Raw genomic sequence first — 72,089 nt, 5'->3', positions numbered from 1 at the left:
CATCCATGCGGCCAATCTCTCTTCTCCCATAACAGGGTGGATTCATCCACTCTGTCTTTTGGCTACAGCTGCAGGTTTGTGCTGCCCTCTAAATCATGCCTGTGCATTGTCCATGTGAGATGTATTTGCCATAAATCAAACTAAGCTTAGGAGTATATGAACAACTGAACTGTGTGAACAAATGTTAGTCAGTACTCAAGACTGTGCCTGGGTCTTATTTGATGTATTAACGTAGTCATAAATAGCTGCAGAATCTTAGCTGCAAGATTAGCCAGGTATTGTTACTAAGACTCATGGTCAGTGCATTCATGTAAAGGACCAAGTAATCACGTAGGAAAAAGTCCTCCTACTGAAATTACAAATTTAGGGTAGATGGTAAGGCATTCCAGACTAAAATATATTTTGATGTCAGTTGGGAGCTAAATTAGTCATGGATGAGCACTGATATGTAATGAAAAGAAAGATGTCAGGACTCAGGGCTTTGTAGGGCTCAGAGCTAAGAAGTGAAACCTTTTTCTTTTAAATATAATCACTTTCCAGAATCTACCCTTTTGTTGTGGTTTAACCCTGGGGTGGCAGCTCAGCCCCACACAGCTGTTTCCCCCTAGAGGTAACAGTGAGAAAAAAACTGTGGGTTGAGATAAAGACAGCGTAACAAGTAAAGCAAAAATCTTTATGCACTAGCAAAGCAAAATTAGGAATTCGTTCACTACTTTCCTCTGCTTCCAGGAACACAGGGCTTCATCACATGTAACAGTTACTTGAGAAGAGACGCTATAACTCTGAATGTCACACATTTCCACTCACTTCCTGCTTTGTCCCAAATTTTATTGCTGAATGTGACATCATGAGGCATGGAATATCCCTTTGGTCACTTGGGGTTGGCTTTCCCAGCTATAGTCCCTCCCAAATTATTGTGCAACCTTAGCCTACTCGAAAGTGGAGTTGGATAAGAAGCCAAAAAGGCCCTGACTCTGTCAAAGCACTTCTTAGGAATAACTAAAACATCCCTGTGTTATCAACAATGTTTCCAGCACAAATCCAAAACATGGCCCCATACAAGCTACTATGAAAAAAATTAACTCTATCCCAGCCAAAATCAGTACATGTTCCTTGTACTAGGGCTGTGGTTTTTTCTCTGTTTCCATTGATACTAAATACAGCTTTCAATAGCCCAATTTTACTTTTTGATTTGAATCTATTATTTAATGGTACTTTTGCTTTCCTCTAAATCAAATGTCTAATTCCTTCAATTTATGTGTAGTTGCCTGGATAACATCCCTTCTCCTACCTTTCATATAGGCGCAACACTTTCTATTCTCCAGTCTTATCCACAATCTCATTACTTTGAAATTCCTACTCTACCTGCTAGTTATCTCAAACTTTTGGAATGAGTGATTATCCAATTATCTAATCTTGACTGCATTAAAATGTCTGAATTCTAATTCAAGCTCCATTCTGATAATTTTTTAATATCTTAATTTCTGTTATTCAGTCTACTTCTTCCTTTTCATATTAAAATAATTGCTGTTATTGAAATCTGAGACAAATTATTCATTTAGTAGCCGTACCTAGACTACCTGTCATCTCAACCTTGGCCCTTCTTTTTATTTTTTTTTAATTTTTTCTGGTTTTATTTATATTACTAAAGAGTCCCTCTTTCCTATTTATTGTAATTAGACCTTTAAAGGTCTAATTCAGCTTGACTTTTGACTATTCTCACTTTATACCTATGCTTTTGATCTCTGAGAGGTGATTTCTTGGCTGATTGGTCTTTTTTTTCCCATTCCTTCCAGCTCTCTGCTGACTTGTAAGATACTTTTTGTTTATCCACCCATCTAGATCTGAAGCTCTTCTTTGTAATTCTTTTTTTTTCAAATGGAAGCATGTTCTAGGTGGTTTATGAATCTTTGACTAAAGTCTTGTGCTATATGCAAGCCTTGAGTTCAGTCTAGTCGTAACTAAAATTTCCCTTTTAAAATCAGATTTGTGGTATTTGAATAGAGGTAATTTGCTTTTTTTTTAAACTGAATCTGTCAATGAACACTCCTTGCAAGGTTATTTTCTTATTCCTCTGTTCTATCGTGTCTTAACACTAGGTCTGTAACATGATTCTTAGCTGTCTCAGTGATTATGTGTAAGCTGTCAGTTTTTTATTGTCTCATCATTAATTATAGTATTTGCTTTCCTCTTTTATCTTTCTTCTTATCTTTTCTGGATGACTTAGCTATTCTCCATGTATGACTGCGTTTCTGTTCATTCTTTTCCAATCCCATTCCATAATCCTGTTCCTTTAATTTTGTTTCCCAAATTGCTTGAATTTATATGTAAAAAGTTTATTTCTTTTCCTCCATACTACTGACGAGATCAAGTTTTCTACATAGGGAGCACACAGTAATTTCTTTATAAATAAGATCATTTTAACTACTATTAATGTTAACATTTTCTACGGATTGCCTATCCTAGAGCCAGTGAAATTCCTTTCTCCTTTGCCATATCTTTTAAAATCTATTTTGTTCTCTCTCTTTACTGAAGCTTAACAAGTTACATAAATTTCTCAGCACATCTTTTCTCATCTTAAAGATCTTACAGTTGCCTCAACGTCCATTCAAAAAAGGGCCTCTTTTTATGACCTTGGAAAATTCCTTTTCCTTCCTCCAGTTTTCATTTTTATTTCCTTTGTTCCCTTCAGCTATGCATCTTTTCTATCTACTGTCTCCCTACTTACTAATTTTCTGAACCCATATTTCTTACCCTGCAGTCCATTTCTCCAAGTCCTTCACTCTCTTTCTCAAACATATGAGAAAGATTGTGTTTTGCTCTAGACCAGTTCCAAGTTCAGCCATCTAAACCTCCCTAATTCTCTTTACTGTCTCTTTGAATAAAACTCTGCTTCTTTGGCATAGGTGTGGCAGCTTACATCCTTTGGCAGCATTTTTCTGACTTTTCTTGTGCCAATGTCCTTGTTGTAGGTCCTGGCATTAGTAGCACAGGTCTGGGCTTCAAACTTCCTCCAAAATGTTCAAGCAGGCAGCTGTAACATAAAATCTATAGGACAAATATAACCCATACAGCCACTTATCTGGCTTTCCAGAGCTAAAAGGCAGGATCCTAATGATTTTGTCCTTACAACGCCATGACTGAAAAGTCACAGAATGGTTTTGCTAGGAAAGGACCTTTAAAGATCAGCTAGTTCCACCCCTGCTACTATGGGCAAGGACAGCTTCCACTGGATCAGGTTGCTCAAAGCCGAGCCAGTCCATGTCTTTCTTATGCTGGAAGCCCCAGAACTGGATGCGGTAGTCCAAGTGGGGTGTCATAAGGTGTTTGTGACGTAGTCAAACCATTCAAACTTCTTGAGTAAACATGACCCATCAGAAGACATACAGTGGTGGGCCAGAAAGGTGAGCCAGATGAGGTACTGCGCTACTTCATAGTAATGTTTTATGGAAAAATAAAAGGAAAAATAATGATATAGGTAGAGTGTGCATAACTGGATAGATGATATTTATCTATGCTGTCCAGCTTTAATTAAACAAGGATTAAAAACTGCAGCACCTAGTGGCCTTGCTAGTAGCCTGTGCAGTACCAATAAATATTCTCAAGTCATGTTTTGTGACTTTGGGCTGAGTTTGCTGGTATCTTCCAAAAGAATCCATTTAACTACCCATCTCAAAAACTGGCGTGTAATATATGCCCTAAGTTAGAGGAACTGTCACAAATAATCCTTGTTTGTTTAAAGAGGATTCTTTCTTGAAAAATATTTCTTCCACGAAGGGGGGTGATGTGTATTTTTATAAACTTTAACTAAACGATGCTTTCTGAAAGTACATTTTCAATAAAAATAGTTTATTTTGGATTGATACAGCATTCATGTTTTTTAGCATATTAACAAAGTGATCTAGTATTTCTGAGTCCTTGAGCAACCATCTGCTGTTATTTTTTTCTGTTGCAGAGAACATACTCTCTTGTGAGACCTGGAATACTGTGTCCAGTTCTGGAATCCTCAACTTAAGAAGGATACGGAGCTGTTTGTATGGGTCCGGAGGAGGGCTACAAAGATGATTGGAGGGCTGGAGCACCTTCCCTATGAGGACAGGCTGAGAGAGTTGGGCTTGTTCATCTTGGAGAAGAGAAGTCTCAAAGGAGATCTTACAGGGACCTTCCAGTATCTGAAGGGGGCCTACAGGAAAGCTGGAGAAGGGCTATTCATAAAGGCTTGTAGGGATAGGACAAGGGGGAATGGGTATAAACTGAAGAGGGACAAATTTAGATTGGACATTAGGAAGAATTTTTTCACCATGAGAGTGGTGAGACACTGGAACAGGTTGTCAAAGTAGGTTGTGGATGCCCCATCCGTGGAGGTGTTCAAGGCCAAGTTGGATGAAGCCTTGGGCAGTTTGATCTAGTGGGATGTCCCTGCCCATGGCAGAGGGGCTGGAACTGGGTGATCTTTAAGGTCCCTTCCAGCCCTAACTATTCTATGATTCTATATTAAGGTGAGATCATTAAGAAAGACATTTAAATGACCTGAGGGTAAGAAAAATTCCTTATTGCCATTTGCAACTTCTGTTTCTTTCTCCTCTACATACCAGGAGACTTTGACTCTATGTGATGATCAATTCACTAACCGCCTGCTTCTTCTTCACTTACTTACAGGCCCTGGAGAGCAGGAAGAGTCTCTAGCATATACAGCAAGTATAAGCGAGGAAGCATGTTTGAAACCTTACACAGGACTAAAGACACTGCTGCTGCAGCACATGCCTAAGGCTTTGAAACGTGTGCCTTCTTTGTGACAAGTGCCTAGTGACAAGTACCATAGCGCGAGAACCTCTGGTCCGAAAGCACAGCTACAGTAGCTGCTCGGAACACAGTAACAGCAATCGCACTGTGGAGAAGTAAGAACGTGAGCGGAATAGCAAATAAATATATACAGAAAACAAGATGTATGCTTTTATATTGTAAGGGGATTTACTTTCTTCCAAAGCTTTTCCTGAAAACAAAATTAGGCTGTAGTACAGCCGGCATATTTCTGTGACCTATTTTTATCACTGTAGACACTGGAGAAACAGAAAAACTGTCTAACATTCCCTGCTCTATTGACTCAGCCCGAGCCTTTTGGAACCACTTTATAGACTCATGCAATGGGTGATACTTGATTTGATGCAATGTTTCTTTTGACCAAGAAATCATAGATCTAAATCCAATCCTGGCCACAGAAAACAACATGTGCTGTTACTGTTCATGTCTCAGTTGTTGAACAACAACAGGTCAGGTTATTTTCTACGTAACTGAGACATGAACAGTCTCACTGGAGAGCACTACATGTCTGGTGTGTAGTCATTAACTTACCTATATAGTTTAGTGAAAACAGATTTATTTGCTTAATTCTCAGGACAATAATTAAAGCATTTTGAAGTTCTCACATAAGAAGACTCACGCATATGTTAAATATTTTTTACAGAACAGCAATAATTAGTTACAGAATTGTATCAATAACATTTCAACACTTATTCCTACAGTTTATCAGTTACTTAACTGTGAATGTTACAGCAATAAACAGAAAACTGAAGCCAGTATTTTTTAACATGCATCCTAAGCAGAATTTTATACAGCTATTCGAATAAAATCTAAATATTGCTACTTAAAATAATTAAAAACAAAACAAACCCAAGACAGAAATACAGCCAATTTGTTTGATCACATAAAAACAATTGCAAAATATAAGAGCAGTTCATGAAACAGAGTGCTTAGTTAGCTGCACATCTTCCCTGGGCCTGGTAGTATTGAGAAATGGCATGTTCCCATCCTCAGATTCTCTTTGATATGCTTTGTTTTGAAACTGCATATTAACGAAATGGCAATGTGACCTGATAAGACAGGCTTTGCCTCATCAAACTAATAAGTTATATATGTGAATTTAAACAAATAAGAAAGCATCTCCCTTTCCCACTATTGTTGTATGCTTTCACAAGCACAATTTTTGGAGATGTAATAAAATAAATAGATTGTTTTTAAACAGATGTTCTTGTGCTGGTCTGCATGGGAACAGCTGATCTATGAGGGAATAGTCTAAGACCCAGTACAAAAATAATATTTAAGTTGGAACAAGTACTCTTGTGATTTACACCTAATGTTGCTCTTACTCTGACAGAGAGCCAAATGTTACAGAGAAAATATCCAATGTGTGTTCTCATTTTGAAGCAGCACAGAAGATTTGTAGAGAGAAAATCATGAAGGATAAAAGACACCTTATAGAGTTAGCTTCAATATGTATTGGGCTTGTTGACTACTGCTTGTACATATACTCTTAAATTTTTTAAAATCATATATATTTTTAGTAACTGGTCTGACTTTAAGGCTAGGAGTTTCAAGGGTGTCTAAGAGAGCTAAATATTAAATTCCTTTTGAGTTTGACTCCTGAGCTTCCATTCAAAGAACATGATCCAACATGGCCCCTAGGAACTAAGAGTGCAGAGCATATTGTTGGATTAAATTTTATGTCAACTTCTAAATCTCTCCCATACTGTGCTAACTGCTAAAGCTGTACTCCAAAGAGGAATCACCTTCTCTGCTAAAAGCACTCTTTGAGTGCTCAAAGAGAAGACCGACAATCTACCAGATGTAAAATCAGCATGGGGGGCATCCTGTGTAGTGGTGAATCAGTGATGGAGGATGCTGTGAGCACAGAGGATGGAAGTGTGAGCAAGCTCAGGATGCGTATGGGAATTTAGAGGGAAGGTAGGGTAGTTGATCCTGTGGGTCTTCTGTAATATTGAAGGAAGAAAATGTGTCTCAGCCAGGGCCATGCTAAATGGAGGAACAGGTCTGTCCTCCTCTGTCTCCAGTCTGTAATGCTGTGGGGTTGCCAGTCAGAATGCAGAGAACCTTATTCGAGGCAGCAAGCATGATGCTCAGATTTGGAATAGGCTATGGACTAAGTGTGACACAAGATTGGGCAGAATTATTCAGACTGGCCCACGGAACAAAGGAGTAGTAGAGAGGAGTTAAATTCCCCCAAACAGGGCTTCGGTAAAGGACTATCTACAAAATCCCATCTTACAGTTGGTCATTAGAGTAATAATATATAAATGAACATGTAACTATGCAACTATTTACAACTTTTATTTCATTTCTGAAGATGCAGTCATATTGTACACATGCTCTATTCATATATGAGCTCAAAGATTGGTGTGATGGATGTTAGCATAAGGGCCTAGAGTGAAAAAAGAAAGAAATAGCCTGCATTGAAGCAAAGGAGAGAATCTGTTAGATTTTATGAAGTCAGACATTTCTTAGAGCTCTGCAAGGTGTTTTTGCAGAGGTTGACTTAGAGATCAGGTCTGGTGGTAGGTCCTAGTTTAATTGTCTAACTGCTGCCAAATCCCTCAGGGGGTCACATCATACAGTGACAGTACCTTGGACCCTAAGGAAATATTTTAATAGTGTTTCTGGAGAGGCTAGTGCAGTGCATGACAAAAATGCCTGTGCCCCTGCCAGTATGGAGCCAAATCAAACATGCATAAGCCTGGGATACCCTAGACATGATCTTATTATCAAGCTTCCAAATAAAAGTAAAAATATTACAACTTCCTTTTTCCTTACTTTTTAAAAAAATTGAATAAAGTTTTTAGAAGAGAGTGGGGAAAATTATAAGTGGAGAGAAAATGTTTTGTGATTCTTTAGCTAGACGTCTGGAAATCAGTTAGCTCTTGAGACAATCTTGGACTAGACACCTGATTCCTTTATCTTCTTTGTCCACAAGTCTAGTTCATGTAAATACAGATCAAAACCCAAATTATACCTTTGAAGACACGGAAATATATTCCAAATATGTTCAGCTGCCTTTCTTGTTTGGCAGGAGATGATAACCTTGAATGAAATTATCTTTCCTGTCTGTACTACTTTGCAGTTTGCAACAGAACAGATCTTTTTTGTTGGTTTTTTTTTGTTTGTTTTGTTTTATTTTATTTTTCTTTTTAAAGCAGGGATATTTCAGGAATGTTGGTGATTTAAATGGCAAAATGCTTGGGACCATTTTGCTTCCTGTTTTCTCCTCCTTAGTCTATAATTCCATAAGATTGCCACCAGATGGCCAAAACATCCAAATGCTCTCTGGGCACTGTTCTCCAAAGTGCTCACAAGAATGTGAGAGAAGTTAGAATTTGCCATTTCAGCGCTGTGTCATAGGCTTTGTCATAACCTATGGTACAGTACAGGACATTTCTCATACTTCTAGCACTCAGGATTTAAATAACAATACCATTTATAAAGAGTAAGGGCAAAAATGTTAATAATGTATATCTTTCAAATGAACATAATATTTCCACAACATTATCCAATGCTATCAAGTTCTTATTCACAATTCCTTCACAGATCTAACTTGGTAATCCAAGTGTTGTTTTTCATCTCAGGTCAATTACTTTTATGCTATTTAACACGTTATGTGCCAAAAAGATATTATATAACAGCAATCCTTTAAAATCATGTAACATACTGAAATACTTATATCTACATTCTCATACAAAAAGTATAAAGTCCTTTAGGTAAAGTTACGAAATACCAATGAGACAGTGTTTGAAGCTAAATTTTATTTGTATAATGAAATACCTAATCTTTAGTATTGGCTAAGATAAGACCTCCAGTGAGAATCCAGCAAGAACTGTTCTTGAAAAAGTCTCTTTTGGATTGATTGATAATAACAAAAATACAAAGAAAACAAAGTAGCAGACTAAGAACAAATTTGCCAACACAAAGAGGCCTTCGTAGGATTCAGGTCTACTAGTATTCTCAGATCATCTTCATTTGGTGTTGTGACCAGAAAAAGTGTGAGTGTATGCCACAGTTCACACTGCGTTCTGAGATCCTGAATCCACCCCACTGAGAACTTGGGCAAGGGTGCTGCAAGTTTCTTCCAAGCCACTTGCCCAGTGGTCTTATAGGGTTAGGGAAGGTTGGTGGGCTTCTGAGTCTCACACTTACGTGGGATTAGCAGCAGAAGATAACATGATGGCTGATGAAAGCCTCATCATCTGCAGCTTAAAAAAATCCATCTTTTTCTACCAAATATACAAGGAGACTCAGGAGACTGAGGAGATGGGGGAATTTGACAAAGGTTCCCTCTCAAATCACTGGTGATAAACCAGATTCCTCTGCTCTTCTCTATCCACTAACTAGCAAGGGAAAGTAGGGCAAAGCACCTCACCAGACTATGATATCTTATGCGAATCTCCTTCTAAGATCCTAGTACAGATATATAAAGTACAAACTAAAATTGGGTGATGTAACCTCATGTTGATATGCTGATATTGTATAAGATATCCTTTCTCATTCATCATTCCCTCATGGTAAAATAATATTTAGAGCCTTATGTTCTTAAGATCAAAGAGAAGTGTCTTGTCCTGTTAGAATTTACTGAGGTATGTAAGAGTGATGATAAGGCTAGTTCTCAGGGGGGTTTCACTCCCAAGTGTTTGGACCAGTCCTCAGGAAAATATTGCATCCGGTGCGGATGAAAAATAGCAATAAAGTAATAAAGTTTCAATTAGAATACTATCTTTCTCTGAGTTTAAAAATGGTGTCTTAGTCATAGGTCTGATTCCTGTGTTTACATTTTGAATCATTTCTACTTGGTTTATTGACAAAAATAACAGTTTGCTACACTTTATTTTCTCCTGAGCCAGAAAAATACGAAAGATAGAGCTGCACATTTGGTTCTGTCTTTTCCTTCCCAAATTTGAGGTCCTGAAGATCTTATTTTGTTTCATTATAATAAGCAGCATGTAGGCACTTTTTAAAGAAAGCCTGAGATTCACCCCTTGCTTTCCTACAACAAAACTGAAGTGGTAGAAAAGCGCCTCTGATCACTTAATTTCATGCAGAAAGTTTCATTACCAACGATGGTGCTGGAAGAAAAGCAGAATAAATTGTAGAGTCCATCTAGAGTCTAGGGAGTATCTAGAGTGTCAAAGACAGTATTTCTGCTTACTTCGGAAGTCATTGTTATTCAATAAACAGGATTCTCATGCTGTCTTTTGCAGCAGTTATACCTTAAAAATTGCGGATGGTATCATTTTTGCCATAGTAGTTCCTGCTAGGCTGTATAAACTGAACATTTCTGCAACACAGATGCAATTCTCCTTAGGGCCCATGTAAATAGATTTTTCTCTAAAGAGACGTATTAATAAATGAACAGTAGCAGTATAAGTCCCAGGGATCTGTGAGCTTTCTCTTAGTTGTTGTTAAAAAAAAACCAAACCTCAGGGTCAGGATTTTCCTTTCAGAAAGCAGCAATGTTAGAACAACTTCACTGAAAATCACTGTAAAGAGCAAAGTTTTGTGTAAAGTATACTTAAAATGAAAATATGAATCTCAGAAAGAGTACTTAGAAATAGATCTCAGTAGATTCATGGACTGCTTGGTTAATACAATCCCAGTTTAAGGCTAGTGATTGTGCAATGGTGGCTTTACACAACTCTAGTTATTATTGCCCACTAAATCTGCACTTTAAGTTGTATTATAGAATACAGACAAAATTCACTTGAGATGTGAATTTTGTCAGTGCAGTAGCACTCAGTAGTTTCTTTTGTATGAAGCTTACATTAATTTGGTAGGATGTCACAATTTCGTGATGAGGTCACTGCACTTTAATAAACAGCCAAAAAGATGTACCAGTTAAAAATATCCAGATATAGATGGAAAATATTTCTTCCATGATAATTACCTGGGTTTTAGCAGGTAATTTTAAATAAGGAAATGTAGTAGTCATTTAAAATGGCATTCAGCAGAAAATTAAATGTCATTTGTGTCACAGCAATACCCAGCTTTGGAAATTGTCACTTCAGACTGCATTTGCAACACAGTTTCTCCTTGTGGATGGAGTTTGGGCAGAGCAAACCTCCTTATAGTTATCACTTGGGAATGTTACTGTAGTGCCATCTTTTCAAGTGATACTCTACTTAATGCTTATGTAATTTACATCTGAATATGGCCCTGAGCGCTGGCAATCGTTTTGGATAATTTTTTTTTTTCAGATTTTAGTAAATGAAGGTGCTAAGCTCCTTACAGAGTGTGTTTCAACTGTCTTCTCAAGTGTTTTTCAACTTCTGAAGGAGCAAAGTTGCAGTTAAGTGCCAAAAGAAGAGCAAAAAGACCTGTTTCTTACAGATGCTAACCTGGGTGTGAGAGCAACAGCACTGAACTCCAGTAAAGTAAACTATTGAGCTTGGTAAAAGACTCAGGTTGTATCTGATTCAAAAAGAGACAAAACCATGAAAGAATAGAAGTGATAATTTTCAGTGCAAAATTTGGTGTGATATAAATGGTATTTATCTCTTTTTCAACTTGTTAATACCCTTTTACTAATTAAAATTATCTGTTCAGAAAAATTTTAGGATTAAATGACAAGAGTATTTCCAGTTAGTCTTAGTAAAATGTTGGTGCTTTTCCTTAAGCCAGTTCATGCGTCACACTGCTTTCATTTGTCCTGCTGTTAATATAAATGATGATCTGTTGAAGTGTATCTCTCTTGGCAATACATAAAGCTGGCAAGGATTTCTGGAGTGTTGCATGCATTTACTTTATGAACAAGTACACTATTCTGTGTACCAGCACTCACTGCATTGCATTAGACAGTATTGCAAACACAGAGTGGCCTTCTGAGAGATTTAAGTAACTGATTTTGTTACAGGGATCTAAGCCTTGCAGTGATTGTGGCTTCTGCTTTGTCAGGGCTGAAAAGCTTCTTTAAAATTTTTGAGATGGAGAAATTAAGCCAACCTGAGAAACAGCAAGGGAATGAATAGCCTCCATCTTCTTTGCCCACCGAACCGTATCTAGACTTACTGTAAATATCGGAAATAAAACTATGGTCACATTTAACAACAGACATTCTTTGACTTCAGTGTAAACCAGATGATATCATTAACATATGGTCTTCTCTGTTCTTTGAGCAAAATTTGCCTACTATTGGTTAGCAACCAATTTCAGGATAATGTCTGGTAAGTATGGCTGGGGGCCAGAAGTATGTTCTGTGGAAAATCTTTTGGAACTGCTAATTTATGCTGGCTGATGATCTGGTCCACAGAGTAGAGGTGGATGCAAGATCAGTTCCTGACTGATAAAGATTGAGGCCGGTACGAGGAAGACGCTGTTTGTATGTGGGTTGGAGTACCATGTTTCCACTCTCTCTTTTTAAATCTTTGAGTTAATTGAAGACTATTCTGCTAAATTGCACATTCTTTCATGTCTTGGAAGCTAAGTCATTACAGCATATATTTCGATTTTTGACTGCAAGAGAAAGTGCACAGGCATGAGGAAAGGTTCCGAGTACGATTAATTAGAACATGAAACGGTGATTCAGCTAGTTGCTTTTGTTCTTGTAAGTCAGCAACGAATCACTGATCCAGTATCATTTTGGAGGATCAGATTTTCCTGAAAAAATTAGAGTTGAGTACCTGACTAAGTATGGTCATTAGAGATCACACTGAGCCCTGTAGAAGACTGGGCAACCATAAGCAGGAAAAGGAGACTGTCAGACTCCTGTTCCCTCTGATGTTTTTACTGTATTTCCTGGATGTTTTAGTTGTATTCTAACTTGGATACTTGCATTCAGCCTTCTTATATTTCCCCTGCTGACTGACAGGAATGTTCAAGGTTTTGATTTATTGGGGTTTATTTTGGTTTTGGATTTTTTTTCCTGCTGTTTTCTGCTGAAAGTATTTTGTGCTGATGGGGGCACAGTTGGCTTTGGCACAAAGAGATGGAAAAACAGTTGAAAATCATGGCGGCGGATTTTCAGGTTTGTATTTGAGTTTGGAAGCCTAATAAAAATAAGATGCTCAATCTCCTATTTGTATCTGGAGTTTGCATTTGCAAGTAACTGTTGATCAATAGCTGACTTTCTGACAGATCTAGCTTCTATGATTTACACTGGTATCTGACTTAGCAGTTCTAGTCTCAGTGATTTTTGGTGTGACTCAGGTGATGTAGATACCTTTGATGGTCAGTTGATTGAAACTGCAAACAAAATTGTAGGCAAAATAATTTGTCTGGAATCCATCCATTGAGATAACGCTTTCAAACTGAACATTGTGCCTTATCCCTGTTCCTCTGAAAACTTTCCTTCATTCCTGTTGGCTAGAACATAGTTCATTTTGTGATACGTTGTGTATTACTGAAATTCCATCCCAATTGAGGTAGAGTATGAAATTTGCTTAAATAATCCTCTGTCTTCTCTCTAGTGCATTGACACTGACTGTGATTCATCGCACTGAAGAATTGGTAAAGTCAAGTTGTTAAACATTTTTAAGGTGAACCTTTCTGATCTGGGGCTCTCCTTTCTGAAGAAAACTTCTGTTGAAATAAAATTCCAGTTATTAATGTATGTAGAGATAGATCATATCATTCTAAGTTTAGTGTTCCTTCCCAGCATTAAACATCTCTTGAGGGTCAAAGTAGATGAGAGCCAATACCATTTGTCTTACATAGGTACAAATTAAGCTAGTCTATAGGTACTAATTTCAGCTAGTCTTGGAGCTGCATTAGAACATTTAGGTATCATGAATGGTGCACATAGCTTTAGCTTTCTCCATGAGTACAAGATGAACAAGGGGTATCTCTCCATAGGTTACAGGATCACTGATTCTCTAACTTCTGCATCAGCAACGATCACACCTTTTTTTCCTAGCATTCAGGATATACTAGCTCTATTTTTTCATTCTGAATTGAAAAGATGTACTGTAAGACATAGAATCATAGAATCATAGAATCAGTAGGGTTGAAAGGGACCGTCTAGTTCCAAACGCCCTGCCATGGGCAGGGATATCCCACTAAATCAGGCTGCCCAATGCCCCATCCAAGCTGGCCTTGAACACCTCCAGGGATGGGGCATCCACAACCTACTTGGGTAACCTGTTCCAGTGTCTCACCATTCTCATGGTGAAAAAATTCTTCCTAATGTCCAGCCTAAATCTGCCCCTCTCCAGTTTATACCCATTCCCCCTTGTCATATCACCACAAGCCTTTACAAATAATCCCTCTCCAGCTTTCCTGTAGGCCCCCTTCAGGTACTGGAAGATCACTATAAGATTTCCCCTGAGACTTCTCTTCTCCAGGATGAACAAGCCCAATTCTCTCAGCCTGTCCTCATAGGGAAGGTGCTCCAGCCCTCCGATCATCTTTGTAGCCCTCCTCTGGACCCGCTCCAACAGCTCCATATCCTTCTTAAGTTGAGGATTCCAGAATTGGACACAATATTCCAGATGAGGTCTCACAAGAGAGGAATAGAGGGACAGAATCACTTCCCTAATACAGGGGCAGAATCACTTCCCTGATACGTAAGAAGTGTATGAGAGGAGCTCTGTATGAATGACTACTGTAATTAAGGAAATTCAACGTGTAGTTCCAGGTACAAATATAAGCTGATGTTATATATGGTTGAACTACTTCAGTTGTTTAATATACGAATGTAAATTTCACACTTAATTATGTACCTTAGATGTGCTCTTCGGTGTTTCTTTAACTCATGCAGTGTTTCCTATTAAAAGTCTAGGGTTTTGCAGTTGTTAGAAGCACCTGACTTCAGGGGCTAAAAATCCTGGCAGGAGGATGACTGAAATAAGTGTGGCAGTTTCTTAGTGTATTCCTGTATATGACTTGTAAAAGACTTCATAATCTTCCTAGATTATGGTCATTATGCAGTATAAAATAGTTATTAGCAAATTAATAAAAAGAACACGCACAGTAACCATGCACTGAAGCCAAATGAAACCTCAGTGTAATCAGTGGAATTGAATTGGTTTCATATGACCTGTTCCTACCTCCACTTTAGCTGAATTTAGTCATTTATGTGAGTGCCTAAAATAATTTTGCAAAAACACTCTGATTAGAACTATATGAAAATGTCTGATAAAGCAATGGCTTTGCTTTACTATATTAAAAGATTTTAACCTGAGAATTGATTATATTTTATGAACTTCAACTTTGATAGAGAAACGAATGTTGTTTTCTTACCAGAAGTTCAGCATTGTTGTATACAGCTGGAAGAAAACATTCAGAGTGGCATCAAAGAAAAATATTGTTCTCTGTCTCTTGTTAATACTGCATGTGGAATTCCAATTTGCATTTGCATCACTTGGCAAACCTGCTGTAAAAACAAACTCAACACCACCATTGCCCTTTTTTAAAATATTTTGTCTAGTTTTATTATGAGAGATCTTTGTCAGAGATCTTTGCCTGAGGTCAAAGAGGCCATTGTATTGCCTGTATTCATAAAAGTGTAAATAATCTTACAGGACATAGGAGATTGACATGAATTGAAGGTGTCTCCTTTAGTCTTTGCCAGTGATTTCTAAATTGAATGCAGATGTGTTTAGAGGAAAGCTACTGATGACAGAACTGATCTCCAAATGAAACAGTAAAAGAGTTAGTCTTCCAGTGACAATGTTTTCAATTCAGGTGATATAAATAATTAAAATGCATATCTCTTCAAATCTTATAGCCCCAAGGAATAAGTGCTAGAAAATCAGTTGTAACAAATCAGTAATAAAAACCACACTTTTGCCCAAGTTCAAGACTTTTATTCAGGATCAAGATCAATACAACTGTTGCCATAATTTCAGTTTAGCAGTAGGAAGTGCCTGTGATCCATTCTGCCTGTCTCATAAGGTATGGTTTCCCCAGAGTCCTTCCACTTAGTGGCTCACTGACAACTAAAAAGTGCCACTTATCCTTCTTCCCTAATGAATGTTTACGTCAAGATGCTGCAAACTTTCTAACAGCCAGAGTCACACATGCCGTGTCTAAAACAGACCTAGTTCATTGCAGTTTTCCAAGCAGATCACAGGACTGAGTTTCATTTCTTCTATCGATTTTAATAAGAAACATAGAAACAGATGTGAGAATTCTTTATATGAAAGAACTCTCAGTTAAAATGCAGCATTAGACGTTGTTTGTTTTTTACATAGTGTAATTTCCACCTCTTTTTTGAAAGGGCATTTATATATTGTTTAAGAAAACGTTTTTTGAACAACATTTGGCCCATGGGCTGCATGTTTCAATTTATATAGAAAATACAAAACAAATGAAGAAAGTTGATTTACCCAGGATCCAAACTGATAGGGATTTCTTCTCTAAAAATGCCAACACTCAGAAACAAATTTATGTAAAAGGCAAAAATTCCAAAGGTAACCAACATCAAACATATGTCTGATACTAATGGCTTTTTCTTCATGTCATTAGGGGTGGACTTTCTTGAAATGCTTATAACAGCATTCCTTGATAGAAGACATCATATAATCATAAGCAGGAAAACGAGAATGTTAAACTCATGTTTCCTCTGATGTACATGATACCTGGCTCAACGTTGTTATATTTTTCACTCCACAATGACTATTGAACCATAGGGAAGCAAATGAAATGAAAGGTGAAAAGTTCATAGAGCCCAAGCTGCAGACATATCCTTCACATATCTGCAAAGGGGGATTCCTCAGCTGAAAGGCTTGTGATTGCAGGGACAATATCATCTCAAAAGCAGACATAAAAAATCAAAAACCTTTTGATTACTAATCCCTCCTTAGAAGGAGAAAGAGTGAAGAAAAAATACCCAATTTTCTTCAGAGTGAAGAAATATTACCCAATTTACATGAATCTGCTCTTTATCACACGATATAGGATATTCTGTAAAATCTAAGTGTTCACATTTCTCAACATCTTTGTTACATGCACATCAAGCTAAATTATAGTCACAGGACTCAAACAGAACCTTAAGGGTTGCTCTGTCTTCTATAAAATTCTTCCAGACAGCAACTTCACAGAATATACCTGCGGCTGGATAAGAAGTCTACGATTTTTATTGTCAACTAGAAAATGACAGTGGTGTTTTAAACTTAGAGTGGTTCAAATTAATGGGTTTTAATGTCATTTGACTATTTTGCCTATCGGCAAAGCCAAACTATATCACATTGTGAACAAATAATTTTACTTAGTCTAATGCATAGCACTGAAATCATAGCATAGCAGGGTCTTGAAAAGTTTTGGGAACCAAAACATGAAACTTTGTTAGAAATCAGAGTAACTTGACCTAAGCACAAAGACAGTTAATGAGTTCTTCCTAAAATGGAAAGAAGCATTCTGTAGATAGAGGGTTCTTTCCCCTGGTTTCTAGTGTCATATATCATAGGGTTGAGATGAAGTTCAAACTCAGACAAAGTCAATATCTTTGACCTTCTCTTAGCAAAACAAACACTTATGGTGAGTGTCAGTAACAGCTCTAGCAATGAATGTTTTTTTTTTTAAAGGGTAGAGTAAAGTTAAGGACCTTGTTCTTCCTTGCTTTCCGAGAGTGAGTTTGTTCCCCTGCTGGAAAACTGCACTTTAAGTCAGCTCAGAAACTATAGGACATCAACATATAAGTGCGGAGTAAGCAGCTCCATGGAAGTTGAAGAAGGAAAGATTTGGATCATAACAGTCTTGCAGTTAAATGTAAACATAAGCCAAGTTCTTGGCTTTTAACTGTACATCCTGAAGGAGAATCTTCCAAGAAGATAATATTCCACCTATTCTTTATATTGTGCTTAAATAGATATTCCTGTATCATGAAGGTTTTTTTCTGAGTTTGTACAAAAGTCTAACATTGACATTTTTGCAGAATTTCTTCTATGGCATATGTTCTTTTGACTTTTCACTTGCTCCCTATCTTCCCATCTTTTTATATAAACCTGTCAGGTAGATCTTCTGGAACAATTCTAAGCCTTATCTTTCTAAGATTTTGATTCACAATTACATTTAGTAAATAGGAATCATCTTCCTCACAAATCACTGAATTTTACTTGTGTTAGAGGATTTGGGATTTATTTCAAACTTTTTTGTTAAAGAAAACCCACCCCATATATGGTAGTGCATCTCACTTATAATGAAAAAAGGCTTCATCAAAGGGGTGTTCCAATCTCAGGCAGTAACAATCTCTGCAATAATTCTTGACTGTTGCAGAAGAAATGACATTGGTTGTTGCGCATTAGGTTCTGTACAGTGTTGTAAATACTGCCTGGATTTTTACAGCATTTCTAATATATTTTTTTTTCACAGGCTCAGTCTAGAATTTTCCAAAATAAAACCTCAGTCCTAAAGCAGGACACCATTTAGGATTATAGTTGCTTCTACTCTATGTATAGTCTTTGCTGTTTCTTGAAAAGGAGAATTGTTTCCTTCTTCACTTTGTTTTTGTCTTACAGTCTTTGTGAACCTGTCACTCTTGACTTGATGCTGGATATTTCTGCAGGGTTATGCTTTAGAATTCCAGTCTACGGTATTATTTCCTTGCTTTTCTTCCAAGAATTTGATCTGGCTTTGTTCTGCAATCATAGAATAGCTCAAGTTGGAAGGAATCTCAGCTTTGAGCTTAGATCAGGTTGCTTAAAGTTTTGCCCAGTTGGGTCTTAAAGCTCCCCAAGAATGGGGATTGTCCACATTCCCTGGGCAACCTGTTTTGCTGCTGGACCATCCAATGAAAGCTTCTTAATAATTTCTCTTTCAATTCATATCCATTTCTTCTTCAGAGACTCACAGATTCGCAGAATGTTTTGGATTGGAAGAGACCATGAAGGTCACCTAGTCCAATCCCCCTGCAGTCAGCAGGAACATCTACAACTAGATCAGGTTGCTCAGAGCCCCTGATCTTGAATGCTTCCAGGAGTGGAGCATCTACTACTTCTCTAGGCAACCTGTTCCAGTGTTTCACTATCCTCAGAGTAAAAAAATTTCTTCCTTATATCCAGTCAGAACCTCTCCTATTTCACTTTAAAACCATTGCCCCTTGTCCTATTGCTACAGACCCTCCTAAAAACTTATCCCTCATTTTTCTTATAACCCCCCTTTGAGTACTGAAATGCCTCAATAAGATCTCCTAGGAGTCTTCTCTTCTCCAAGCTGAACAACCCCAACTTCAGCCCCTCTTCATAAGGAAGATGCTCCAGACTTTTGATCATTTTTGTGGCCCTCTCTGGATTTGTTCCAACAGATCCATGACTTTACTGTGCTGAAGGCTCTTGTTCCATTGTGCACTACTGTGAAGATAATAGCTTCATCTGCTCAGTTAGCTCCTTATAGGTTCTGCCAAACTGCTATTAGGTGTCCCCCAAAGCCATCTCTCCTTCATGCTTAACAAGGCCTACTCTTAGCCTCTTTTCAGGGCAAATGCTCTAGCTCCTGACCTTCTTTGTGGTTGTCTGCTGAAGTCACTCCTCCTTATCGGTGTCATTTTTGTATTGGGTGGGATGTGTGTGCGGAAATGAATACACTACAGTATTCTGGATGCTCTCTAAAAACTGCCAAATAAAAGTGAGTAAATACTTCTGTTACTACATCCCAGAATGTGTTACTACATTCATGCAAGGACACACTGCTGGCATATATTAATTTTACCTACCAATAACCCAGTACTTTTCTACAGAGCTGCTCCCTGACAGTACCCCAATGGGCTCAGCTTGTAGCAAGGCCCAGTTGAACAATTTGACATTTGTCCTTGCTGAGTTCCTGCTGCTCCATTCCTACATGCTGTCTGTCATTTTTCCAACCTTCTCCAACTTCTTCACTTCCAATCAGTCAAACATAGTAAGGCTCCTTCTCCTTCTGTGCAGTTTGGATTCAGTCTCTCATCTCTACTGGGTCTCTCTCATCTTCCTAGATGCTGTGTAGTCTGCTCTTTGTCCCACATCTCCTTAATGTGGTGATCTGACTCCTCAGCCAGCGCATGACTCCGGCAAGTGAGGACATAGTCTCCCACCATGTCAGCCTGTAGGCTAGGATGTGGATGGCCACATCCTCTCTTCAGAGCTCTGTCTGGGTCAAGACCACTGCTGTGCCAGAGGAAGCTGCTCCAAACAGGGCTGGGGACAGTGCGCTATGTTTTTTATCAGTGTCATGCTGTCTTCACTTGCCAGCTTCCCTCCATTTGTCCAGCTGCACAAATTTTTGCTCTGGGAGCTACAGCCACGGCCTGACAGCTATATGGGTCTCTTCCTACCACTAGTTGGCTGCTTGACACTCTCAAATCATAAGGCAGCTGGAGATAAAAGATGTATGCTCCTTTTGGCCATAAATAGCTAACAGAAGGATTTAGAAACTGCTAGATCTGTTAGAAGAAAGTATGTAGTAGCTACCCTTTCCCCAGCAACATCACTTACTCCAGGTTTCCCATATGGCTTCCTAAAAGTGTCCAAAGATATTAGAAAAAGATTAGTTAGAAGATCTAGAAGAGCCTGGAAACTACTTTACAAAGTAACGTGTTGGCTAGCTTCGGTTTGGCATATTTTTAGTAGCTAACATTTATGTTAAAGGCACACTTCTCTAGCAATCTGGCTCTTCATTTTGGGTCTCTGATTCTTATTGCTATTTAGTCTTGAACTAGGGATTCCATAAAGCCTCATAATTACACATTTAACTTAATAGTGCCAACTTTGTTGTAAATATTTGAAAAGTTTCATCCTCTCTTTGAGTTTTAACAGGAAACCAAGAGTTTTCAAAAGTCTCTTTCTCTCTAGAAGTTCATGTTTCCTAATATACCTGCAGTAAAGCCTGAATAACTGCCATACAGCATTTCATTTTGTTGGAGTAATACGTGTTCCTTGTGCCTCTTGCCTAGCCGTATACATATAAAAATTCCAAATGCTCTGCTTATCTTTTTTTATTTTTAAGTTCATTTATTCATCCTTAAGAAGTGATGAAATCCATGCTTAAGTGTTCTTCTGAATTTCTGGGGAATTTTTACTGCATTGACATGTTTAGCTTATTAGCTTATTAGCTATTACTTATTTAATAACGCACCACTTCAGCTGTCATGTTTTGAGAAACTCTTTTTTCTTCTATTTTCTTAGATGGTCATCTGTATGAAAATTTTGTCAGAATGTCTTCCTTATAATGCTGAGCAAGTTACTAACAGAAAAATAAAAAGGTTGTGAAGTTGAGAGAGATGGTTAAAAAGCACAACATTCACACAATACTATGTTCTACTCTGTTTAGTACAACTAGATAAGATACAAAAAAGACAGGAAGGCACTTAGAGACATAGATATAGAAACTTGCTTTGTAAGCAGTAAATTGCATCGCCCAGAGTGGCAAAGAAGGTCAGCAACTCATCCAGAAATTGATGTTACATTTTCTGCCTCCAATACCTTGAACTGGTCACAAAACCATAATGCCTTCAAAGTAAATATTTAGAAACTTCTTAAGTTTTAGATTTAATTCCCTTAATGTGCTGATTTTGGCTGGGACAGAGTTAATTTTCTTCATAGTAACCAGTATGGGGCTATGTTTTGGATTTGTGCTGAAAACAATGTTGATAACACAGGGATGTTTTAGTTACTGCTGAGCAGTGCTTATACAGAGTCAAGGTCTCTTCTGCTTCCCACAACAACCCACCAGCAATTGTGCTGGGGATGCAAAAGAACTGTGAGGGGACACAACTGGGGCAGCTAACCCCAACTGACCAAGGGGATATTATGTACCATATGATGTCACGCTCAGCATATAGAGCTGAGGGAAGAAGAAGGAATGGGAGGACATTCAAGGTGGTGGTGTTTGTCTTCCCAAGTAATGTTTACACATGATGGAGCCCTGCTTTCCTGCACAAGGCTGAACACCTTCCCGCCAATGGGAAGTAGTTAATGAATTCCTTATTTTGCTTTTCTTATGTGTGTAACTTTTGCTTTACCTGTTAAAACATCTTTATCTTAGCACAGGAGTGTTCTCACTTTTACCTTTCTGATTATCACCTCCGTCCCGTGCAGGGGAGTGAGCAAGCAGCTCTGTGGATCTTAGTTGCTCTCTGGAGTTAAACTACAACATTTAAACAAAGTATATTTGGGTGCATTCAGGCCAAACATAATTTAGAATATTCTTTTGCTCACAAAAGTTGTATATGAAAGAATATGAATCCTCTAAAGGTAAGAAAAAATGCTGCAAAATATACACACCCATTCTTCAAAACTGGTGCAAAGTTGCTATGTTCTTTACTTCAGTAGTCATCAAAGTTCTAAAAAGGATGCTTCAGTCCAACAGAAATGAAGGTGAGCTTCTGCACTTGAAATGAGAAATGTTGCCTTTTTTAGTATTGGTGCACACTGGGTTTTTCAACTGCATCTTCAATTACAAATATACTTAAGGCACCATATAAAGGAAATACACTATAAAGCAGCTATGAGAAACCAGAAAGGAATGCTTAGGTTTTGTCATGATGAGCCCATAAGACAAGCACTGCAGAGACTACACTGATGATTAGGGAGATTTTATTTTATAATTTATCTATCCAAAGAAGTTAAGCACTGATGCATTCATCTGTTTTCATTATGCTGGTTATGATAAGAATCCTAAAAGAACATCCTAGTGATGCCCAGAGTAGTGAAATCTGACATGAAAATCAAATGAAATTCTGAAAATTGTATGCTTAATTTGACAAGTATGCTTAGCTAGTAAATTCTTAACCCTTCTGCTTCTCTTCTCCTTGGCCAGTGGTTTCTGTTGATGTATTAGTGAGAATAATACTGATTTTATCATTGTTTCAAAGTGTGCTAATTACCTCATTTCTAAGAAATGTTCTATTATGCCTGGCACAGTTATTTAGTATCCACTCTACTCAGCAGTAATTTTTTGGCAAAGCAGGTTCTTGCTACACGTAATTAGCATTTCCTCCCATTATAAATAATTGTTCCTCATCTTCTACTTATTCTTTTCCAGGCTGTTGATATGTTCCCAGTAACAATAGACAAACTTGAGCAAATTGTTTCATGGGCCTTTCATATGCCAGTTTTGTTAATGTTGTGCCATTGACTCTACAGTATATCAAGAATATTAATGCTTGTGCTTGTAAGAAGCTATATTTTAAACTCAGTTAAAAGTTCAGGAAAAATTTTTAACACTGAGAATATGGTTGCCCATATTGTATTTGTTCTATCTTCTTTGTTTAAAGCTTTCAGTTCTGGGTGGAATTTGGATCTAGCAGATATTGCTATATTGGATAGGATTCAGTTTGAGATGAAGACACTAGAAGTAGTGTCCATATGTGAGCTGAGTCCTTAAGCCCCCAGTGCAGTCACAAAGATATGGTCAATACAATCAACAATGTCGAAAGAGCTATTCAAGTAATGTGCATGGGTAGTTGTCTGATGCAATTTGAGATATCCTCCTCTGGTCACCTGTTGTACTTCAAAAAGGCCTAGATCATAGTATCGTAGTATCACAGAATAGTTAGGCTTGGAAGGGACCTTAAAGATCATCTAGTTCCAACCCCTCTGCCATGGGCAGGGACATCCCATTAGATCAGGCTGCCCAAGGCCCCATCCAACCTGGCCTTTAATACCAGCAGCGCTGGCTGCCATTAATCACCTCCTTGCCCTCCATGTGCTTTAGCAGAGCTTCTAGGAGGATCTGTTCCATGATCTTCCCAGGCACAGAGGTGGGGCTGACAGATCGGTAGTTCTCAGGATCATCTTTTCTACCCTTTTTAAAAATGGGCACAATGTTACCCTTCTTCCAGTCACCAGGGGCTTCTCCTGACTGCCATGACTTTTCAAATATCATGGAGAGTGGCTTGGTAACCACATCTGCCAGTTCCCTCAGGACTCTGGGATGCATCTTATCAGATCCCATAGATTTATACATATTAGGGTTCCTCAGGAGTTCGCGAACTTGATCCTCCTCTACTGTGGGAGGGAGTCTACACCCCTGGTCACCATCTTTCTGTCCCATGACCCAGGAGGGGTGATGAGAGCAGTTATCAGTGAAGACTGAGGCAAAATGTTGTTAAGTACCTCAGCCTTCTCCTCATCTGTTGGTAGATGATCCCCATTTCCAGCCATCAGTGGGGGTGCATTCTCTTTGACCTTTCTCTTTTGATTGACGTACCTGTAAAAGCCCTTCTTGTTAGTCTTTGCTTCCCTTGCCAAGTTCAGCTCTAGCTACGCCTTGGCCTTCCTGACTTCATCTCTACACAACTGGGCTCCCAGGTTACCTGTCCCTGCTTGCACTGTTCCTGTGCAGTTCCTTCTTATTTTTTAGTTTAACCAGCAGGTCTCGACTCAGCCATGCTGGTCTCTTCCCTTTCCTGCCTGATTTTCTACATAAAAGGACTGAGCGCTCTTGTGCCCATTGGAAAGATCTTAAGACTCATGTCATAGAATCATTAGATTTAGATTTAGATTAGATAGAATTTAGGTTGGATATTAGAAAAATTTCTTTACCAAAAGAGTGACCAAGAATTGGAACAGGCTGCCCAGGGAAGTGCTGGAGTCTCCAACCCTGAGCGTGTTCAAAAAGTGTGTGGATGGGGCATGGTATAGTAGGCATGATGGTATTGGTGTAACAGTTGGACTTAATGATCTCAGAGATCTTCTCCAATCTTAATGATTCTACGATATTGTGAAAAGTATTTGGAATCCCAGGCAGGTATTTCTAAGGTAGCTAGAAGTAAAATAAATTAAACTAAATGTTTTAATCTTAATTGTCTAATGTTAGCAACCAGCATAAAATTAATTTGGTGTAAATACACTATTCTTAAGTGATGAAAATTCAGCATCTATACAGTCACAATTCGTTTACTAAACTAAAGCTCTGTCAAAGATGAAGTTCGTGCTGCTTTGTTGAGTAACGGATGATTAGAAGATCAGAATTCATGTTCTTAATCCAAGCAATACACTGCAGAAGAAACATGAATGTTCTGAGTCATCACTTTTATTGTGCAATGAAGATAAAGATGGTGCATTTCATAAAATTATATCCTGTTTTCTTTGATCTATGCCTCTGTACTGCCTATCTCCCAGATAAAATCTAGCTTTTATGCTAATATATTGTATTGCCATTTCTGCTTTTTCCCTTTGTCTGAATGCTATTTCTGAAAAAGTAGATATTTTCTAGTGAAACCTTAAAATCTAGTCCATTTCTTAGAACTGAGAGAGTCTTTCAGAAGATAAATGGAGTTATTTTTCTTTCTTAGTTTCTTCTACATTCTTTCTCATTCTTGATTGTATAACTTTCTTCATTGGTAACATTTGTTGACATTAAGTACAAGAATTATTGCCTTTTTTTTTTTTTTTCCAGGCTGCTCAGTAACTGTGTTGTGGCCGCCTGGCTGGCACATTCTGTTCTTAATTAGGTTTACAGATATTTTGATTCATTCCATGGTCTCACTAATGTCTCACTCTGGCCTGTAATCATCTTTTGTCACTGGTCTGATTCTTCTCTCTTTGGCTTTTCTGAGTGGGCTGAAGAATCGGGAAATAGTTCTTTTTGTGTATATTGCAGATGGTTCCATCCACTTCTCATTTTTCTCCTTTTGAGCTTGCAGACATCTTTGATGTTTTTCTTCATTCTTCCTCATTTTATCCATTCCTCTCCTTGGTGTGGACTTTCATGAGGACTTTAGTGTGGCTTTATTCGTCTTGCTTGTTAATTTTCACTGCATATCAGGCCATTGACTCATTTCTTTCAGAAAAAAACCTGGATGTACACATGTATGTGATTGTCTAAGGTGCCTTAGCTGTCTGGCTTGAGAGTTACTATTGCTCTTTTAGTATTTGCCACTGCTTCTTCTTTGAGAATTCATCAGTGCAACAGGCTTGGGTCAAGGCATTCTCACGCCCTAAGGCCTCTGTTGTTCACAATATATTTTTGCTACTGTGCTTGTTAGTGTTGTTCACAACCTTTTTTTTCTACATTTAGATGAGTAGTTACACTGATTGCCTGTTAGACATGGAAACAAATAATTAGGCAATAACCACAAGCAATGGCAATAAAAGAAATTACATACGCTGGCCTGTTCTTAGGGAAGTACTGCTCAATTTTGCAGCTGTGAATATTATGCTTCTTTTACAACACTTCCTTTATATTCTAGCTGTTCTGTGTCATAACAGCCTCCAAGTAATGCCACAGGGTGAGTATGAGGAAATAATTACAGCAATCTAAAATGTGACTAAGTAATAAAATCTACCCTCTGAACTTCCTGAGATGTTAAGCTGGTGTCTTCCCTTTGATAACTTATTACAGCTAAGATGAAACCAAAAGACCTGCAGCAATTCAAAGGAGCTGAGAATTCTTCCAGTTGTTTTCAAACAATGGGAGGACAGTTCTTGACGTTAAGATAAACACATACACTCTTCATTTCAGAAGAAAGAAAATTGGATAAAACTAATCATCCAACATCTAGTCCTGCAAGTACAAATGACGTGTTAAATTTTCTTGTATAATCATGTAAAACAAAATGTGCAGCTGCATTGTAAGCAGCAGTTAGGGGCAGGCTGGGTATACACAGAGTAACATAACTAGTGATGATATTTTATACTTACTTAACACCTTTCATCACAAAGTACATTACCAAACATTAGTTATTTGAGCCTTACAACATGTCTGTAAAAGGCTATCATTATATTGTAGAGATTGCACACAGAGATTAAATGATTCGGGTTAGGCCACACAGTGAGTGAGCAGTAGAGCCAAAAGGAGAGCATGAGTGTTGGCTTCCAGCCCTGTGCTCTGACTACTGGACTTCACTTCCTTAATACTTAATTCCCATATTGCTTCTCTAACAGAGCTACTGAAACTTTCGAGCACTCTGTAAGTTTTGTGGTATTATCAAAACCGTTGCATTTCTCTCTCCTCACTCCTTTATGACGTTGCAAAATACTGTAATTACAAGTTCAAGGGTCTCGTTTTATGGGTTGCCCCGGGTCGCCCAGCCCTGATGGGAGATCAGACTGACATTGTGTTGCTCCCATCCCCTATACCGAGTACACAATTGCTGGCGGTGGCTGCTGCTTCTCTCTGCTAGCTTTCGTCATGGCCTCAGTGTTATGCCCTTAGCTCTGCTGTGTGAGTGGCTGGACCATTCTGTGCCTAAGTAATTCCAGCTATACACTAGTTAATGTGAAACAGATGTCTCCCAGGCACTGGCGGAAGCTTTCGGTCCTGCTGCTCCCGTAGTTTCTCATGGCAGACGTTCAGGTAACCGATACCGGCTAGCCACAACCTGCCTGGAGCTTTGTCCCTTGTCTCTATGCCTCTGAGGGTGAGGGAGGGAGATGAGGGGGTGTGAAGCGTGTGGCAAGGAGGGAGGAACAGCACCCCAAGCATCCAGGGTTCCTGGCCACGAACGGAGAGATGCTGCTCGCCTGCCCTCCTGCTGCCGCTCACGACTTCGGGGTGCAAACCCCTCGCTTCGCCAGGGGTGCCCCGCCACGTGGACCCACGGCATGGGGACTTCCATCGGTTCTGTTTCTTATAACCGAGGCAACAGGGCTTTGCGAACTCCCGGCGCTTGGTGCTGCTCCTTCAGTGCAAGAAGAGCCGAGTAGAATGTTTGCCGAGGCAGCATGATGCTTGTGAAACGAAGAAAAATAAAACAAACATGAAGGCAAAAAAAGGTAGGAAGTACTGAAAAAAAGGAAAGCTTTGCAGGTTGCCTCTTTGTACTATAGAAACTGGGGGAGTGACTACATATCCAAACCACCTACACTCCAGGGATGCCACCCAATCCCTGCCTGCGCTTCGCAGAACTCCTCCCCTCTCGTTTTGGCTAAGCGGAGACCTTTAGAGAAACTGCCTGTTCTGGCTCATACAGACTGTAACATATAAAAGCCGTTAGCAGCTCCTGTGGCCAGAAGCTTCTAAACCAGCAGAGTTGTTCTTTGGGGGTTTGTAATAAGAGACACTCCTTCACAAAGGTTCATACCATCATATAGGAGAGCACTATACATATTGGGAGAACAATAGACTGTATTCTTTTTTTTTTTTTTGTCTTGGTATTATCCAGAGGTAAGCCATTCTGCTCAATAAGTTTGCTTTGCATGCGATTTTATCAATGTTTATCACATTTTGCTAAAGTTAAGATTTGACTTCTATTTTTGGGATGTCCTGCTTTCATGCTTTATGTTTTGTGTTTTGCCTACTAGTTTGTCTGTGCCACATTGTGTCAAAGCAATCCATGCACAGGGATAGGCATAGCCTAGGATGTATTTTTCATTTTCAGTATAAAATATTCTCTGAGGTTTCTTGCAGTCTCCCCACTTAAGATTTATAGTGTGGTTTATGGACTGATCTGGTGTCATAGCACTGTCACTATTTCAGGAATACTACCAGCTCTGGTCATGTAATTCATGGTATAATGGTACTTGATCTTGTGTATTTGTAGTAAGAATGTATTATCACTTCATACAGTTATTGCAAATTGCTCAGTAACATTGTTTTTATGACTGAGCTGACAGACAGAAGCATTTTTCTAATCACAGCCTGCCAGTTCACTTTGTCTTGCTACTCAAATGTAGAGAATCACATCTTTGACATCTTCTCTTCTACAGATCTGTTTTCTACTGCCCTGACTTAAAGCCGAGTACCTCTGTGGCCTATCTTTCTCCTTTGGCCCCAAAATGACAGTAATTGCTGCAATCAGTTGTGCTTTCTTATTTTCCATTCTCTGTGAAACAAGTGCATTAGTATTACCCAACTCCACTGACCTACTCCTGTCAGACGATAATTTCACTGACATTGAGACAGCTTTGGCAGCTCATCTGGACTCTGCAAATATTCCCAAAGCCAGGCGGAAGCGCTACATTTCACAGAATGACATGATTGCCATTCTTGATTATCATAATCAAGTCAGAGGCAAAGTCTTCCCACCTGCTTCCAACATGGAATATATGGTAAGTGATCTTTTGTTTATTTCAGAGTACAGTAAACTGTAAGGCAGTTTAATTTTCTTTAACAAATTGTGAGGGTTTAGTTAAGTAGGCAAATGATTTTTAACTATTATTGCTTACTATTACTTTTCTTACATTTTGTAAATTGCATTAAATTAAGCAAGCAAAAGCGAAGTACTGAACTCTGAACCTCTTCTCTGTTGAATTTCCATTTACATGAGTAGTCCCAATGAAGCTTCTGGAATGCAAGCAAACGAAGTTGTAGGTTATCACCTGCTTGCAGGCCTGAAGAATAGTATGTAATCATAACATGTGATTGAATGTGCTTAAAGTGCTAAGCATTAGTGGTCCCATTGCTTTTGTGGAGTACACTGAAAGTCATTGCCTTGATGTATGCAAAAAGGTGACTAATGACTATTTCTAATTTCTTTCACACATAGTACTTCCAGAGGCAATATGGTAAAACTGTGTTTGGAAAGTAATTCATTTGATACACTGTTTGTCCTACGCTCATGTGTTTTATTTACTGCATATGTTTTGTGTGCACCTTATACTTTTATCTTCCATCAAATACAATACTGCTTTAAATGTTTCTTAATATGTAGGATTTCAATGTGCTCAAAATGTTAATGTTGTGGCAGACACCTTTTCCCCTTTTTGGCATACACTCATTATTTGAATTATCTGTTCCTGCAGGTATGATGGAAGTTATTCATTCACTGTGATTTCATACTTGGCATGACTAGCTAAAGCAGTATGTTTGTTATTTTGTGTTACAACTCTGAATGCATGCATACTGTGGACCGCTAATGTTAAACATAGGTCAGCCAAGAATTTTTTTTTTACCTTCTAAGTAAGATATTCATGCTATTTTGAACTCAGAAGTTGTGTCAGAACCATAATAACTGCTTAAGTCACTGAGTTTCTCATATGACAACAGACAGTTAACAGATCTGATAAGCAGGACACCATCAGCTTGACATAAAAAGGAGATAATATTAATAACAGCTCCTCCTTTTTATTTGGACATCTTTCTGTCACAGATGTTACCTAAATCTGGATTTGACCACATAATCCCCATAGCATATCCCAGCAGCACCTCAATATGCTGAGTACACTCAAAATGTTGCAGGATGAAGGCCTGTTGCCATAACATAGGCTGAGTTTGAAGTTTGGTTAAGTGGAAAGGTCAGAGACAGAAAAAAGAGAGGTCAGAAGCCAGGCTCAGTCATCATTTTCATTGCTGTGCTCTCCCCTGACGTTTCCTTTGATTCTGGATAAATAAACTTTGTTCTAATGTCTGAGGGAATGGCAGCCTACCATGCCCTTCCTTGGCTTGTGTGTTTTAGAAATGTACTCCTGCAGTTTGCTTAAGTGAAGTCAACACCCTGTCATACTCCTAAGAGTTTTGTAAGCACAACGTTCTTAGCCTGTTCAGTAAAAAAAAAACCAAACAAAAGAAACTTCAAAAAAGAAAGAAATCTTCCTTGACTGAATCTATTTTCATGCACTCATATGCATAAAATTCCAAGATTTTACCTATAGTGGTTGATATTCTGCAGCAGCTTTGCTCTACAAGGATACTGTGTAATGTACTATACAAAATCAAGACTGAAACCACACTCTTTACAGATTACATGCTCTTCTTTTCCTTGTCCTTCTTACTATAGCTTTTACCTGTACTAACCAGACATAGGATATAGCTGTGTTCCCATCAGCACTAGTCCCATCAGTAGTTTCAAGGGTAAGGCTTTCTTTATATCTGATTTTCCAGTCTGAAAGAAATTTGTGACTTCATGCTGCAGAACTTGTAGCAGCACCTCAAGATACATAGATAATGATCCGGAGTGCAAACTGAACTTGCATCCCCCAGTGGCAGCAAACACATTCGCCACCAATTCTGTTTCAGAGTTTAGGCAGTCTGCGTGTATCCTATGTAATTTTATAGAGGGGGAAAAAAAAAGAAAGCCCATTGAACAACATCACTCATCTGCTTTGTAGCTGTGGCAGCACAGCTTCTTACTTCTGTGGCTACAGAAAGGTTTTGGTAGGAAGGGCTTGAAGATGACATGGTGCTGTAATCCATACGAAGACAGAGGACCTCTGCACCAGTAATGTTCATTTGAATTTGCTCAGCCCAATCTTTAGTATCCATATAGTTTCAGTGAATGGAACAACATCTGTTGTGTTTTATGGGGATGTAAGGTTGTTGCTGTTACATATAGATGTTGTGTCACTCTACTCGTTTTCATGAATAAGACTACAAACACATTATTACCACCAAACAATGAACACTGTGCTTGAAAGAACCTACAGAATGTGTGTTCCTGTCCTGAATACTATGGAAAAGTGCAATGGTAGTCATGTCACATGTTGAAGAGCTGAAATTACTTACATATTCAGTAGACAGTGGAAATCTCTTGTAAGTGTGTTGAAGTAGAGAAAGACTAAGCAATTTGGAAGCACAAGAAGTGGCTTTCTCAACTTTTCTCTGTCCACAGCCATATTAAGTTGTGTTTTGTTCTTTTTCCCTAATTTTGTTAGGAGCTCTTCTTCTCATGAAGTCCTGTATCACATTCTCACTCCTGTACAGTTCCATTTGCTTTTTCTCCTCAACGGGTAAGAAATCAGGGTTTAGCTGTACGGGTTGGTTCTCATAATTCCAGTTCTTCACATCCAACCTTTTTATTGGCTTTTCTCCTTGATGCACTCTGTTCCTTCCTCTCATGCAGTCTGCTTCTCACACATTCAGTGCACTTGTAGGTACTTTTTGGTCCTTGATCTTTATTCTGTCTGCCCCTTCTGTGTGGAAAATTTGTGTGCTGTAGGACTTTGGGTGAGAAGTCTTGAAGGCTTTGTATGCACATCTGTCAGGCAGGGGAGATTCATATGTGCACTGCGGTAACAGAGCTGGGCAGTGTTTTAATTCTCTTTGGGAAAGGTGGTTCTAAGTGCCTCCCCAGCCTGTTGGTGTATGCAATCCCCAGGGAAAGAAGACAGCTGGGGAGTCAAAAGCAACAACGGGAGACATTGTTCTATTATCAGTCCCTAATGAAAACAAATGGTGTGTTTTATGTTGGGAAATCTTTCTCTTGGGACATTAATACCTCATGCATCAGACTTTAAAGTATTTATTCTTTTGGTTCTAGTTCTGGTACTGCTGATGCCTTCAACTGGAAGTTTTTCTGCGAGTACAAATCTAGAGTCAGTGCTTATGTGAAGGAAAGTGAAAGAGAAAGGAAACAAGAATTTCCGGGCCTATAATGTAGAAGTAATGACATCTTTTTTTTTTTCATTTGGGTCTTCTTTTGATTATTCCTTCATTATTCTTCATCCTAAGACTGTCATGTTTGAATCTTTTCTTGTGCTCTAAGAGCTGATGCCATACCTGTAGAAAGAAAGATGACACCACCCTTTTCACCTGGGAAAGGGCAAAAATCGTAACACTTGGCTTTTCTTACTTTTTCTGGATAAAGCAGAAAGGTTCTGTAAAATTCATTATTCGGGAGAACTGAGGTGTAGAATTGCTTGTGTTGGTCTGTGTAAAAGTCAGGTAAATCTGCAAATACAAGGGAAGTCTGTGAACAAGGAAATCTCTTTCTCTGAATGCTAATTCTGTACTACAGAGGCCTGTGTTGCCTTTATGGAACATCTCAGGTACTTAGTAGGCTAGTAAATATTGGCAATATATTGCCAGCTTAAAATTTGAACCTCAAAAAGCAAGTAACTTAGTATGCATTGATACTATCTTTAGGCTCCCAAAATATTCATTTACAAAATATCTGTTCCTGTGAGAATTAAATATTATTTTTACCTTCTGTACAATCATCCCCACTAAAGTTTTTTTTTTTTAAAGTTCACACAGTCTTTGTTGTATACCTTGTCGCTGTGTGCATGCACAATCTGGTTGAGCAGGTGCTTACATACAGTCTCTTCACTGTTTTGCACATACCAAGCAGAAGCAGTAACTATGATATAGCTGGGCCTTAATGGATGTTGAACACTGTAATCCATGACCTTAAAGATCATCCAGTTCTAACCCACTGCCACAGGCAGGGACATCTCCCACTAGGTCAGGCTGCTCAAGGATCCATCCAACCTGGTGTTGAACACTTCCAGGGAGGGGTCATCCAAGAATTCCCTGGGCAACCTGTGCCAGTCTCTCACCACCCTCGTTGAAAAGAATATCTTCCTAACTTCTAGTCTAAATCTTCCCCCTTCCAATTTATAGCCACTCTCCCTCATCCTATCGCTACACGCCTTTGTAAAAAGTCTTTCTTGTAGGCCTCCTTCAGGTACTGGAGGGCAGCTATAAGTTCTTCTGCTGAGCCTTCTCTTCTACAGCCTGAACAACTCCAACTCTCTCAGCTTATCCTCATAGTAAAGGTGCTCCAGCCTTCTATCATCTTCATAGCCCTCCTCTGGGCCCAAGCCAACAATTCCATGTCCTTCTTATGTTGGGGATTCCGGAACTGAACACAATACTCCAGGTGGGATCTCATAAGAGCAGAGTAGAGGGGCAGAGTCACCTCCGTCGGCCTGCTGGCCCGGATTCTTTTGATGCAGCCCAGGATACTGTTGGCCTTCTGGGCTGTGAGCATGCATTGCAAGCTCATGTTGAGCTTCTCATCAATCAGCACCTCTAAGTCCTTCTCTGCAGGGCTGCTCTCAATCACATCATCCCCCATCTTGTATTGAAACTGTGGATTGCCCCAACCCAGGTGTAGGACCTTGCACCTGGCTTTGTTGAACCTCATGAGGTTCACACAGGTCCACTTCTCCAACTTGCCCATGTCCCTCTGGATGACATCCCACCCTTCTGATGTGACAACTGAGGGAAATCTGTGCACTCTGTATAGCCCAGGAGTGACCCTCTTTGCTGAAGTGATGAATTTGGAGACTTTGCTTCCAGTCCACGAAGATTTGCAGAAAACTTGTAAAGTCAGGTCAGAGAAGCAAAACAATAGCCTGCTTAGTAGTCACAAATGTAAATAACTGCATTATTATTTCACCTCTAAATTTCAAACACTTGATAAAGTTTTCTTCCTGTCAAGGTGATCTTAAAAATGCTCTGTGAATATGCAGTAGGTGATGGGTAATACAAAATGGAAAAAAAAGCCTACTTCAAGTTTCCCAAAGTCCTATTTAATATCTGAAGTCTTCTATATGGACATTGAAAAACAGTTAATTTGGTTTTCTCTCAATTCAAAAACATTTCTAATAAATAAACTTCTCAACATGTTTACCTGGTTTTTTTTGATGTTGTCAGTGTGGTTTCTCACAGACCACTCTAAATCCTAAAAGACATTTCGTTCTTGAATTTTTTGACCTGGCTTATCTTCATGGTCCCACTGAAATCCTCCATGTCTGTGAGTAAGAACTGTAGGGCTAGTTCCTTCAAGATTTATGTCTAATGAGTTGGATAGGATCTCTTAATTCATATAGTTTTTCCCTGCCCTGTAGCAGGACTTCCTGCATTAGATACATATGGTTTTCATCTTTTCTGCTCCTGAACACATAGAATGATGCTGTTTCAGTCACATCTCTTGGCAAATATTTTACTTTAGGAATATAAATGATTTCCAAATGTTTAACCTAAATATTTCACTCTAAACCCCAGATAATTAATCTTTATAACTGCCCAATAGCATTTCTTCTTTCCTTTCAAGCATTAACCTTTACATATTTACTGACAGTTTTCTTTGCTTTAATTAAGATGCCTGCCTGCATATAACATTTCCCTAATTTCCATGTGTGTATCTTACAATAGTTCTAGGTATTGGAGTGAATTACAGTTGCACTCCATTTATATTTTGTTAAATCAGTGAACAGCAACCTTAAATGTCAAAGCACATTATGCCCATCACTTTAACTATGCATGTTTAGAGGCCCAAGTGCTATAATGCAATGTAGAATGTACTCTAGAATTTACTGGTAGCCTACTTTTCCCATTGAACAGCCCTGTTCCTTTAAATCCTATATACATGGTGAAGGTTGAAATAAATTAGTCAAATGATCAGCCAGGGTATGAAGATCTTAAGCTGCTTTTCATCATGCAGAGCATCTAAGTATAGTCAACCTCAGGTCTTCTGGGAGCAGAACGATCAAGGAGCTTGGAGATTCCCCAGTGTGGTCCACCTGTCCCAGTTTTCTACGGCTTTTTGATTGCTCAGTGCTGGGAATTCACAAGGATGGTGAGAACAAGTGAGAAAGGGTGTAACGGTGAAATATGTTCACTGGTTCTAGTTTCTACCTCCTATCACTTGTGTTTCTGTTTAGCCAACTGAGTATGTCCCTTCTGCCTGTTGCCAAACCCAGCATCAGGAGTGTCTGAAGATCATGGGCTAATGAATTCTGGAATATCAATCCTCTCAGAAAATTAGAAGACAACAGAAAGAACTGTTGTGGTTTACATGAGTACAATTAGGTCTGCCTCTCTGCATGACAGCTTTGAAAGGAGGAAGTCACTTTACAGCATACTCAACCTTTTTCTGCAGTGGAGACAAAACATGGCAACTGACAGTAAGATGAAAGAAAGCAAGAGCAGATGGAGCTTACTTTCTGCTAATTTTGGCACACTAGAGTTACCTAGCTCTCTTTTGGCTCACAGGTGAGTTTATCCACTTACCTCTTTCCTACCACAACCTAGTCCTACTCGTTGTCCTACTCGTTGGCTATCATTGAGATGCAGGATGCTGCACTATTTCATTTACAAAAGGCTAGGAACCCTTGTTCAGTCTCAATTATTAAACTGGTGTTAATCTAGGGTCAAATTCAAGTGGGTACTAGCTATACGAAGTGAAAAAAACATGAGTTATGTTCAGATGGAAAGACATAAAATCTATTTAATAGTTCAACAGAAAGGATATTTCCTGGAAAGCACTTCTTGAAAAATCCAAAGTTCCCCCAAAATGTTATTGCTGATAAATATTGTGATAAAGAATGACTGTTAAACTTGCTTTGGTATTAGAGCTCTCTTTCAGTGTTTTATGCATAAGAATTTTAAAACATCCATCTCACTGGTCTTTTAGGAGAGAAGATTTATGTTATTTAAATTTAATATTAGCAGAAAGCCTTCTAGGAGTTTAAGCAAACAAAAAGCAACCTAGTAAAGTCTCAGATAGAAAAGCAGCCTGCCCAGAGCCCTCAGAATTGGACATTCCTTTATTATTAAATGTAGCACCTCTTGAACTTCTTGGCTAAAAACGGAGACAGGGCATTTTTCACAAGAATCTTGATCCAAAGTACACAGTACTTCATTTCATACATGAATGGAGATGATAGTAACCTTAAACCTGTCAATACTTTTATCATCTTTTTGTACCTGAAAAGAAAATCTGAAAAGAAGAATAGTCTCTCTAGGTCTGTGTAAACATGTATCCTAAAGAGAGCAAAAGATGGAAAGCCCAGCATAACCACTTGTTTGCGTTTTGTACACAGAATACTGTTCAGCAAAGGCACCTTCACATATGAATGCATCTGCAGGTGCCCTGGGATGAGGTTTGAGGTCTATTGTAACTCAGCTGAGAATGAACAGGTTTTGTATCTCTATCTCTAAGGTACTATCTGTTAATCTGTATCAAGAGGAGAATAAAGAATTATTGCTCTTATTCTTTATCATGCAGAAAGAAGAAGCTGCTATGTGTTTTCTTCTGTGTCATGCTGCCGTATCTTTCAGTTAGAGCAACTTAGAAAATAAGTATTTTCTCTGAGAAATTAAAAAAAAAATCAGGTCCATTTTGTTTTAATGAAAAACTTCAGTGGTTAGTAATGACAAAAAGTAAATCATCATTTTTCATATAGAAGAGAAACAAAATGCTACAAAAGAAATACTTTCTTCATTCACATTTTGTGGTTTTGAGCAGACATGATTTGTTCTGATCATATTTAAAATTATAGAGGTCAGACACTTTCCTCTTCAGACTTATGAGCAATTGTCAGAGTGACATGGAGCTAGACAAAGTTTGATCCTTTTTATTACCACTCCTGAGATAAAGCCTTGCCAACCGAAATATGCCTTGCAGTAGGTTAGAAAAGCACTGAATATTTTAAGATAAGTTGCTTTGATATTTAACTTTTCCAAAAGCTAAACAAATAGCATATCAGGAAAGCTTATTGTTATTAAATCTGACAGCCTACCAATTTTCTTTGTTTCTTATTGTTTAAAAGCCTGGTGCCAAACATGAAAAGAAATGCTAAAAACCTTTAGAAGAAATAAATTGACTATTAACAGTGGTGAAGCTTCAAATGATAGATTGAATTTGGATCAAATAGGCACTGGGAAATAAAAACTTCTGTATAAAATATAGACTTGATTTTTCATAGGAAAACAATTTCTGGCAATGAGGTTTATTGAACATCTGTCTGGTGATGCTCTATTAGTATAAGACAGACCTCCTAATACTGAACCCTTCAGAAGTGTGAGTTACTTGTTTGGAGATTTGGTTATATGAGAGTAAGTTGCCTACAAAACTGCACAATTTTACTTTGACTTGCAGTGGAATGTTGGACAAGGGGCTTGATGGGTTCACCCCATATTTATTTGCAAAAGAATAAAGTACAGAACTGTAATTCCTGTCAAGATTTTTTTTCTCTGCAGCGTAGACTTTGGCAATTTTCTGTGTAAACTTTCTAATCAGTACCTAATGCATTTAGGAAAGGACTTGCACATGTGGTAGGCACCAGTTACAGTGTACATACTAAAATTTCTAACAGGTGGCAGTTGAGAGCAAAAAGTATTCATATTCTTAGAGAGAGAGAGAGAGAGAGAGAGAAAGAGAGAGAGAGAGAGAGAGAGAGAGAGAGAAAGAGGTAGCCTAGAGTCCAAATGATCTCAGAGCCCAAATAAATAAATAAAGTTTGCCAAATCTGTCTATAAATTCCAATGAGCTCATATGTTTTCATCACACAGTATGTATTGAAAAAAGTGAAGGCAAAGAGACGAGGCTCTTTCAGTCACTCTGCTGAAACAGTATGCAAACAGAAGGGCTGGTGGGTTGTTTTACTAAGCTCTGTGCCAGATTTGGGGTAGTGGACGTGGTGGTGGGTCCTACAGAAAATCTCTGAACCTGAAAATGCTACAGATTCAACTGTACAAAAGAGAAAGTTAGAAGTTGTGCAAGGAACTCCTGCGTGTCCTGCACGCAGCTGTGGGGTTTCTAAGGAATGGCCATTGCATGTGCAAGTGGTATGGCTGGTGCAAGGCTGCGTGGCTGAATGACCCATGAGGACAAGAACTGCGTGTTGAAAAGCAGCAGCGTCCATCTGCTAATCCGCCCCGGGACTTGTACTAGCAGCTGTGTAGTGCAGCTGCACAGATGGGCTGGAGATGTTAGATTTCACCCCTCAGCTTCCCAATGTTTTTCTCACAGGAAGAAATGGAGGTTTTCTTCTTCCTCACTTGCTGCTAGTCTGGGAGTAAGAGTTTCTGATCTTCAGCTGGGCAAACAAGCAAGAAGCACAGGGCTAATGAAGAATGAGATCAGAAGTCTGAGGTAGAAAGCTTAACTTTTTGTCTGATTACAGCTTAAAGGTCTTACTGGGCACCTTTCTGAGGTGCCTAGGAGTCACTGTGGATTTGTTTGTGCCAAATAACAGTCTGAAGATGCTAATATGGGTCCCATGTAAATATGTATTAATAGCAAATAAGACTCTCACTGTGCAGTCAGTCACAGCCAGATGACGGGGTAATTGCACTTTGGTGTCGTGGAGTAGCCCCTGCGTGATGGGCATTCAGGGAGTTTGTAGAGGGCTAGAGAGAGATCAGGATGTGTATGTTTACTTGAAGTACTTACTTCGCCACTGAGAAATATGCAGAACTGAGAGCCACTGTTAGTATTTAATATTCAGAGCAATACCCTGATGAGGTTCTTTTGTACTCTTGTGCAAGTGAGGGGAGCTTCCTTGCTAGTAGGAAAAAAACTGAGCCAGGAAAGATTAAGGATTACGATGGCAAAAGAAGAATAGAGGCTCAGTTAAGTACTGTTTGAATGCTTTGAAATGATTATTAGCAGATCACAGAGGCTCCCAGGTTAAAAACATATCTTTATGGATTCTCCAGTTAGCTTGTCTCTCCTAGCTACACAGTTGTTGAATGGCAGTCTCAGGGAAAGAATACTGCTACTTCTCCCTTTTTTTTTCATGTTTTCTTTGTGGCAATGAAGGATGTACAGTTAAATGCTCCTATAAAATGTCCAGTTTGCACAGAGTTATGCACATAGAATAAGAAAAAAAAAATAGTACAGTGTATAACTGTGCTCTGCTCACTTCGTATTTAGATCACAAATTCTTGCTACCCGTTATCATTAATGACAGTTTCAGAATACTTGAGGAGGAGAGGAGAATTCATTGCCATTTGCTTTGGTAATGATGTATTTCTCTTATTCAACAAGGCATGCATAAAGGTATAGAAATACTAAGCCAGATATTTTATTTTGCCACTGGAAATCTGCATTCTGAACTTCAGGGAAGGTATCTGATTAATCTGAAAACAGATCAGTTTTTGTCTCTGAAAATCAGGAAAAAAAATATCACCAAAACCCCCAAACTTTCGGCTTTCTCATGTAATGTCATCCTTGGCTAAATGGGTCGTTTCCATTTGAATAATAATTCTTTCTCCAAACATCTCATAATGCAAAACTAGACTACCAAAGGGTAAATTCTTTTTTTTTTTTTTTTTTTTGATTGCTTCTCGTATTTTCCAGGTATAATGGATTTTAACTTTCTTTTCTTCCAAGTTCTGAACTTTAAGACCAACTTACAAAGGGTTACAATTTCAGGTGACAGTATCAGTCATTCTTTCTCAGGTGTAGCACCTCTTGTGGGGGAGCAACTAAAAGGTTAGCTTTCAATTTACCTTTTCAGCTCTAAAGACATTACTTGTTTAAGTATCTCTTTTACTAGGGAGATACCCTACTGCTTCAAATCAGTCCTTTTTGTCTGCCTGTCAGAAAGCTGAAAGAAACATTTTATCTGCATGTATGTTTTTACCTTTGAAGTAGGGAGTCATCAGAAAAGACAATGTAATCTAACTCTTAAGGAAAGCCATGACAGTAAAGTGCTGACAGATCTTACTGATGACTTTGGAAGAAGCCAGTAATTTCTTTCTGTGTTGAAAAAATATCACAGCATGTTTTGCAGAATTTATCAATCAGATCGTGAATCTGAGGACAGGTATCAGCACCATGGAAAGTGAAAATTATGAATTGTCTTTCTTTTTTTTTCTTTAAAGTGTGTTGAAGAGATATAATAGAAGCAGATGACTTATTGTGATATTTATATGCCAGTGTTGTGGTTTGAGCTTAGATTTTTTCCGTTTTAAAATGACAAAACCTTGACATTCTGCTTATTTTTCAAATAGTGAGGAGATATCCTTGCAGAAATGGGAAACAAGTCTTTAAAAATTTCCGATATGCATTAAAGCAATTTAGGAATATAACATTTATACTTACAGGGGTAGAGATTGTCTGTTTTTAACAAGAGTATCTGTCAAGGGTCTATGTGAAGTTTCAAGACATTGGTCCTTTCCTTCCTTGACTTAGCTAGTGGTACTTTAGGTGATCTATAACATCGCAGAACTCATTTGCATCACTCAAAATATGAAAGAAAGCCTTGACAGAGTAAGGAGACTTCCTCTCTACTCTCTTCTTACAAAAATGTTTTGAAAGTTGTCTCTACAGCAATGACAAACTTTGAGGCATATGAGCTTTTCCTCTTATTTCAACAAACTATGAAATTGATCTTTGTTAAATGCACTTCTGTCATGTATTATGTTTCTAGCTCTTCTAGCTGTGAAAAAATCAGAAAATGAGCTGATGTAGCTTTTTCTCCAGGTGTTGTCATCCTTTGAATGGCCAACACGGACCACTTTCTAGAGCCTTGTAGACTGCAAATTGAAAAGTCATATTGACAAACAGTGTTTTACTACTGGTTCCAGGCAGAAATGTTGTGGTGCCTGTGTTTGGACCATCTTACTAAGGCACGTTAATTTAGGGAAAACACAGTCATGCCGTGAGTTTCACCGATATCTAAAGATCCAGAATCAGACCTTGCACATAAAAAAGATTTATTTCCTAACTTTTACGTGATTACACAGTACAATTATTATGAAGCCAGACTAGAAGGACTCCAGCCTGTTATGCAGTGAAACTGAAAGAGCTGCTCCATGAGAAGGTCCTTATGGAGGGTCTGATATTAACTATTTTACCTAGTCATACTGAAGGCGTATAGTGAATATATGACCCATCCTTTATTAAAGGTACAGATCCCAAATGACATAATTCCTTTATGCAGTCAGAAGCTCAAGACCTGACATTTCATTAGCACCAACAATAGGCTCCGTACCCTAAGAATGCTGCTTTGAATCCCTGCTCTCTTTTGGTCACTGTAATTTAACGATATATCTATCCATCATTTGCAGATGTTCTCGGCAAAGTTTACATGTTCAAGCTGTGCTAATAGATGTTGCAGAAGTGCATCTAAAACTAGCAATATGAAACTTTTTACTTTTCAAGTAAAATTACAACGAGGTAAATGTATCCAGAGTAGCAATATGTTTGCAATAATACAACAGTCCCTTAGAAAGTCTGCAGTAAGAACAAGTGATTCAGAATAATTGAGCTCTATTTATTTTGTCTTGTGTACACTTGTTCAATGTTTTCTACTTACAGAGAAAGGAGTTAGATTGCTGTCTGAAGTACATTGTTGTTTTCAGCTTTATTTGTTCTGCAACAAGGTTTGCTCCTAAGACATGTAGTGAGCAGGGTTTCAAAAGAAAGCCACTCCATTAAAACACTTAATATTAGGAGTACAATTCTGACCATAATATGAATGAGAAGAACCTTGTTTCTAGGTCAAATTACAGTTAAAAATGATTATGTACATCATCCCTCTAATTAAAGCATACCTATCAATGTAGGAAGGGAATAGCCAGTTACTGTTCAACAAATTTTGTGGACAGACCTTTGTAATATTGTAGTTGCTCCTCTTCTTTTTCAGCTTCACCATCATTTTAATATTGAAGAGGATAGTTGAGACCAAGAACTCGTTTCAACAAAGCTGTTCCAACAAAGTACAAAAGGACAACTCCATCCCTTCTAATATAAATTATCTAAGAACAATTGAGTGATAGCTATGGAAAGGCAGGGCATGAGGGAACCGTGACTCTTAATATTAAAAAGCTTCCTTTGGGGAAGGAATTGCTCTTTGGCTTCTAGAAATTTTATTCAACATTAAAGACATTTTGTTTTACAGTCCATTGCTTATTATACATTATAGGGATAAGAGAATTTATTTTAGTATTTATCTAAAGAATGAAACAAAAAAAAAAAAAACAAAACAGCAAACCCCAGCCATCTTGGGTGACATTCTGGCCTCACTAGAAAAATTCCTGCTGACTTTATTAATGCTAAGATTTTATTCACTTTCAACCAGCATGTGCTGTGTAAGTGCAGAGAACACCCCAGAGCTCCCCCTCATAAAGTGATCTCTGGTGTTGAAACTCCCCCTGTAGAAGCACTGATGTATTCCCTCTACTCAGTCCACTTCACAATATTCAAGTGAAGTGAAGTTTGGAAGTGTTGTTTTGCAGAGAGCAGTGCAGAGAACACAGCCTGACAGCTTTCTAGGAAACTAATCTTTGACTGAGGAAAGCAAAATAAAGTGGCCAAAGGTTGTTCACTTGAAGTTGCCAGTGGAAGTGTTGTAAGATGGTTTAACACTATTGCAGCTCAGTTAGACTTGGTTGAGAGGTGGGGAAGGTTTCCATGCTGGACCAAATCAGTAGTCTGGAAAGTTTGGAGAAAAACTTTATTGTGGGTGGAAGCAAGGTGACTGCTTCTCCAACTAGTAACAATCTAGCAAATGAAGATTTGCTGTCCCCAGGGAGAGAATGAGTATAGTTTGGAACTGGGAGTCTGCATGATCAGCATTTGAGGGTGAGTCACCTCCTCAGATCTTGATCCACTGAATATGCAAATCTTTCTCCTTTTTCCTTTTTTTTTTCTTTGAGTAACAATTTTGTGTTCATGTCAGGCAGCTTTCTCTAACATGTTTAATAAAAACACTGCATTTGTCATCATTTCAGAGTTTATAATATTGTTAATCACATTGTTTTTTTAAACTGTTTGCTAATTACATTGAGCTTTTTAATTACTCCTCATACAGAAACTGTCCCTTTCACTTTCAAGTTAATTTGGTTTCTCTTTTTAGGATATTTTCTGTTTCTTTAAGTGCTGTTTATCTTTATACAACAATGAAGCCCCGGGGGTTCACAAATCTAAAGGTCTTTGCTTTGTTCTTTTACATACCCAAAGCAGGAGTCTGAGCTGAGATATGAAGTAATACAAATGTAAACTCAGAATCAGACTTCTTTTGAAAGGGTGAATGGATAGTACATTCTCTTACAGTTTAGAAGGTTTTAGGTCATTATGACATAATAATTTTTTTACTTGAGCTTCTATTAATTATTTGCCTGTTCTCGTGGAGATGATCTAGAGCTAGTCCTATAGGGACTGAGACCACCTTTTCTTGTAGAAAAAGAAAATAAAATAAGAAAGGTGAAGCACTTAATCTTCTCTGATGAAATACAAATGATTTACATAGCAGGAAGGGACTCTGTACAAAGGCTTTTCATCAGTCTGCTAATGAAAGTGTAGAGGAAATTAAAAGATGCTGCCTATGCTCCCCTCCTCTTATTTCTTATTCAGTGGCTACTTTCTTTCTCTTTCTCTTTTATGTTTGCCAAAATTTCATATATTGAGAGAACAGTTGAGAGTGAATAGATAATGGAAAGCAGAGCACACTATATATCACAGTAATGCTTACCTGCCAAACCCACAACTTTTTAACTGAGCTTGAAACTACCCCCTGAAACTTTCTCATTCAAATCCTGTAGATGATTTCTCAGAACCAGCAAATAAAGCTGAAGAGAAATGAAAGTGGACTAGCAATGCTCTCACTGTCCAAGGTGAGGGCTGTGCCTAGTTTAGCAAGGGCATTAACGGTGAAAACCTAATCCAGTCTTCATATTTCTTTCAAACACCTAACATGTTATTTTGCAAGGCAATTTAGCAAGTGAAAATATGCTGGGTGGAAATTAGGAGCTCGGTGCTATTTGTGCAAATACAGTACACATTTAGATTACTGTGGGACTGCAGCCAGGTCACTTAGAAGCAAGCACGCAAACATCATGTTCAGTCTCTTGGAAGGGAGCACTCGTGCCAGAAGCATGATTAATCCCAGCAAGGGAGGGTGTTTATGGGGTGTCACAGTCCTGGCGGAGCTGCCCCTTAAGGATGTGCACCAGGCAGCTGTGTTGGACCCGTGCACTGGATCCATGTGCTCCTCTGTTCCGCAAGCTTCAAACGCCTACTGTAGCCCCACTCAGGCACACTTCCTAGGCATACTTTTATGATTGTATCTACTGTTGCCCTCTTTAAGCCCTCTTTTTGGAAGCACTAATATACCACAGAGATTGTAAAGAGTTAGTTGTATACTGGCCACATGCAGCTAATTTACTTAATCTCAGGATTACAAATCAGGACAAATGTCTTTACAGTTTTCTACCTCTTGTGCTCCTGGAGCATTTCCTGCCTTTTGTATGGTGCTGTAGCAGCCCCAAGTCCCTGTTCTTGTGCCCTAGTGATCCAGCTTAGCCTTCTCTTCCGATGTCATGGGTTTATCTCTAACTCCTCCGATAAACTCCATTTATTTCAAAGCTGAAGTCAAAGTATTTCCTGGCTTGAAGACCATTCCTTCTTATCGTGGTTCTTCTTAACATTTGTATTTTGTTCTTTTACTGGCAATTTGCTTTAACTTTGTTTTGGGACCTTTTTTTGAACAGGTGTAAATGTGTTCTGCTCTAAGCACCATCTATCTTACTTTCCATAAGGTGGTTTCAGTTGACTGAAAAATCATTTGTAGTAAGAGTTCACATTGATCTCTGCTACACTTCTTCAGCTTTAATCTAGGAGGCACTTTACGCACTCCATATTGGCAAAAGTTTGGTTCAATTTATTGAGTTTGCCCTTTTCAGTTTGAGAAATTTCCCAAACTATGACACAAAGTCAGGGTATGATTTACTGTCCTAGTCCATCATCAATGGTCAGTCTTTCCACTCTGCAGGTTTATGAAATTAAAACTATACATTCAGTGTTAGAAATCAGTATTAGCTCATAGAACAGAAAATATTTGTGATGTGGGCCACCTTATTCTTTGGTAAGTTTATCTCTGCTTTTACTTCTTATTCCATACCTCAGAGAGTATACTCTGCATTTTATAGCCGCTAAAGATTTATGAGTTTAAGTTTGTGTTTAAAAAGCTGCAATGGGCTGAGTAGGCAGTTTTACCACATGCTATTTCTGGCTTTCTACTTGCAATTCACTAAAACTGTCCTGCACCAAAGTACTCGACTTGGAGTATTCAATATACACATCTAATTCCAGGATGCATGGCCTACTTAAGTATCACTGATACACTAAGTTGTACTAGGATTTGCGTGTACTGTAATACAACAGTGAGATATTCTTTTTCTAGAGCTCCAGTGGTGCTGTAGGTTCTCTTGCTGATATCTCCATTACTGCAAACCTAATTGCTGTGGAGAAAACAATGGAGTTACAAATCAAGCATGCAAGTGAGCAAGAAAAGCGTATAAGGGAGACAATGTTTAAGTTTATTTGTCATGTTCCAGCCATTGGAGGAGAACTTAAGAAGTCAATGTGTCTGTTCTTACAGTGCTGTTATCATTTTATTCCAGGCAAGGAGCAATGTCAGTTCCCACGCAGAATAAAATGATGAAACTCATACTACGCCTGGAAACTATTCATAGTTTTTGCCTTTGTGGATTCCCTTTTTTTGACCTTGTGGCCTCAAATATGAAAAGCTGCCACACACACCTCCTGAGATCCTATTTCAAATGTGTTGGGGTTTTGTGGGATATGTAATACCTGTGCTGCGCTGTTCTTTTCTGTGCGCCTCTCCCTTGCTATAACTTCCATCTCAGTGCCATCCAATATTTCATGCCTCTCCATACATGGATCTCAATGGTAGGAGAATGCCTGTTCAGGGAAAACCTTTTCCAGAAAAAAAATAGAAGAGATCTGAATACTTGGCTTCCTCTGATGATGTGGGTAGGAATTCTGTCCAGCATCAAGGCAAATCCTGCTAGATGCTGTACCTACTGCCCCACAATTTTCTGAATTCAAAAGCTCTCTGCCTAGGTTACACATCTGATGTGTTATCATAGTACATTTGTAAGTTAAGATACTTGCTTCTTGTGTTCTTGTGCCATAATTGCTATTTGCTTTTTTGGTTCCACTGCTAAGGATATTTTATTTTCAGGTTTGGGATGAAACTCTTGCTAAATCCGCAGAGGCCTGGGCTGCTACTTGCATTTGGGACCATGGTCCTTCCTACTTACTGAGATTCTTGGGCCAGAACCTGTCTGTAAGGACTGGAAGGTAGGCAGATGCACTAGACAAAATAGTTATTTTGTCAGCCTTTGAACACCCTTTGAGATCCATGTCTTATACTGTTGCAAGTGTCATCTAGTATTCTAGCAATAATTTATATCCGTGTTCACTTGTCTTAGGATTATTATTGCTTAATACTGTGCACCAAGTGATGCATGGAGAACTGTGTCTATAGGTGACATGCATCAGAGGGATTAACAGCAGAAAGTTCCTGAATACCTAATCTAAAATGACATGTTTTTCTTTCTGTATTTTAAACAAACCTAGGTATCGATCTATTCTCCAGCTGGTAAAGCCGTGGTATGATGAGGTGAAGGATTATGCTTTCCCTTATCCTCAGGACTGCAACCCCAGGTGCCCCATGCGATGTTATGGACCCATGTGCACCCATTACACACAGGTTATATAAATTACATTCTTCTATTCAAAATCTACTATTCAAAGCTGGACTTTTCTGTGATGTATTTATAGATCTCTCTCAAATAAATGTGTATATATATATATATATATTTCTTTTCAATTTGAACTTCACCAATGATAAATATTTATTCAGATGGTTTGGGCCACTTCCAATCGTATAGGCTGCGCAATCCACACATGCCACAATATGAACGTCTGGGGATCTGTTTGGCGACGAGCTGTTTACTTGGTATGCAACTATGCCCCAAAGTGAGTTGCTTTCTTTTAATATTGTTTGGTTTTATGCTTATGCATGTTTTGGTCCTTTCTGGAGTTTGACCTCTATTTGTTCTTTTTCTGTGAGCTGCTCCTTCATTCTAACTTTACACATTAACATACAGCAAATGCATGACTTTGTTATAGAAAGATGAAAAGGAATTAATGTGTATGGAACAAAATGAAAAAATTGTTTTCTCTTACTTTTGTTATTATTGTTTTAATTCTTTTTGTCTTCCTTCTTTAGGCTGATTTGGCTTTGCTTTAAATTCCTTAATTCTTCACTGTCTTATATATAATCAGGGTGAGATTTTACACTGTCTACCACTTATAATGCTATGCAATTCCACTGTAGATCAGGACTCTGATACACTGTGAACACACGTTTTTGCCTACGAGATACCTTTACTTATAACCATGCTGCATAATGGTGTCTATAGCACAGGTTTCCTACAAACTCCATCTACATAAGCTTGGTGTCTAAAAATCTCATCTTTGCTTTGATATTAGGGTTCTTTAAAGTATAGACACCCATAGGTGGTCCGTGCAGAGATCTGTGTTAGATTGAAATGAAGCAATGAATTTCCTGGATATAAGCCCAAGCTTACATCTGAGTGAAGAATAAATCAATAAAGTGTGGCTCTGGAAGAGCTTCAATTTGAGGTCTGGCTTGGAAGAGTGCTTCAAAAACAGCAGGGACAGCATAGATGGTTGGTTTCTCTGTCTGTATAATATTAGGCAAGGCCATAGTTCTGCATAGGAATGGAAGTATTATTAATAGAGAGTGTTTTCCATAAGTTCTCAGTGGCACAGGTCCATTTGTGGTAAAGAATATGCAAGAATATGTCATTATTCTAGCTATTACATGAGTAAAAGGATTTTTAAAGACTTTGCAATTTAAAAAAGATAGGATTTATTAAGAAAACTGACTTAGGAAAAAAACCCATCTCTGAATATCAAGGAGATTTCTCTGTCTTTTTGTCTTTAATATCTACTAGAAAAGGGTGGTAAGAAATGAATGTGAGGAGTATCAGGCAGCAAAAGCTGTATCTGACTTGTAGCTCCACAACATGGACAAGGTGAAGTCAAATTTTATAACAGAAACCCAAATTCTATTTTTTATATACATGGATTTGAAAAAAAAAAAATGAAAATTTATAGACTTTCTAAAATACTTCTCTTATGTTCGTATGTAGGAGAAGAATGATTTTATATATTAAATATTATTGCAAACTGATGCATTGTTTGTGTATCCATTAACAATATATTAATCACATTTTATATTTGCTCAGTCTAAAATTCAGCTTTCTCAAACAGCAAGCCAAAGCCTAGAGTTACAAGCTTCTTTTCTGGATGAGACTTTGAGTAGACCTCTGATTCATTGGTAATGGAATTGGGATTTTCAGATCTACTTCTTGCACAAAAAGGATATTGAGTGGTCTTGCCTGGCTTAAGTTTATATTCATAGTTATTAATTTAGTTGAGTTAAGGACATTGGGCACACATGCAGAAGTCTATTTCCCAGTCAATAAAGGCTGTGTCCCTCTGAGTAAACAGCATATCAGAAGCTCATCTGAAGATGAAAGTGGTAAATATTATAGCTGACATATTATGGGTTATTAAGATTTCAGTTTGGCAAAGATTTAGAATTTAAAACTCCAATAATTGTCACTGATGCCATGCTGAGATGCTGGAAAATATCTATGCTTCTGAAGTCAGGAAAAAAGAGTTAAGGAGAATAACTGCAAGTTTAGAAAGGCCCTGCACCTGGTTATCTAATGGGTTCACAAAAATCAGCCATGCATTGCATAGCAAATGAAGAAGAAATCAGCTTTCAGCAAACTCTTTCTTGATTTCCATATCTGTTATCAAACGAAATATATTTCCTGAGCAATCAGTCTGCTGTACCCATTTGGAAGAGAAGTAGGAATGAGCACATCATTTGAGAGATTCTGACTTTCTTCCAAGGCACAACCCAAACCACGGCTTTTAATCCAGTGTTATTGGCTGGGAGATAGGGGATGAGAAAATGTTTCATAAATAATTGCATTACTCACTGCTATACTACGTCACATGCAAACTAGAGGAAAGTTCTCTGCTCAGTGAGACATAACATTTAAATAAAAAAACTAATTTCAACTTTCTTTCTGCCTACATCATGAGTGTTACATGAATCTCTAAAAGCCTGGCGTTTATATAAGCACCTAAAAGTCTGGATGAGTTTTTCAGGTGTTCCTAGGTCTTTCAGAGTTATCTCTTTTCTCATAGTCTCTCTCCAGACTTGTACCCCTTTCCTCCTCTAGCTCTATTACACAACTCTATTCACTAGAAGGGAGCCATCCTACTCCTCCCACAAACATCTATGAGACCCCTACAAATGCCTAAATATGGTTCTTTCTAATAAATTACTGGTGCAAATAGTTTTCAACTTCCCTTTTTTCTAAACACGAATTCAGCTACAGAGCGTCACAATGTGGACCCAAAGCAGTGCAGCTTGAGAGTAAGATTCCACTTAGTTCATTTTTCCACATTCTAAAACCAAGCTTTTGAGATAACCGCTAGACAAAGAAGTGCTGAAGGACTTTGCACTAATGCTTATGTTGCTAATTTCTCATAAATATAGCCTTCCAGTAAAAAATACTCTGTCCTAGGTTCTGAGAGTAAAAAAGTCACTTGGCTGTAACAAAAACAAGAGGTCTGAGACCTCACTACAGACACTAAATGATATAGGATGGACCACTGGCCTGAGGTGACATGGTCATTCTGCTGTTTTTTAGGAATTGGTAGAAAAATGTTTGTCAGAAAACTGCAGAAATATATTAATGTATGTTTTCAGTAGCAGGGTATTTATAAAATAGCACTGAAGGTACTAACTTTAATCACTCAAAACAAGTTTGATTGAATGATTTATCTCTGAAATTTCTAAGCATTCTTTTTCTTTTTTGTTTCTTTTTTTTTTTTTTTTTTAATTTATTTTCAGGGGCAATTGGATTGGAGAAGCACCATATAAAGTAGGAGTCCCATGTTCTGCTTGTCCTCCAAGCTATGGAGGCTCCTGTACTGATAATCTTTGTTTCCCAGGAGTAACATCAAACTACTTATATTGGTTTAGATAAGTTAAAGTTTACATTATTTTTTTTTTTAAATGGATGAGTAACAAGAAGCTTGTATAATGAATTTTGCACATGTTATATATATATAGATATTATAATAATACTCTGATGTTTTCATTTTTGTATGCTTTTGTGTAATTAGCTTTCAAAGTAAGGTATAATTTGATTTTAACACTTTGGGATTTAAGACTCACATTAAGTTTTCTACAGATTAACATTTTGTTAATGGAGAGCAAACTAATTTTCACCTTAGCAAGTGTACCGTCCTGAAGATTAGGTTCTTTTAAAAGCACATTAAAAGATAGATTATTTCCTTTTAAAAATAATAGCTCCAGAAAGAGAAGGGTCATTGATTAATGTTGTGATTTAGAAATGGGGTGTGACATACAAAGCACCAACTTGTCCTCGCACTCCAAATGGTTCCTCCCGTTTACACCTGTGCTTTCACCTGCAATGTCAGTGGGACTCTGAGCAGAGGAAAACATATGTGCAAGAGAAACTGCAGGATATTACCTACCTCATGCACAACACCAATTTGTTTATGGCATTCCAAGAGTTCAGCACACAGCTGCTGCTATCATCAACAATGTGTGCAGACAGGAAAATTAGAGAGAATGAGGAACCACATTGGCCAAGATGCAGTGGCTGTTAACTCATATACCTAAGGTCTTAATTAGATAGAAAACTACATCACTTTAAATATACTGATGTAATAACACGGCCTAACTCTACCTTCCTGTGTTTCTGAACACAGTCTTGATGGTATAATGGTGCTTTACAGCAGTATATTTATTCTTGTACTGGAAGGTGAAGACATGAATTGCTACAAAGCAACATATATCAATATATGACATCCGTACTGTCTCTTACCCTATAGGTTTGCCAGCATATGCACTGTCCCCTTGACTGAAACTCAGGTGAAACTTACAAAGAGAGATCAGACATAAAATTAGATAAGAGGATATCCAAATAAAAGACATCAGGCAAATTTAAAACCTCATACAGATTTGGAAAAAAACCTCCAGATTTCTAAAGAAATTGGTAACATCCTTTCAAATAACTTGCACTATTTCCTGAACATATCCGTATGAATTAATAAAACCCAAATCTGTTTATTCATACATTTCCTGCCCCAAACTGAACACCTTATGGGTTTTTGCTAGTACATTTATAAAGCGGGCCTTCAGTGTAACTTAGAGTTTTCTCCAAAAATAGATTATAAAAAGGAGGAAATCAAATGTGTGCCACAACTACTACGTTATTGAAATAGCCTTGAGTTTGTCTTTACATTACAGGGCAGAATGTACTCCACTTGAAATATATGTGTTTAGTCTGCTTGCACTGCTACATTGAGACCTCTGAAATTTTCTCCTTTAAAAAGCAATACCGAATAGAGCAACCAGAACAACAGAGGTTAATTTCACTAGTGCTACATATGTATATGTCTTTAAGTCACTAATTCAGTCTATTTGAAGGTGTTTGAGACAATCTGTCACCAGAATATGAAGTGTAATATTGGTGATACAAAAAGAAAGATCAGACTTTGAATTCTTCATGTTAGTAATTCTTTTTCTCCAGCGAGATAACGGGGGGGAGGAGGAAATGGGCTGTACTGTGTATGAAACCCAACAGCCCCTCTCCACTGGTCCATAATCTGATCCCTCAGAGAAGATCAGCAACTGATCTGTGGCTATTCAGACATTTCTGGTTAGTAACAAGTCTGTATCTGACAGGATAATAACTAGACATATATTGTCTTAAAATATATTCCATCTTTTAGAAGAAAAATCCTTATAATATTTAATTAACTTTTATCCTAACAGTGACAATATAAATGATTTTTCTTCTGGTTTCAAAGGGACTTGGATTTAGATAGTGCTTAATCAGTCAAGCATTTTGGCTGAGTAAAATCCAGTTCTGATTTGGGAGTAAAACACAATCTCTCTGCATTATCTATGTATGTGTTGAGAGAATTCAGTAAGACAAAACTACTAGGTGGGTCATTAGTCCCCAGCTGGACCAGTTTTTGGCACAGATGCATGGGACAAATACGTTTTTTTTGTTCTCCATTAGAAATCTCTAGAGGTAAAGACAGCACAGTTAAAACAGTGCATCTGGACATTACCAGTATTTCCTTTTTTTTTAATACAAGATGGGAAGCAGAGCAGAAGTAAAAGTTCAGGTTAAGCGTGAAACCTACAACAGTAGCTCTGACAATAAATGACTATGCACTTTGGAATTTGCAACTTGTATGTTGTATGGTACACTTTCCAAACAGGACTAGGCATTGTAAATTAATTTATAATTCTGTAATTCAGCAGAAAGTATATATGTATACGGGTATATATATATGTATACATATATATATATACACACACATATATATATGTATACGGGTATATAAAGTATATATATATACGGGTATATATGTTATCGTATATGATACTTTTTAAGTTGTTAGAAATACCTTGATTTTGTGGAATATTTTGTTTTCTGTGGGCATAAAAAGCTTTCCTTTTGACAAATAGGTATGCAGGTTTTTTCACAACATCTGATAATGGTGCTAGGGATTAACTATTGTAATCACACTGTAAGTGACAGCAGCAAAAAATGATCTGGGTATAAGCTATTTCATACAAGCAGCTCCTGATAAAACCAGCTACTAGCACTCAAGCACTAGGTGAATATTTTTCATTGAACAGCGCATATTACAGCTCATCAGATTTTGATTACCACATGAAATTTGTCCTTTCACTTTGTTTAAAAAAAGTTGTTTACCGAAGGCCTTTCTATATTACCCATTTGAGTTGCCCCGATTTCTATTGTCTTTTTTCTCTCGAGTTGGGTAATGAAAATGCTAGTATAGTTCTGCTTTGATTGCAAGTGTCAGTGCTGCCTGAGTGATTACCTGACATCAAGTGCTGCTAGAACAAAAGTACTGAAATGTGTGCAAGACTTCAGATACCTTTGGCAGCATGTCTGCTCTGATACATGCTGAAAATCCTTGATGAGTTCAAGGTTATGCTGAGGCAAACTACCCCCAGCTGCTGTTCTACTAGCCTTGAAGATTTGTATTAATTCCTTCCAAGAGGCATGGTATGCCTTTAAGAGGCAGAGAAATTAGCTCAGACTTTTGTTCTGTTCTATATATAAAATTATGAAACTATAAACACACTAAAATAAGGCTAAAAATATTTTTAGTCAAAATACTGTGAGAAGCATAAGAGTAAAAATGAAGTAATTGATATCGTTACTTATGGAGTGCAGCTGTTTATAATACCTGCTTGTGATTTTTTTGCCTCATTTAAACATCTAAGATGATGGGTAGCAATTGATAACTTTTGGTGCTAACCTGTATGTTTTGGTGCTGATGTTACACATTATTTTTGTGGAAAATGAGGTTTGCTTCCAATATTACCATATACACTCCAATGCTTGAGAGATCTTTCTCAGCTAAGCATATAATTTACTACCACTAGGCCAGATTTGCTTTCAAAGTTCCTTTTTATGGTTGTTTCAGGCTCTAATGAGAGTTTTATGCTCATCAGAGAGGAAACTGTATTCCTGTCCATAACCAAAACAAACAGCACCCTCCCCTCATCACAACAGTGAAGCGACTGTGGAACAAATTATGAGGAGAGTAAGATCTCTGACAGTCGACTTTAGTTTGTTGCTGATTAGGATTTACTGATCCTGAACCCTCTCTGTGGCATAATGAATGGCTTCAGAACATCTGGGCTTGGCCTTGCACAGTTCTCCCTGGGAAGCTCTGTGTTCCTCTTCTTTGAGGAAGTTTGTTACCCTCTGAATTCAAGATCAGTTGGATCAGGCCTCTGTGAAAACCATGAGAGGTTTAATAAAACTTTTGCAGGAGTGACAATGTTGGATTCCACGAGAGCTTTAGGGACATCAAAATTAGATTTCATGTGCTAGCCCTACAAACACTAGGAAATACCATAGAACTCTGAAAGAGGGAACCTCCCTAGGCGATTATGTTCTATACCACAGTTTAGACCCAACAGAAGTAAGTATATCTGTATCTATCTATCCATATCTATACCTGTATATAGATGGATAGATGGATAGATAGATAGATAGATAGATAGATAAATAGATAGATAGATAGATAGATAGATAGATAGATTACTTCTGTTCATATAGGATCTTCAAGGATCTGGTTGCAGTCATGGATGCCCTCTTGTGGTTAAAAATGCCTATAAATTCATTTGATTTCAAAAAAAATCCAAAAGGTTTTAGGATTTTTTTTTTTAAATACATGCAAATTTACTTTGTTTCCTTTAAAATTTTTGGCCTTGATTTTAAAGACACATGACTTTGTGTATTTTCTTTGAGAAATGATGTCCATTGTGTAGCTCCTTGATTTCTTAGTTTTACATGCTTTGGAAATACAGAACTCAGTCACAAGTATATTAGCTATTGGTTACCTATCATAAAAAGTTTCATGAATATGAGGTAAAACAGGAATTCAAATGTCTGAAGGATTTTTAGAGGCGTTAAATCAGATATAGTTCTTAAAAGCAGGAGGTAAGGATCCTCATTACTCAGATACTAAATTCTAATGACCCCTAATAAAATAAGAGTTTTAAAGACCCAAGTTACTGTTGAATTTTACCCATTATTGCTAAGTTTTCAAGACAAAACTGTTGCTTTCTCCTTCTAGAATGAAATGATCTCATAGGATTCAAGAACACAGCGTTTTTATGGTGCTTGCTGAAACTCAGCAAAATAGAAAGTGTGCATGCTCTGGTTATCAGATCGTAATAGGTCTGATGATCTCAAAGTGCACAAACTTCCTGTTTCATGAGCAGAACAATAAACTTCTATCAACAGTAACCTCAAATTACCACAGCCTTCTCAAACTGCTTTCTTTCAATAGACAATAAATTGAAAATCTAGAAAAAAAAAATAGCAATGATCCATCTGGTTAATTCAAGAATAGAAAAAAGAAAATATGTACTATTGGTAATTTCAAGAGTTCTTGCTGCTTAAGCTTCATTTACTGATTTTGACTCAGGATATAGTCATTTTCTATTGAAGAAGAAATTTTTGCTCATATTGCAAGGTAATGCATTTTTAAATTCACGAAAATCAGTGGAACAGACATAAACTTTTGACAGTTATCCCCACTGTGCTGAGCTACCTGGAGTGTGAAGTGTAAGAAAACCAGACTGAAATGGTTTCAATTCAGTATTATCTCCTTGTCTTCTGCCAGAATACTAAATTAAGAGTGGAAAAAGATTTTAGCATATTATCATTTGGCAACCAGGTTGTAAATTCTTTAAAAATCCCTCATACTGGCAATACATATAAATTATGCTTGGGTTTTTTTTTTGGCCAGCAGAAGAGAAGGAATCTCCCTCAGGTTGTATGTTTAGCTCACAGCAGCAATCATTACTCAAATCACTGGGCTGTTCATCATGCTGCAAACTCACTAGAGCTTTAATAGATCAACATGTAAGTTGGGAAGTATCTGAGATGCAATACTTAAGGTAATAAACTTGTTCACTAAAAGTAAATGGTAATATTGGAATTTAACACTTCCGAGGAGTTAAAGATCTTCATTTCATGTAAGGTGCTCTAATGTAATTGAAATGGTGCTCAAAGGCAGGGTTCATTAAAGAAGTAAACATCTACAGTCACTTTTTTCATATGCAATAAGGAATTTTTTTTCTGAGGACTGAAGGTGTTTAGGATCAGAAAATGATGATATTTCTATGCTTTCTATCTGAATCCAAGCCAAAAAAATGTTTAGTGTTTATACAATGAAATGTCATTTCCCACTTCTCATTATATATTTTCATCATTTCTTGTTCAGATTTTTTTTTTTTTATAGTTGTGTGGGTGGGGTTGTATCTGGTTTTTCAGAGAAGAAAGCTTGTGTAACACATCTTGCAGTGAACTTACCAATATAAGATTTCTCTCGTATTGTCATATGATGCTATATACATGTTATACCTGAGATGTTTGTATCCCTGTTTCAACATCTAATGCTATGAAGCTATAAAGAAATGTACATCATTTTGATCTATTTTGTAACATCTATGCATATAAATAAATAAGTAAAACTACTGCTATTTACAGTTGATGTTCTTTTGGGGCATGTTTTGTTGTTTCTTTTGTTGATTTGTTCCTTGAATAAGACTAGCTTTCAGGGAGATAGTAAAGGACATATGTAAAAACTGAATTTAAATTGAGTTTAAATATATTTATGTAAGTACATATGCTTTACACTTGAGCTCCATTTTGTCTCTATGTATCCACCTATATGGATAGGAGCCAATATTTTGGTATTGAGAACCTGTACACTTCATCAGAATTAGTAGTCAGAGGATATTTTCTTATTTGGCTCTGGCCAAGAACTAAAATCTGAACCGTGACTAAAGAAGATAGCCACAGAAAATCAGAGAGGTACCTTTGCCGATTTGTCCAAGTTCTTCTCCATGGAAGAGAAACAATCAGAAAGCAATACCACACTGCAGTCAGATAAAGAGAATTCTTCAGTACCTGAATCATCCTTCTTCCTCTCAAGGTGGTGCCAAAGCTATGAAAGCTACATTTGAAATTTTGATAAGATTATGGTAACATGTCAGTAACTGACCAATAATATTCAGTGTTATTGCTTGTCTGTCCCTCATCTGAGCCCAGTACTGTTTGAACTACAATAAGAAATACACTGGTTTGGCCTAATTTCTTACTTCTGGATGGACTTAATTTGTTTCTTTTTCTCTCTTCCTATCTTACTTCTTTCTCTTGACCTACAAACTGGTCCACAGTTTTTGTAAAGACAATGCCAAAGCACACCATCCACTGTATTCTTTTTCATTTTCTTTCTGTTACCCTTATATCTGGACCTGAGACTGAAATAGGACTGATCACTGAGGATTCCTGCTGATGCCATGTCCCTGTCTTCTCAGATTTCTCATCATGGTTTCTATCAGGCCTTCACACTTTCATTTTTCACCTACAGAAACCAGGACATGGGGAAGCTGATGTGTATGGAACTGTCACCCTGACATGGAGAGGAGAGTGGATGTAGTTGGGGTGTGTGACCTTCCATGTGGGAAACTGAAATCAGTTGCAGGGTCCACAATTCAGACATAGCACAAGGTGCTCTAAACTGTGACTTTAGCAGAAGGAATGGTGTCACTTGTCAGGAGACAGCAAATGCACATGCTGTAGTAGTACCATAGTTTGGAGTTGTGGCATAGTGCGTATTTAGATCCTGGGAACTTCTGATGTAAACTAGGACCTTCAGTTTTCTTTATGATTTTGAGAAAATATCTCGCATGCCAACAGCGTATGTGTCCACGTGGTGACAATCCCGTAAATGCACAGAGAATCAGTGTGGCATCTCAGCCATTTAAAACCTGGAAAAGAAGCAGACAGCTTCCTTTTCATGAAAACACTCAGTGTGTGAGAGCCCAGTTATACTAAGTTTTTGGGTTTATCTTAATCTCTAAATCTCCATGACCCCAGTAACTTTGACATCAGAGATATTAATTTGATGTTCTTGGGTTTTCTTTGATTTTTTTCTTCTTTTTTTTTTCCTGTTTGTTTTCTTTCATGTTAGTAACCTAATAACCTAAAAGTTACTCTGTCATCCAGACAAATTTTTCCTGTGTCCTTAACATAGTTCCTTATGTTTGACTGTAGAAGCACTGTAGTAATTACATTCCTTACATGTACGACAGGGCTTTACAGGAACATCATGAAAATATGTAATGAAAAATAACACAAAGAGCTCTCCTTAACAGATAATAGAGACTGAGAACCTATTTTGTCAACTTGGCAATACTTATACAATTTTATACTTAATAAAGGATTTCATCCTGAGTTTTAGTTCCATTGTTTTGCATCCCCATTTTATGTGAGGCAAGACAGGTTTATTTAAATTTGTCTCTAAAACTCAGCACTGGACTTACTCCATTGCATTTTTCATCAAAAATGTTTGAAAATATGCCTGTAAGATCAAGATTCTCTGAGGTCTCATTCAATTTGCAGTCCATATATCTGCAGCTACAGCCTTGGAGTGCTGGTTAGCAGTCTTTTGTAGACATTGGCAACAGTGAGGTGACGGTAGTTTCAACCAACAAGGACCTTGTGTAAAGATGGGAGATATTTCCACCCAGATCACATCCAAAGTCTCCTCTGTAAATGAATGTACTGAAATTCACATTTGTTAGCAGCCATGGCAGATGGGTCTACACTTGACCATACTGTTGCACTGGAATGTAGAATAGAGAGAGGGATAGGCTAACTTCCATGTAGAAGGTGAACACGTAACTTACATCATTTAAGTACTGTTTTGTCTTCTCTAAACTTCTAATATCCCTGTGTCCATTTAGACACTGTAGGACCCTTGGCTTGCTGCTTTAAGTTGGATTTAATCTTGACACCATCTTTTCTTCATCATTTTTCAAAGAATATTTCCTCCTTGCTTGCCAGATAAGATGTGTTGATAAATTCTTGAACCTTATTGTAGCCTACCTGCAGATCTTGCCATATAAACTCTGGCCCATGTTTGCTATTTTAATTACACAGAATTCATGGGTTTACTTTTTTAGCTTTTCTCAAAATCTCCAGGTCTTTCCATAGCTGAATGAGCTTCTAGTCATCTTTTTCTTTACTCCTCCCCAGTAAAAGGTGTATTTTCTCTTTAGTATGCTGTATACCACAACATTTTCTATTTTCCAGTGGAAAACATATGCGCCAAACATAACTGAGATGGCAGTCTGCAAAAAAACAATGTCTCCCTATGGGTGGGTTGGATGTGCACAGACATGTGGTCTTTTTTCCTATAGGTAATGCCAGAATCCTGCTGATATATCAGACATGGAAAAAATATTTGGCATTAGCCAAGTCCTGAAGGATTTTTCCTCTTGCAGGTAGTGGAAAATATTCTTCTTTTACATATCTGATTATTTCATCCATTCTTCCAACTCCAGTGCAGTTACCCAGAGCTGTATACTAAACTGTAATGCCTAGAGAACAGTTCAGTGGCCTGGGGGCAGGGGATGCTCCAAGAGTGGCTCAAAAATAGAAGACGTCTTTGGCAGTCCTCAAATACTTTTATTTCCTTGCTGAGCGAAGCCACATGGGCCTCACAGCTGGACCTCATAATGATGTTGTGATGTTTACATCTCCAAAGTCTGTTTCACTTCCTTCCACAGCCATATAATGGAAGCTTTACAACAAAGTAGCCTTGATGGTTGTATGACAAAACTCCAGCAAAAGATCTTAACATGATAGCTTTCAAACTCTATTGCAACTCAAGAGCCATAAATGGGTATCATCCCACCCATGTGCATCTCCTCTGTGACTACTCCACCTTCACATGCTTCCCTGCATAACAGGTTCTCCTGCTTTTCTTCTTCTTCTCTTTCCAGAGCGCGAACTGTCTTCATAAGACCAATGGCTTTTAATAAAAAAATAAAAAAAATTTAAAAAAATAAACTCTTTACCTAGGTTGTATTAAGGTTTTTATAATGTTCATTATTTATTTAACTAGGCATGCAGTTAATCTACTCTTTTGTGGGAATAAACTCAATCTGAATTGTATTCACTTATCTTCTGTTACTCATGGCTTTCCCTGATAAAATTATAAGGAATATTTCAGGAAAAATCAAAGCCAGCTTTTTTGATGATCTTTTGTTTTACTTTTACCCGTTTATTATCTTTCTGTGTCAGAAAAATGTTTTAGCTACAGTTTGAAATCTTTGATGTATACATAGATTTTCACCTTTGCTGGCTCTTTTCGGATTTTTATTCCTCCATATGTCTTTTTACCTTTGTGCCACTTTTCTTTAGCTGTTTTCCAGGGGTTTATAGTAGTCAATACAGCTTTTTGTACAGATAATTGCCCTCTGTCCCAACCAGATTAAACACTTGCCCTCAGAAATCATTTCTCTTTTGCATCATCTTTACAGCCTGTCACTCATGCTTTGTCGCTCTGCGGATGTTAATGTTATTGCATCATCTTCATACTTGATAACTTTGTCCCTGCTGCCTGAAAGAGATCAGATGTTTTCTTTTCTTTTCTCTTTTTTCTTTTTTCTTCTCTGGTGTTGGCATCTTAGTGTTTGTGGATGCAAATAACAGCATTGCAGAGCCCGAAGTAGTGGTGTGTTCTGGGAAACTCTCATCTTAAATATGGCCATATAGGTGCTCCTGCTACTGTGTAAATACATATGGAGTCAAATAGCAACCCCTTGAAATCAATGAAAGTTTTATTCATTCCATTGGAGCTGGAATTTCTTCTCTCAGCTAAATAAAGAAAGAATATTAAAGGTACCTGTAAGAGCTATCCATTTCTTTAGAAGGTGCATAAGCTTTTAATAGAGAAAGAGGGGGAGTTAGAAAAAGGAGAAAATACATCAGAAGGAGCAAAGTGCTAGCTAAATGAAACTAAGAAAATGGAAAATATGATTTTAATTTTGAATCTTTAGATGTTTCCACTTTAAACACGTGCTGTTTTTCAAGACTTTATGTAATGAAGACATCACACAGAGCTCACTTTAAATGTGAAGACCTTTATTTCTGACAGCTGCATTTACCCAAGAAACAGAGACAATAACATTCTTTAAATTGGAAAGGACAAAATAAGTAAAATATTTGATTTGGGTAAAACAATTAACTGTCATTAGGAGTCCTTATTTTCTAAATACGGATATGTTTGTGTACTGAAACCCTTTGGCTCCTCACTGGTGGTATCAGACATTACTTTCTACTCTAAAATCCAACAATCACATTTGATTTGTCTAACATACTTTTCCCAAGCACATTTTAAAACATTTTCTTCCTCCTCAACTAGTTTTATTGTATATCCTTGTTAATGATAACCTTGTTGTTGTTAAAACAGTCTTTTGGAGTCTCCACCAGTTGAAAACGCTTGTTCTAAAAACTACAACACATATTTCACTATTAATAGTCATATAAATTATAGAATCATAGAATCATTAAAATTGGAAAAGACTTCTAGGATCGTCAAGTCCAACCATGAGTCCAACACCACCATGGCTACTAAACCATGTCCCAAAGTGCCATATCTACACGTATTTTGAACGCTTCCAGGTTTGGAGGCTCCAACACTTCTCTGGACAGACTGTTCCAATACTTTGCCACTCTTTTTATTATGTGCTTTCAAATCAATATGAATTAAATTAGTTTCCGCTGGTAGTTCAAATTTTTATATGAGACATATTTTCAAAATTGCTCACCAATATATTAAAGAAAGCCTTATTTTTCCTCATAAAGGGTGAGAGGTATTAAAATAATGGTCCATGCACCATGTGGTAGAGCACCTGAGTAAAAAACAAAAGATCCACAAAGTCACTTGTTTATTTCACAAGCCTCTTCCTTAGACAGAATATATGTTCCTAAATCCAAGGAAGTGATAAATAAACCTTTCTTCCTACCAACAATATTTCCATAAGCTAGTGTAGAATCAGAGCCTGTCCACTTCTTTCCAATGGTGAAAGGAAGACTGAATCTTGACATCCCAAGCATAAAGAACTGGAACTTTCTTCCCAGAAAGAAGCAGAGGGCTAAGAAGAGCTTTATAGAATAGAGTTTGCTGTAAGGAAGAAGAAAAGAGATTAAAATCGTGGCAGTAAGTGCTGCTTCTATAAATGTTTAGGTTTTTCCCATACTCTCTATTTATTACATAACTCATAGAGGAAGCAGAAGTCTTACAGTTAGTTCCTTCCCCACCCTGAGGGGATCCAACCCCTCTTCCCACGCTTTCAGTAGACTCCCAAATAAAATAGTTTACAGGTACAGAAGAGCTTTGTTAAAAGGCATGTAGGCAAGCAATAAGAAGCCACTGCCGTGCAGCAAAGTATGCAAGAGTCCCGAGGGAAAATGAAAGTGGTAGTTTGGACACCTAACTAGAAGAGTTACAAATCCCAACATCTCATTTGGACTGTGGTTACTGTAGGCAGTGATTATGGCATGCAAAATGTATAACTATGCATTTCTTTTTAAACATAGAATATAAAACGCAGCATTTCCAGGAACACAGTCTAGAACCCACTCTCTATGGAACAATACGTGGCTCATCCAAGAGTAGGGATATCATTTTCTTTCTAACATTACATAGGCAGGGCAAGTCCCCCAAAAGAGCTAGGTAAAAGCTAGCTCTGAAGTGTGTGTTTACTTTATTCATTCATACAGAATAATTCAAAAAAAGGAAGTTAAAATAAGCCCTAATATTTGCTAAACATTATGAGTATTATCTCTTGGGTATTTTTAAAATTTAAAATGAAGGAATGCCTCATCAGATATGCATGAGTCAACTATATAAAAGGTGGGGGAAGCAGAGAAGCGAGCTTTCTGGTGCTAGGGTCACTGAAAGCCAGAATTTGTTACTTTTATTCCAGCTGTGAAGTTGAAAGGGTTACTGACTGTATTCAATGGAATTAATGGCAAAATAAGATAATACAGTAGTTTAAATCATGGTGGCAAAACAAAGACTGTGCTATATATCTGTGTGTGTAAAAGTATATACAGATCTGCATATATTCCTAAGCTTTCACATTCCTCATCCATGAGAAGTCTGGCAAATATTAACATTACTACAAAGAGAATATATCAATCTATAGAATTTATTTCATAACTTTTTTCCCCTACTCCTTAGCCAAACCTCACCATGTGTGTGCATTAGAAACCCTTGACAAAAGCCAGCTGAGGGCTGAAATGTTGGGAATTTGCCCTTTTCACCCTTATAAATCAGTATTTCTTTAAAAGCAAGTAAAAAATCCTCTTGGCTTGAAATATCTCAGCATGCTGACTGTGCAAAAAACAAGGTTGGAATAATCATACATTACTCTGATTTGTTTCTTTATTGACTCCTTGTCATGTTTTAAAAAAAGAATATAAGTATTATCATTTCTTATTGCTGTGCACGAGGTGCTTGCCAAATAGTTAAGGAGGCTCAGCTGTTAGATTTCAGGAGATGCCAGTGGAAAGACTGATAGATTCTTTTAACCAATGCATTCAGAAACATTTAATGTTTCTGCAAGTAGTAGTATATCATTAGCTTGCCTTGAGAAGCAGCACTAGGAAAGCAGAGCTCAATGAATTTTTCACTGTCTTTTTTTTTTAGAAAAGAGGAGAAAGATAGCAAAATATGCGCAATATGATGAGCTAATTTTTCATGGACCACCAGTGGGTGCTCTGCAAGCTACACTTTGAGAACCGTTCCTGTAAATTACGCCAAATGAATGCATGATTTGATAAAACCAAATAAAATAGTTCTATCTGTCTCTGTCTACCCATAAGTTACTCAATGAAGGCACTGATTCTTGCTCCACAGCTACTTTTGGCACTGAGTTTTATGAAAGCTGCAGGTCCATGAAGACGATTTAGAGTGAAAAGAACTTGCCACCAGAAAATCTAAGTGCAAGTGCTATCAGTGTTGCTGTTAAAGCAACTATTGCGACAGGATGATAAAACTAGTTAAAAGACTAATTATCATTATTTGCCTCCTGATTTATAACACCAGCTAAGCCTTCTCCTGTTTGTGCAAAAGTTTTAGTAACCAGAAGTGTTCTTTCTTGTCCTATCCCATTCCTTAAATTAAAAGGTTTTCAATTAGACACAACTCCATTGAATTGATCTGGCACTAGCCTAGACGGCAAAGTTTGCCAGTGGCTCCAGTGAAAGATGGTTCAGCTCTGCCCAGTTGTTGTGTTGTGGCAGCAGCACTGCAAGTTTCTCCCTTTCCTGTCATGCCATGCCACCATAGCCAGGGTCTGTGAGAACGGATCAGAAGAAAGATCCTGGATGGAGAAGGCCACAGCTTCATTAACAAAACACTTCTGATATCTGAGCAGGTCCAGAGCAAATTTCAGGAAAGTAAAATCCAGCTCTTCAAGGAGTTAGTCTGTAGGACCCCCTGGGATATGATCCTCAGGGACAAAGTTGCAGAACAGAGCTGGCAAATATTTAAAGATGCTTTCCATAAAGTGCAAGAGATCTCAGACCTCAGGTTTGAGAAATCGGGCAGGGAAGATGAGAGACTAGTGTGTCTGAGCCAAGAGCTGCTGGTCAAACTGAAGACCAAAAGGGAACTGCACAGGTCATGCAAGCAAGGACAGGGAACCTGTGAAGAGTATAGGGACGCTGCTCGGTTGTGCAGGAATGGGAACGGTGCAGACAAGTTGCCAAGGTGCAGCAAGAGTGGAACTTGGCAAGGGAAGTGAAGACAAACAAGAAAGGCTTCTACAGGTGCATCAGTCAGAAAAAGAAAGTTAAAGAAAGAGGACATCAACTGATGAATGAAAATGGTGACCTCGTATCAACAGATGAGGAGAAGGCTGAGGTACTCAACTTTTTTTGCCTCAGTCTTTTCTACAACAACCGCTACCTTCACCCCTCCTGGGTCAATGGACAAGAAGGGGATCAGGGAGTGTAGCCCTTCCCACTGTAGGGGAGGATCAGGTTCATGACACCTGAGGAACCTTAACACATATAACTCTATGGGACCTGACAAGACGCATCCCAGAGTCCTGAGAGAACTGACTGATGTAGTTGCCAAGGCACTCTCCATGATATTTGAAAAGTCATGGCAGTCAGGGAAAGTCCCTAGTGACTGGAAAAAGGGTAACATTGTGCCCAATTTTAAAAAGAGTAGAGAAGATGACCCTGGGAACTGCAGACCTGTCAGCCCCACCCCTGTGCCTGGGAAGATCATGGAACAGATTCTCCTAGAAGCTATGCTAAAGCACGTGGAGGACAGGGAGGTGATGTGAGACAGACAGCATTTTCACCAAGGTGAAGTCCTGCCTGACTAACTTAGTGGCTTTCTAGTATGGGGTAACCACATTAGTGGACACGGGAAAACCAACGGTTGTAACCTATTTGGATTTCAGTAAGACACAGTTCCCAACAACATCCTTCTCTCTAAACTGGAGAGATGTGGATTTGATGGATGGACTGTTCGGTGGATAAGAAATTGGTTGGATGGTCACCTTCAGACAGTGGTGGTCAATGTTTTGATTTCCAGATGGAGATCTGTGTGTTATAGCGGCCCTCCAGTACCTAAAGGGAGCCTACAAGAAAGCTGGGGAGAGACTTTTTACAAGGCCATGTAGTGACAGGATGAGGGGGAATGGTTATACATTGGAAGAGGGAAGAGTTAGACTGGACATTGGGAAGAAATTCTTTTTGATGAGGGTGGTGAGCCACTGTAAGAGTTTGCCAGGGGAAGTTTCGGATGCGCCCCCCCGGAAGTGTTCAAGGCCAGGCTGGATGGAGCCCTGAGCAGCCTGATCTACTGGGACATGTCCCCACCCACGGAAGGGGTGTTGGAACTAGATGATCTCTAAGGTCCCTTCCAAACAAGTCTATGATTCTATGATTCTAATACGGTGCTGCTTCTACTGTATAAAGACAAAGTTTTTTTTCCACAATGTCTAACACTGTGACTCTCCCCCCCGCCTCTTCTGTAGAATATGTAATGGAAGAGATTTCACAAGGCAACACCTCAGGACCTGTATTTTTTTAAATTTAAGATCCACTATCAAGACCCCAGTTTTCTTTTTCTCCTGGTACTTGCTTCTTTTATTTATTTTTTTTTAAAGCTGCAACTCAGAATGGCCTAAAACATTCTATAAAAGTGAACAGGATTTGGGTCTAAGTCCTCCACCAATCTGACTTTGCCTGACATTGTGAAGAAGATGAAAAATATTCCCATTTTATCTCCCACACAAAATCAACTGCTGGCCAAGAAAATTCACCACTAGTCAGAATCAAAGTTTTTTTTAAAAGATATATTGTGCCTATAATTCTGCTGCAAAGAGAGAAATAATAGTTTCAAAAAGTCAGTCTAAAACCTGAGGCAACAGTTGTACTAAGGGGTTAGCAAAGATCAAAACAGTTGCTCTCTGTCTGAAACATGAGGCAGAGATATACTAGAAGAGATGAGATTGAAATTAAGTTCTCTGTCTTGTGTTTTTTCTTTTCCTTCTAAACTGAGCCAAGGCATAGTAAATTTCCTCCTCTTAAAAATCAAGTCTATAGCAGTCATTTCACTTTGAATTAGGCCATAGATTGACTGTAAATATAGTAAAAAATATAAAGGCAATATTAGAAGCTGAAATACTTAGCAAAGATGCACATTCACAAAGAAAGCATCAGAAAAAAAGCTTGCTTAAATACAGCTGGATAAATATCTTACATAGATAAAAGGCAAAGAGATTACAGATTCTAGCATCTGGCCAGTCTCATTCTTGACATGGTCCACTGAATATTAAATAGACAAATCTATACCAAACAGGCTTCAGGTCCCTTTATCCTCCAAAATGGTTTTCTGCACCTTCAGCAAGATAGAAATATCTTTCCAGAGACTTCTTCTTTAGTTTTGTTTGTTTGTTTTGTATGGTTGGTTTGTTTTGTTTTGGTTTTGGTTCTTTTTTTTCCGAGAAGGGAAACAAGTTCAGTTATCAGAAGGAAGATTGTCTTCCATATTTTCTTGAATTGGTTCTGAGACTCCACATGTACAGTTTCAGATATGTTCAGAAACCCTACTGGTCACTTCCTTCATCAAGTATCTTCCCTTATATTTCAGAAGTTTAAGATCTGCATACATCTGATGTGTGCAGCTAGACTATATATATTCTAAAATGGAGAAAGTAAGATCCTACTGATTTTCTTCTGTGACTTCTCTCACTCATTTCCTGAACCAAAAGTTATTAGAAAGACAAAGGGAAAAAAATGTAAATCTGACTGGATACCGGAATTAGATCTTGGGGAAGAAATAAAAGCTGCAGTTTGGGAACTGTTTGCACATAAGTAAACTTGTTGATAGATTTTGTATAGAAAATTAATCTGGTAGATCAACAAGAGTAAGGAGGAGAAACAAGTAAGGATACAAACGCAGAATTTGATCAACAAAGCATAATGAGAATGGAGCAGATGTAGCCTGGAAGCCAAGAGAAAGCAGAAATCAGAGAAAGCGAGAGAAAGAGGAATTGCATGAAAAGCAGGAGGCAAAATAAGCATAAATATGATAGAAACATGCTTATTAGATTCAACTGAAGTTAAAAGAAACTCTAGCTTAGATTGTCTGCTAGCAAAGATAAACCATTCTTTGGTAAAACCATTTTTAATCCCTGTAACTTGTAATTCTATGGCCCCCTTTTACATACCAAAATAAACTTTCTCCCACATTCCATATCACTCTATCATTAGGACTGTTATTTCAACTTTTCATTTTGAAAAACATTCAGTCCTCTAATATCCAGTCAGGGACAGAAGATTTATTTTATCCCTTTTTTAAAAGAAAATGGTCTTTGAAGCCAAAGTTTACAGAAGAAAAGTACAGCAGAGTAGTTCCAATACACACCACTTTTTCCAAATACAGTGAAGGTACAAGATAAGTTAGTCACGTGAAGCACAAGACAGTACTGAACAAAAGAAACAAGTGATATATTATTGAGAACAGTCCTGCCTTGGCTGAAGACAGTTTAATGATATCATGGGCCTTTCCCATTTTTAACATCTACTTTATGATAGCTCTTCAGTCTGTGAGCAAATAAAAAGAAAAGTGTACAAAGGAAGCCAGAGTTAGACTGAAATATGTCCCCAGGGGGCAAAGGATAAGGCATGGCTTCTCTTTCTTACTGTATGCATGTTGGACAATCGCTGCCTAATTTCATCTTTAAGGCACCTACCTCCTTTCCTGGGCAGTTGGCCTGCTTCCTTCCCCTAAAGCCATCTGTTGTTAAAAGGAATGTAGGAGAATTTTAGCATTCTCATTTCAGGTTTTCACCATCTTATCCCAGTTTTATACCTCTGAGCTTCACTCAATTCCTTTCAGCACAGAGGCCCCTAGTTTTCACACTTGTAGAAGAGGAAAACTAGAGGAACTAGGTATTTTGTCTACCTCTCTGCTTACTTATCTTCTTGCTGTCCGGCTGCAGAATTTAGTTCCAACATCTGTTCCTGATAGTTGCAGATATTTAGTATCTCTGTCAAGCCTCAAGGGCTGGTTTGGAGTGGGTTTTGTCACTGGTCTTGGTGGGCCAAAGAGACCTCTTATGACGGATCTTCAGAAATTGAGAATGACAAACATGAACAAGCTCCAGCTTGTATTTAACATATATAGGAATGATAGCAATTAGCTGCTAAAGGAGTTTTATTGAAGAGATGATTCATTCACACACTCAACAACTAATTCAATCAATCTTTGTTTTGTAAAATAAAATATTGGTCAAACTTCAATTTTCATATGTTTAGCCTACCAGGGAAAATTTTTCAAGGAAGACTGGGGAGTCATAGTACTCCAGTTTCACCATGTGGTGTTCATATTCTTTGTTTTAAGCAGAAGGAAGAAGCTGACAGCTTTGTCATAAGTATTACAGTGGCATTCAGCCATGGTCTGCCACTTAAAAACTTCCCTTCACTGTCTGCACTCACATATGGAAAAAAAAGAAAGTTATGTGATGCATTTTGTATAGACAGAAGGAATTATATTTAGTAAGGGGAGAGTTAGTATCTATAAACCACTGGAATCTGAATTCCCTGAGTTAATAAAAAAACAGATTCAAATATTTTGGGGGACTATAGGGATGAGAAAGAGAGAGCTATAATGTTGGATAAGGGGATATCAACATATTTGAAACAAGTGTCAGTAAAGCCTATGTGGCTAATAGTGTCCTGTTTTTCACATATTTGCCACTTTTAAACAAAAGAAATATTTATTAAATGAATTAAATTTGAAGGATTATCCAAGCTGATTTGGTGAGTTCTGGCTTTGGTCTAGGGCTCTGTTACTAACATGAGTCCATCTGTGGGAGCTTCAAAGCTGCACAGAAAATAAAGTCCCCGAGTGCCTAAACTAAGGTTTCACCACATAGAATCATAGAATCACTAGGTTGGAAGGGACCCACTGGATCATTGAGTCCAAACATTCCTAACACTCCCTCAGCACCTCATACATCTGTCCCTTAAACACCTCCAGGGAAGGTGACTCAACCACCTCCCTGGACAGCCTGTTCCTGTGGTCAATGACCCTTTCCGTGAAAAATTTTTTCCTGATGTCAAGCCTGAACCTCCCCTGGTAAAGCTTCAGGCCATTCCCCCTTGTCCTGTCCCCTGTCACTTGGGAGAAGAGGCCAGCTCCCTCCTCTCCACAACCTCCTTTCAGGTAGTTGTAGAGAGCAATAAGGTCTCCCCTCAGCCTCCTTTTCTCCAGGCTGAACAACCCCAGCTCTCTCAGCCGCTCCTCATAAGACATAACAAGCCTTCTTGTTCTCTGTCTGCTTAATGAGGTGTATCTTGAAGATCAGGTGAAAATCAACATGACTAAACAAAGGTAATTTCACCACCCACTCTTTTTCCTTAAAACAAAATGTTCTAGACAACTATGTGTAAATCCATGGGATACAGTATTACAGCTGTCATCACATGAAATCAGACAATATAAGAAATAGCTTTTAAGAAGTTATATTAGCCAAGATATATGTTGTATGTTTTTTACTCCATCTTAATTGTGCAATATTTGTGTTGGACTACCAGTACAAAGTGTTGAGATTATGTAAAGCATCTTATTTTACACTGCTGCTGAAGTGTTATTGATCGAGTTTCTTCCAATTATGTCATTCTAGCTGTGCAATCTTCAAATTTCACAAGTTTACATTTCTTATTATTTATTAGCATCTTATAGTCAGATATTACAAAATCGCATAAAGCAGCACATTGTACAAAACTTAATACTTATTCTGTAAGTACAATGTCGTTCTTCACCAAATAAACCCAGAGGCTATAATATGTGTCATGGTTTAGCCTCCATCCTGGCTTATTCAGCAGCTAAATGTGAGCAGTTATGAACCCAATCCTTTTTTCCCCCAGGGAAAGGGGAAAGGGAAAAGAGAGAGAGACTTGTGGGCTGGAAAATAAAACTAAATATAAAAAAAAAAATGTATATATAAAATAAAACTAAAAAAAATTTAATGAAACAATATAACAAAAAGAACCATGATTTTAATAAGAAAATAATAAGCTATATACAAATAGACAAAATTGAACCCCTTGGTAACTATATGTCATCACTGATGCTGCAGAGCAGGCAAAGGGAAGTATGATACTGAGTATAAAGCATATAGAATGGAATATTTAGTTGATCAGTTTTAGGTCACCTTTCCTGTCCATTCATCCCTGCAAATGAGACACATTTTCAACAATTTTAACTTCTGGCTTTCCATCAACTTGAGGGTAACTTTGGTCTCCATAGAAATATGTATAAGCAATGGATTTTCTGCATACCAGCGCCTTGTTACTTTGGTGATAATCATAATTTTGAAGTGTTACCACTTCTGGAGACAGATGCTGCCTGAAAAACATGTAGCTAACTTTCAGAAAATTAGGTTATTTAAATGAGGTTTAGCTGAAAAGGTAGAAAGTTAATTCAGCTTTAGCTCAAACCAGAACAGTATGGCAGAAGAGTAAAGAGATATGATAGTATATTTTGGAGTCCAGCCTGAGCTTCTCTGCCAACAACTTATAACAACAACTTGTCTGATGGCCCTCTGTAGAAGCCCTGGTAATCCTTCTGGAAGGTGCAATGAGCATATCATGTTTTATAAGGTATAGAGGAAAAACAGCTAGAGCTTAATTTTGCAAAATTTTCATCCATAAGTTTGATATTCCTGAAAAAAGAATTCCTGTGGGAACACTTTAGTCTAATATTTCCTTCCTTTTGGGAAAAAAAGTCAATTCGGGAATTTCAACACAAAAGTTTTTATATAGTATTGTTTATATATAAAAAACTCTATAAATATAAAAATATATATATTATATATATAAAACTATATTATATATAATATATATATAAAACTATATTATATATAAAACTAATGTATTGTCACTATAGATGAAGTAAAAATCAGAACACAATATTTTGACTGATTCAAATATAATTACTTTGTTTAAAACATCTTTTATTTGAAAAAATATTTTCACTTCATTAAAAGTTATAAAATATTAGATTTCCATTTGGGTTTAATCTCTATTAGCATAAAAATATTTTCAAAATAGTTCAAAATCATGTTTTGTAGTTTTTTTATGAAGCATGTGTGAATTTCCATTCTGTTTGAAATTATGGACGACACTGTATTTCTTTTAACGTAACTTGCCTATTTCCAGATCCTTGGTAGGAGAGAATTTTATTAGAAAGTTGTCATTTTTTCAGTTGCTATTTCAAATATAACACTATTTTTACTATGTTGAAAAGTGACAGGAACAACTGTTAGTTCATCAATGTCTGTGACATGCTGTAGACATGTGATGGTCAGCTAATCCATGTCTACTCTGCAGAAAAGAGAGCAGCTGCAACCTCTTAGCACATCTGAACTGTTGCTTCCCCTGCTTGTCCTATTAATTGTTAACACTACTTATTGGCTTGTTGGTTATCACCTGTCAAGAGCCATGTGCTATGGGAGGCACAAATCTGTGCTCCTATCAAATAGGACAGTGTGGCCTTCTTGAAGGCACAGGACCGTGGCTCTAAACCCCTTCTGCAGAATGGAAGCAAACTGAGGTCAGCAGTGAGCAAGTTTGAAGAGTGTAACAGAGCGGTAACAGCTACTGCTGCCTACTACTAGACATACCTACGTGCCAGTGCAGGAAGGGACTTTTGGTTGTTTCTCTCCTCTCTTCTCATCTAACTTAGGAAATGCTGCTGAAATATTTCAAGTCTTTGGTCTGTGGACTCTGTGCTCTCACTCGCTGAAGACCCACTTAAACAGTTGAGCAAAAGGACTCAGCTATCCTGAGGATGGGCACTGTAGCACTTTTTAACTTCATCCCTAGAGGAATCTTCGGCCTTGGTTGTAGTCATTGATGGACTGCATGGGGAATATGAAACAATTAGTACTGAGTGAGAAATTGCCTAAAGTATCCACTGGAAAATGATTAGGTAAGGGGAAAGATGGTCATCCTAGATCATTCAGGAATAGAAGTTCTTACTGAGGATGCAAATTCCCTTTAGAAAATAAGGTAAACGAAACCTCTACTAATCGGATTCCAGCCGGCTATTTATGGGACCTTTGGGACAAAATAAAAGCAAGGACATTTTTTTCTGTGACATCAGTGCTTTGTGCTAAGCCTTATCCTGGAAGTCTGATCACACAATTTCT

General features: G+C 37.9%; 1 protein-coding gene across 1 annotated transcript; it reads left to right on the top strand.

Annotated features, from left to right (window-relative positions):
• The first annotated feature begins 27,616 nt into the window (after positions 1-27,616).
• Positions 27,617-57,195, top strand: PI15 (peptidase inhibitor 15). Its single transcript, XM_009570917.2, has 6 exons — positions 27,617-27,795; positions 28,338-28,679; positions 46,014-46,132; positions 46,412-46,544; positions 46,698-46,813; positions 49,800-57,195. Exons 2-6 carry the CDS (start codon positions 28,407-28,409, stop codon positions 49,933-49,935), a joined length of 777 nt encoding a protein of 258 aa, XP_009569212.1. The 5' UTR covers positions 27,617-27,795; positions 28,338-28,406; the 3' UTR covers positions 49,936-57,195.
• The last annotated feature ends 14,894 nt before the right edge of the window (positions 57,196-72,089 follow it).

The sequence above is a fragment of the Cuculus canorus genome, chromosome 2, assembly GCF_017976375.1.
Source record: "Cuculus canorus isolate bCucCan1 chromosome 2, bCucCan1.pri, whole genome shotgun sequence".
Classification (NCBI taxonomy): Eukaryota; Metazoa; Chordata; class Aves; order Cuculiformes; family Cuculidae; genus Cuculus; species Cuculus canorus.
Note: the sequence above shows the minus strand (reverse complement) of the source record. Positions and strands in the feature narration are given on the sequence as shown.

Coding starts and splice junctions, on each gene's coding strand:
- PI15 (XM_009570917.2), top strand. CDS start 28,407: ATGACAGTAATTGCTGCAATCAGTTGTGCTTTCTTATTTTCCATTCTC. Junction 28,680..46,013: donor CTTCCAACATGGAATATATG/GTAAGTGATCTT, acceptor TTTTATTTTCAG/GTTTGGGATGAAACTCTTGC. Junction 46,814..49,799: donor GTATGCAACTATGCCCCAAA/GTGAGTTGCTTT, acceptor ATTTATTTTCAG/GGGCAATTGGATTGGAGAAG.